We start from the raw sequence: 60,948 nt of genomic DNA on the forward strand, positions 1-60,948 counted from the left end.
ACCAACAAATCGTTTACTAATGTCAGAATAAATCCTACAACGAAAATGTATATGTGAGGAATGTTTATTTTAACGATTGAAAACAGATAACGCTACATCATAGACCACTGTAGCAGCTGAAGAAGTTCAACCTGCCAAAGACAATGATGGTGCACTTCTACTCAGCCATCATTGAGTCCATCCTCACCTCCTCCATCACCGTCTGGTACGCTGCTGCCACTGCCAAGGACAAGAGCAGACTGCAGCGTATCATCCGTACTGCTGAGAAGGTGATTGGCTGCAATCTGCCTACCCTCGAGGACCTGCACACCTCGAGGACCCTGAGGCGAGCGAGGAAGATTGTGGCCGACTCCTCCCACCCTGGACACTCCCTGTTTCAGTCACTCCCCTCCGGCAGAAGGCTGCGGTCTATCAGGACCAATACCTCACGCCACAAAAACAGTTTCTTCCCTTCCGCTGTTGGCCTCTTCAACAAGGCCAAGGGACCACACTGACTCAAATGACTTATTGCTTAAAACACACTGCTTTTGCACTGCACCACAACATGGTATCTTGTACATTTGTATTTTTTGTAATATTTGTATTTTTGTATTTTTATATTGTAATTTACGGCAACTTATATTTATCCCACTTAGTACTGCTAGTTTATGTACCCTTAGTATAGTTAGTCCACATATTTAAATTTTAGGTATATGTTTATTGTATGCACCTTCCTGCCAAAGCAAATTCCTTGTCTGTGCAAACTTTCATGGCGAATAAATCCCTTTCTGATTCTGATTCTGATTCTAGTATGTGTTGCCCGGGCAACACAGGCTAATGTCATGATGCTAATACTTCAGTGAAATAGTAGACTACTGTTTCCGAAAGTAGATGTACTTCCTTAATAATATCAGCTTATACTGTACATTACACATCACAATTGTGTGTCATATCACAAAGTAAAATGAGTAAATAGTTATCGCCCTGGCCTCTTTGCTTGTGGCGTTTCTGCAGCTGCCTTGCAGTAATGCTATAGTTAGCCTAGCTATCCCCCAAGTTAACAGATGCGAAACGAATGTTCTGCCAAAGGTAGTCACGCGTGTTTTCGTGACGTTAGTGACGCAGTGACGTTAGTAACGTCAGTGACTGTGGCTAGCAAATTAGCCACCGTTAGCTTCACTTTTCGCCACAAAAACTTAACTCAAGCCCAAACCATGCAACGGAACGTAAATTCCAATAGAAGCAACTCAATCGCTACCAAGACGAAACTTTTGACACCTACGTTGTCTATGTAGGCCAAATATTGACTGAGTTTTAGGGGGCAAAAAGAATAAAAATTATAATAATAATAATATATATGTGAGAGAACAAAGGTTGTGCCCTTGCCGAAGGCAAAGCACACCCAATAATATATATGTGAGAGAACAAAGGTTGGGCCCTTGCCGAAGGCAAAGCACACCCAATTAAACAACATGAACCGCTATAAGTGCAAGTGTACCTGTGGAAAAAACAAAACAAGCAACAATAATAAAAACAATATATCACAGCGAGTACAAACATTTTAAATCAGTTACCACTAACCACAAGAGCAACAAGTCTCTAAGCAAGAGTCATTGTGATCCTTGAGGAAACTAACATCGGGTCAAGCGAACCATTCCTAAGTACCGTTGTACTCCCGGAACAAGTGCGTCTTGAGCCTTTTCTTGAAGGTGGAGAGACAGTCAGTAATATGGCTATCCCTGTAATCTCGACCAATGTCAGCAGTCAACTAAGCATGGTTAGTGTCTGTATTAAATTGATGAATTACTGTGCAGGAAAAACAGCACCCTGAAGCTACAGATGTAGAGCAGGTTGGTGATGAATCAGCATCAGGGGTTCAGGTGAGAAGTTGTCCATTTTGGTAAAGATTGCATTAAATTGCTGTTTTTAAGGGACATTTAGACAATGTTACCCATGAATGTTATAATTCACACTTATACTTGTAGGTATTAAAAATGTGCTATAAATTGGGATGCCCAAATGTATGCATCATATAATTCATTAACACATTATTTCATTGCTCAGAAGTCCAGTACAGATTATGTAGGCCTAGTACAGCTCCATAAACCTGAACCAATTACCTACATATAAAAAAGTAATTTCTGAACAAACAAATGTATTGCATGTACTTCTCATTAGGTCATTTTGTTAATTAAGGCATTATTTTAAAATGCATTCAGGAAACTCAGAAATCCAGTGCAGATATAGTGCAGGCTGAGGAAGCAGCAGCTGGACCATCAGGGCTTCAGGTGAGGTCTTACTCATGGCATTTCGTTAAGAATTTCCATGCATTAGCAATGAAATTGAAGGACGTTGGGGGAATCTGACCTTATGTCAGCACTTTTTGATTGTGAATTATGTGATGTTGAATAAAAAAACAAGGCTGTTCCATAAAACTGGGCAGGGTGCCGGGCAGTGTCTCTACCAAAGCTGACACCAAACGTACGCCCTTGCTTGAGTGCCCAGGATGCAATAAATGACAGTGTGCCCTCTGTAAATGTAAAAACAATGTCTTAATGAGTTCCTATGTAGTAGAGAAAATGTGATGCAGTACCCTATAAGGTGCCCTTACAATGGTCTAAATTTGACTGTTCCCGTGCCCATACTTTCAATGGAAAAGGGTGCTGTTATGAAGTGTTTATGCTGCCCCTACATGACAGTGTCCCAAATGGTGCCCTTTCCAAAGGAGAAAATTAGATGCTGTGCCCAAAAGTCTCCCCTACAATGTTCCCACTAGGGCATGCTTTCCCAAAGTGAGGCTGTGACGACACTTGGGCTGTTGTCCCATTCCCATTGTTACATTGGCGAGAGCCCATGTCGTGCAGTAGCAGCCCTTTACATTTTTCCGCCCCTGCCCTTCAAACAGCCACAGTCTGACACTGTTCAAGCCCCCTCTGGATCTGTGGAGGCAGATGGAAATCTGGATATATGGGGCAGCTGTCCATACACTGTCAGCCAGAATAGTAATAATTGGATTTGGATTAAATATGCACGCATAATATAATAATTATATATTCTTAGTCATGCTGAGCAATTTTAAATGTTCTGCCAAGCAAAGTGTGCTACAGTTTGTGTCACCTTCTGATCTGAAAGTTTGTGCTGGATCTGTGCATTAATACTTATTTCAGTGAATCCCCATTTTAGTCATGGTTATATTTCCCTTTTATCTTAAAGCTCAGCATTTAGCCTGTCAGTTAATAAATGTGTGTGGCAAAGTTATTTTGAAGTAATTAATTTTGTTCAAGATGTGAAGACAAAAACATTATTAGCCCACATCAAGTGCAATTAACCATGGCCTTCTTCAGTGTTTTGAATTTTATCGTACAATTTTCAATTGCAGCCACGTTCTTTTTTGGGCTATTATTAAATTATTCTCAATCTCCTATTGAGAATATTGGCCATAGGCTACTGTCAGAACGGTTTCAGACAGCTCATCAAGTTACGCTAATTATCAGTAGGTTAGGCCTAAATGCATATAGTTATGTTAAGTAGATTTGATAGGTCTACAATTTACGCATTACGGTTGTAATGGTTTGACAAATTGTCTCCCTTGCCGTGTTAATTGCGGCAACATTGCCCTTTTTGGGGATAACTTAAAAAAAAACAGAAAAAAACTATTTACGCTTCTGAAAATAACACCACTGCTGGTTTACGCTTTGCTTTTTGCGACATAACTCCTCTTTTCGACGATCGCCTGATCTGGGCTGCACAGTCTAAGGTTATTGAGGTCTAGCTTGAATAAGCGTTGCCTGTTGGTGGAACGGAACGTTAGTGGAACGGCTTGAGGTTTAAGTTGACTTTTACCCAAGTGAGACTTATTCGTGTAAGCGTGACTTGCGTTAGCTACGTTGATGGAACACCCTCCTGGTCCCCACTCACTAATTCTCTCTCTCTGTCCCTCTTTTTTACTGTGTGTCTCTCTCCACCAAATCATTGAGGCCCTCAGGCTCAACCAGTCTCTCCTCTCAGCTAGTCATGTTCCAGCTACAGAATATGTGCACACTTCCCTAAATGTCATTTCTGACAATTATTGTTGGATAGTACTGTGGATATGAAAAACAAATATGTACCAATATGTAAAAAAGTAAACACTGTCTTTCTGTCATGACATAACTGTTTTTATAATTTGTTAAATAATCATTTAAGTCAAATCCGTTGGACCTGTTATTTCACAGTTTACACAGCCAAGAGAGGAAATGCTAAAACACAGCACAATGTAATCATAGGAGATCTTTATTGCCAATAATGTTGAACACCTCATTCTCATTACACGTTTAAATAAACGAGGAGCACAACAGCAGCTGTGTTGTCATTCCAGTGTGGACAGGACCAGGTCTGGGCAGAGCCCGGCTGGGAAGGAGCCCTCTTTACAAAAGGCCTCTCGGTGGGTGTACGACCGTTACTTGTTATATGCTATATTCATTTTACAAAAACACATCGTCGACACTTTCAATATTGTGACATGACTGAAGTGGAGTTGGATACAAATATTTGCTTGACTGCATGAAAAAATCAAAAGTATCAATGGATCTCCTTATCCAATTTGATGTCACACAGCTAAATATTTTCTAAAGTAAAAAACAAATATATATAATTTACAAATACACCTTTAATTTAGTGATCTAAAGTAACTGTATGGAACATAAAACTACCATTATTTCATAGTCAATAAAGATTCCTAAAATAGAATATGGAACAATAAATGCTCTTAGTAGAATTGCAAAAATATACAAACCAAGATGAAATTCCCTTTTGATGACCCATATACAGTATAAATATTCAACTATTTATGATTTCCAGCTACTGTAGCACTATTCAACATAAATGGAAGTATTTGAATAAAATGAAAAACAAAATAACCGAATACACACTTTTATGCAAATTATAGTAAGGTATCATACTGTGTGTCCCCTTTACGAGTGGTCCCGGTGGAAAAAACAGACATTGGCCTTGTTTTTCAACACATACAAGAAACAATCCACATTCAAAATAGCTAGGCTCTGATTGGCTGAACTTTGTTTACTATGTACGTATCATGGTATTAATGTAATTTGGCTATTCCCTCTTTTAGTCACAGCGCTGGTTAAAAAAAGATTTGGTCAGATCTGATCAAATTACACGCAATCAAAGCATAATCAGAATTAAATTCATTACACTAGAAGGAAAGAAGGAAGAACGTTTTTGGCACTAGTATGTTTTTTCTTACAAGAATTTGGACAAGCCGTCTTGCCCCGATAGCATGGTTACAGGAGACGTACACGCTTAATAGAGTAAAACATGGTAATAACTGTTTCTACCACTGTGTACCTTTATACTGCTCTGTGTGGTGAGGGGTACTGTATGTGTGTGTGAAACTGTTCATGTGTGTGTGTGCGTCAGAGGGGTTAGTCCAGTGACCATTCAGAAAGGATGTGTGCTTGCAGGCCGCCGCTGCTTTTATAAGGCCTCAAATTCGTCAATCCTCTGCTTGGTGTTGCCTTGTCGGATCTGACGCAGCGTCTTGTACTTGTCCCGGCCAGCGCGCACGTTCTCCGAGTGCAGCAGGTCGTTCTGGGTCTTCTTGGTGTCATCGCGTGCCTGGGCCAGCTCAGAGCTCAGTGCCTGGAGGAGGATGGGAGAACAGACAGTGAGAATAGAGAACCTGTTTAAACAGCCACCTTATGATGTGTTTTGGTGAGACATGGAGAGCGCAAACATGGACTCCCCCATCCTTCCGTCCCTCACCATCAACTGCTTCTGCACTCGCTCGTTCTTCTCCGCTTCGGTGATGCGCTCCTCCTCATTGCGGTGGTCGTTGATGCCCTCGGTGGCCAGGTCGGCGCTGTGTGTGCTGGCGTTCTCCTCGCTGTCGCTGTTGTCGTCCAGCAGCGGCTCGTACATGGGGGGAGGGGGGGGCGGTGGGGGGGCCGTCATCACCATGTGGAGCTCCTCCTTGGTCTTCAGCAGGTCATCCTGGGCTTCTCTGGCCTATAGGGGGAGGGGGCACGCACCAAGAGCTCAGTGCATTAAACATGTATGTGTTGTGTGCAAGATTCATACGTGTTGTCTATATATATGTATATTTACATTTAGTCATTTAGCAGACGCTCTTATCCAGAGCGACTTACAGTAAGTACAGGGACATTTCCCCGAGGCAAGTAGGGTGAAGTGCCTTGCCCAAGGACACAACGTCAGTTTGCATGACCGGGAATCGAACTGGCAACCTTCGGATTCCCTCACCGCTCAGCCACCTGACTCCCTATATATATGTGTATATATATGTATATATGTATGTTTATGTGTGTATATATGTATACATGCATACGTAATGTGTTTGTGAGAGTGTGTGTCTTATATACATGAATACTGTTTGTCCTGTACAGAGATGCGTGTGTGTGCGTGCATAAATGAGTGTGTGTGAGTGTGTTAGAGTGTGTGTGTGTTAGAAGGTGTGTGTTTACTCACCCTGTGCTGCCACGTATCTGCCTCCTCCTCCTTGCGTCTCCTGGCCTCCTCCAGCAGGGCGATCTTAGCTGTGTGTTCAGCTAGTTCTGCAGCCTGACACACAAATGCACACACACACACACAAACACACACACAACGGTTAGGATTCAGTAAGAGAGGAGGACAGAGCCAGAAGCTTCTAGAAGAACCTCCTCATCCTGTAGGCTCCAAGGAGATGAGCTGTGTCCAACGGCGACAATGTCAACAATTCATCCGTTCTAGAGCAGACCATCCAGAAGTGCCCAGAATGAACTCCAGTCTGCTTTTGTTGTTCACAGCACGTGTGCACTGTCTGAACTGTCATGGAGTTTCGTGAGTACCTTCTCTTGTTCCCTCTTCTCTCCGGAAGACTTGTTTGTGGGCCTTGACCCCGTTTGTGTAATACTGATGTGATCGAGTTAGCTTAGCGTAAGCTAGCCGCAACTTCTATTGTTTATACCTAGTTGTGTGCCTCTATGCCAAAAGGGGATACTTCTTTTGGATTATACTTTTTCTCCTGGATTACCTTCTGTTGGACTAACCACTCTACCGTGGAATGTACCTTTGTTAATTGGAATAAACTCTTTTGTTGCATCTGACCTGCCAACTGTGTGTGTGCCTGAAAACCCCGGCCTGATACCACAAGGTTAGTAAATGAAGAAAAACTTGACCTTGTGCGGGACCTTTTCTTCAGCCCTGCAACTTCAAGTGCTATTTCTAGCACTAGTACTATTTCTAGGTTTAGCGTTAGAATTAGAATTACATTAAGGGATAAGGTTAGAGTTAAGGGGTTAGGGATGGAGAGTCAGGTGGCTGAGCGGTGAGGGAATCGGGCTAGTAATCCGAAGGTTGCCAGTTCGATTCCCGGTCATGCCAACTGACGTTGTGTCCTTGGGCAAGGCACTTCACCCTACTTGCCTCAGGGGAATGTCCCTGTACGTACTGTAAGTCGCTCTGGATAAGAGCGTCTGCTAAATGACAACATGTAAATGTAGGGATAACATTACTTTTAATGGGAGTGAATTGTCGGTCCTCCCTAAGATAGTAAAACCAACCTGTGTGTGTGTGTGTGAGTGAGTGTGAGTGTGAGAGAGGCTGTTCTGACCAGCTGCTCCTGGCTCTTCATCTGGTCCTCGGCCTGGCGTGCCAGCTCCTCCTTGGCCAGCAGGGCTAACTGGCGCTCTGCCTCCAGACGTGCTGCCTCGTCCTCAGCCCTCCTCCTTTCCTGCTCCAGCTGCATGGCCCTCTGCATCTGCTCCTGCAGCTCTGGGGCATTGACAACACACACACACATGCTTGGTCTAGCTGTGCTAAAGAATCCAAAAGCGCAAAGAACTGAGACTGTGAAGGAAGGAGAGAGAGAAAGAAAGGGAGGGAAGATAAGCAAAGGAAAAGAGAATCTTCCAAAAACATTCAGACTGCTGCATTTCCAGAAAAAAACAACTAAATTCACATGGAGCACACTGACAGTTCCGTAATATTACATTACCTCAAAGTAGGGCTGGGCGATATGGGAAAAAAATGATCGATATAGATATTTATATTTCCATTCGATAACGATAATTAAGACAATAGAACACAGATCCGTAGTAGTAGCAAAATAAGTCTCTTCCTCAACTTTTTCCCTACACTCTGCATAAAGTTAAAGGAGACATTACATGCTGTTTTTGGATGCTTTTATATAGGCCTTAGTGGTCCCCTAATACTGTATCAGAAGTCTCTTTCCCGAAATTCAGCCTTGGTGCAGAATTACAGCCACTACTAGCAGTCCCACAAGGAGCTTTCCTCAGAACGCGCTGTTTTGGTGTCTGTAGCTTTAAATGCTAATGAGGAGCGGAGGGGCGGCACCATGCGCTAATGTTTACAATGGATGTATCGCAATGGCTGTAGCCCCGTTGCTGTAAGATGCCTCAAATTTGCCCATTCTCATCTGATAACCCTGGTTTGCAGAAGTACACAGTCAGTCATTTCAATGAGGGGAAAGGCGGATATCGCGTGCGCCATAACACCAACAGCAGAACGGTTATCCAAATAACAAAGAAGTGTACAACACTCACGTTACAGCATGTGTATTCACACACATACTTGGTGCTATCTACCTTTCCATTAGCGACAGTAACTCAGCTGTTAGCTGCAGAGCTAATGTTACAGCCACATTCTAAGGGTAGCAAGCTAGGTAACCATATACAGTAAAGCTACAAAATGATATAGCGTTAGTTAACTTACTTGTCCGAGGTTAGTAGCTGGACGAAGGAGAGTTAGTACTGATCCAGTATTTAATTTCAGCAAGGCCAGTTTTGTATTAGCTCAAGTTGAGGAAACAGTCGTGGCTGAAGTGTTTGGCGCAGGCATACAAAACAAATGCGCCTACAACAGAAGTTGGGTAGGCGCATTTCCAGAGAAAATAAAATTAAGATACTGGGTCTTCAGAGGCTCGGATGAAGGAACTGTAAAAAGATTTTTGTTTTCCTTTGTACATCCAAACTGAGCAAATGTAATGCTTCGTTCGTTTGCAAGCCATGATGTCTCTCTAGGATAAAAACACTTGCACGGTCGTAGCTCAGTTTCTTATTGGCGGGCCAGATTCTCTGGGCGGGCAAAGCAGAGAGAGGGGAGGTAACCTTCCTCCTTGTGACGTAACAAAGAGGAGATTTTTAAACAGAGCAATTGAGCTTTCATTTTCTGAAAGGCGGAGAAGAACACCCAGGGCTTGGTTTACACCAATCGAAAATTCTAGCCACTGGGGGACCGAATTATAATGAAACTGAAAATATGTCAGCTCTTGTCACAGTTATAGCACATATTAGACTGAACTGTTACAGTTTTTCTCAATTGTTTACACACAAATACTGGTGCTTGAGACACAATGACCACAACATGTAACTCATGCACCAACCCCATGAACCAATTCTGCTAAACTACAAGCACAATTCCTGCTTTACACTCAAATTGCAGTTCTAACACACTTTTTTCAAAACACTACACACAATTCTCTGCATTTGGCACAATTTTCATGAAGAAAATCTTTTGTTTTCACAAGGAACACACTGCCATTCAAATACGCACACTGACTCATCGCATGGACAAACACCTGTCACACAGTTTTACAATTAGCAATCAGAGCTTTAGCATAAAAGGGCAACAGGTGACCTCTTCTGTTTTTGAGCAATGGATGCCAACATTGGAAACAGGCAGAGAGTAAGAGGACGGGGAGGACGAGGATGAGGAAGGCCAAGGACCATAATCTCTGATGAGATCCGAGCCGCTTTGGTTGACCATGTAGCCAACCATGGGCTAACAATGAGGGAGGCTGGGCAAAGAGTCCAGCCAAATTTGAGCAGGTACACTGCAGCATCCATCATCCGGACTTTCCGAAATGAGAATAGGTAAGAAATCTACTCTCACTACAAAATTGCAGTGGGCCTACTGCATATCAATACAGTACTCAATGAGTACAGTAGTACAGTATTGCCTGTGGACTGTTCTGTAGGACTGTAAAAATAAAGTATGTTTCAAGTATTTGGAAAATGTATTCCTACTTTGTATTCCTACACAGTATTTACAGTATTTTACTTTTTATTTTTGCAGAACTGAAAGATTACCAACACAAGGTGGTCGGGAACGTCTTCTGTCTCCTGAACAGGAAACTGAAATCATGAACATGGTCCTAGAAAATAACGCCATCACATTACGGCAAATACAAAGAAAAAAATTATAATGTAACTGTATACACTATACAGTAAATTATTCTGTTGTTTTGTATGTAGACCACTGTATGTGCAATTTTGTGTTGGTTGGGATGTACACTGTAAAAAAAAAATCTGGGAAAAATACGTAAAATATATTTGTTACCGTGTATTTCTGTGTTCTGAGTATAATAACACACTTATGTATGTACTGTCTGTAGTAAATGTAACACTGAACAAAAAAAGGCCTAACTCACTATGATGAATGAAGAAGTGTTTTCCATTCATCATAGTGTTTTCCATTGAGCACATTAGTGTTCAAATGGTTCTTATAAATGTCTATTCATATGATGGTTTGTGTTTGTCATTTGAAAACAAAATACAATTTTGAGATTAAATAACATTTTGCAGGAGAAGTGAGGGGTTTTGCCCATTGTGTGTGTGTTTTTTTGATTTGTGTGTAGAGTTCTGAGAGTATGAGGTATGCATTCAGAAAATTTGTGTAACCAATCGAGAAAAACTGTAAGTAATCTGTGCTTGGAAACACACAGGTATACACACACACAAAGGTAGGTGTGGAAGCCTGAAAGTCAGTAAATGTCGCATCAGCCTGATAGATCTGATCTGATCAGATGCATAGAGAGCACCGCCAGACCAAGGTCTACCTAGTCATAAACACACCTTGTCACACATCCACCACACCCACTACCAGTGTGCATGTAGTCAAAGCAGACATGTCGTTAATATGCTTCTAGAACCGCATCCAAATCTACTTGAAACATAGTATTTTCATGTGAAAAACTGAAAAATTCGAAAAACAGTAATGAAAACTGCTGGCTCAACATGAACACTCTTTCACACACATCACTCGTCTATTTATAGAGCACCTTTAAAAACAGCACGTCTTTCACACTGCACACATGCACTCTCTCTCTGACATAGTATACACACATGCACTCGCACACACATGCATTCTATCTCTCTGTCTCTTACACACACGCAGGTGTAGTTGATAACGGGCCTACCTTTTTCTGCCTTCTTGGTCTTCTCCTCAAACTGGTAGAGCCTCATCATCAGCTCCTGCTTCTCTCTCTCCATCTGCTCCTTCTCTCTCTCCATGGCCTCTCTTTTCTTCTTCTCGTTCTCCAGCTGGGCCCTGCAGATAACACAGACACTCAGGGTCGGACACAAAGAGAGGGATGACGAGTGCTGGCTATTGAACCAACACACACACACACTATCACAGTGGGAAGCAAACACGTATGCATGCAAGTGGGCAAATATGCACACACACATTTTTACATATGAAGCATTCTTATGTGCATGCATGCGCACAAACACACTCAACCACACACACACAAACACTTGTGCACAGTTTTACACGTTTGAAACAATTATGTATTCTGACATACATGCACAAACACATATGCAACACTTCTACATAACATTTGTATCACCTTTGAATTGGTAAACTGGCTGTAAATACATAAAGTACTAAAAGTAGAATTAATAAGACAGTTTCCCCCAGGTATGATACGTCTACGTGGGTGGAGATTGAAAACCCAGGCAGCCCCTGATAGGGTAGCTATTTATTTTACAATACGTCACGTCTCTATTTCTGTTTACACCATCCTGGCTGGATAACTAAGTCAGCAGACAGAGCTATCTCCTGCGCTAAATAGCGACCTACAGTGGTGGTTATCACACACATCTCACTGGATACCCACGTTCGCTGGAAAACATGGGAAAGTCCAACAGGTTTGAGTGTGTTTGGTTACAGTTGTGTGTGTGTGTGTGCCATTACATCATCCTATTTGGACAGCTGTGTAGAACATATACATGTCCAAATAACAGCAGCCTTGACCAGCAAAGGAGAGCAAGACAGCTTCCCTCATCATCCAACCACTAATGCCAGGAAGCGCCTTTGTTTCTGTTCAACTTTATTGAACATGCCACGTGTACTGCTGACAGACATGGGGAACAATAAACACACATACACATACATTTGACGACACACAAACACACGTGTACACGTACACGTGTAAACACACACACCTCTCCATCTGTTTGTGGTGCTTCTCCTCGCGGGCCTGGGCCTTCATCTGCTGCACCTCGATGGTGTCGGGCTTGCGTCTGCGCATGTACAGCTCGTGGTTGCCCATGCACAGCTGCAGGATGCGCTTGTTGATGCGCAGGCGAGGGGCGTAGAACACAAAGTCCTGGCGGAAGGGGAGGGAGGGATAAAAAAGGGACTTTTTTATGGCTTGTCTTTTGTGTTTGGTTTATTTCAATGACAAAGAGCCCACTAACAATGAGCAGGTGCACAGAGAGAGAACAAGAGAGGGGGAGAAAAGGAGAGGGAAAAATAGGGAGGGAGGGAGATAGGGAAAGAGAGAGAGACTGTAGGTAGAGTGTAGGGAGAGAGAGAGGAGAGACAGGGAGAGAGAACCCGACTGTACATAATACCTTTGGTTACAGGTATTCTGATTACTGTCAGTAATGTAGAGCACTCTGACAATCTTTGTTTAAGACTTATCCAGCAAGGACCAACACGCACACACACAGCACTCCTGGCTTTGGCACAGATGATAGATTTACATTCTTACATTTAGTCATTAGCAGACGCTCTTATCCAGAGCGACTTACAGTAAATACAGGGACATTCTCCCCGAGGCAAGTAGGGTGAAGTGCCTTGCCCAAGGACACAATGTAATTTGGCACAGCCGGGAATCGAATCTTCTTATTAATAGCCCGACTCCCTAACCGCTCAACCATCTGACCCCCTAGATGACTTGTTAAGCACAGATGCTGGAGAAAACGGAGCGAGAGAGATTGTGTGCGTGTTTCTCCCTATGAGTAAGGGCCATGTTCTGGTCTGGAGACAGGGTTTTGTTATCAGGTACACCAGGATAGGCCTAAGGGTTTTATGGAGACAAGACAACAGAGAGCTCTGGATAATATGGAAGAGGAGGAGAGGGCTGTGTGTATGTGCATGTGTGCGTGCATGTGTGTTTGTACAACAGCAAGCTATGGTACTTTCATTGTGCTTTCATTGTATGTCTCTGGTGAGTTAGATGTCATTAGACCACAGCATGTTGCTGCAGAGCAGTAGGTAACACATCAGATGTACATTACATGAAAGGGTTCCCGCGGGGTCTTAAAAAGTCTAAAATTCTGAACTTTAAATTTAAGGCCTTAAAACGTCTTAAAAACGGCCAGATTTTCATCCAAGGTCTTAAATTTCATTTATTCAGGTAGAGTCAGGTGGCTGAGCGGTGAGGGAGTCGGACTAGTAATCCGAAGGTTGCCAGTTCGATTCCCGGTCATGCCAACTGACGTTGTGTCCTTGGGCAAGGCACTTCACCCTACTTGCCTCGGGGGAATGTCCCTGTACTTACTGTAAGTCGCTCTGGATAAGAGCGTCTGCTAAATGACTAAATGTAAATGTAAAAAAGGTTTTACCCTTTATCATTTCCAAACTGCTGGCCGCAGAAAGTTATGACAAAGTAGCAAAAAAGTATTGAGTCGCAGCCTACAAAGCTCTACAAACGAAACCAGCAGAACGCTGCCCTCAGAACGTTGGTTTGGTGTGTTGTAGTTCTTTCTGGGGGATATTGGTGTTGGTATGTACACGGTGATAAAACTACAAATCCTGTTATAAATGCAATACCTGCCCGCGAAATACGTCTGCGCTTCCTCGGAGTTTGTTAAAGTTCGGCTACGTGTGGAAAATGGGAAAGTGTACTTTCAACGAGACATGGCTAGATCACAACGATTTCTGCAGTTGGTTACAAGCGGTACCCAGCTCCAAGTACAAGGCTCGCTGCAAACTTTGCCCCAAAAATATTCAAAAATTACTAATGTGATTGTTTTATCTGTTAATTAAATGTATGCTTTTTCAATGACTGAATTCATTGAAATAAAATGTTTTTTTCAGAATTTCTTTGATTTGAATATTTTTTGGGGTAATGCGTCGTGTAGGTCTTAAATTTCAATCTTTATGGTCTTAAAATGTCTTAAAAAGGTCTTCAATTTGACTTACTGAAACCTGCAAGAACTCTGCATGAACTACCATGTAACTATTTTGCAGCACCTAGTGTATAGTCACATCAATGTAAGTACAAAATAGCTGCTGTGTGATTACATTAAGTTAAGGGTTAACGGTTATGGTTATTACAAAAGTGTAAGAAGGCACAATATGGGGAAACGGTGTTAAGGGGTAGGTGGATGTTGTAGAAGGGCAGTTGAAGGTTATGTTACCCAACCTCCCCCGAACCAAGTTTCACTTGTTTAATATCTTGTTCTGCTTCAGTGTAATAAAGCATAACAACTAGACACTAGGCTGGTAAAAAGGTCAGCAAGTTGGCAATCTTCATATCGTGCTAGGACACAAAAGTTTTTTGCGCTTTCCTTTTTTCATATTACAAAAGAAAGGTGGGGTTGGTGAGGAAGGTGGATGGTGATGTTGGTAGGGAGGTGAAAGATGTGGGGAGGGTGGGTGATGGGGAGGGTGAGGAGAGTGACTAGTGGGTTGGTGGAGAGGGCTTACATACCGGGGCCTTCTTGTCGATGGGTTTGATGATGAACTTCTTGTCGTTGAAGGAGATGTTCCTGATCTCGCTCCAGGGGAAGCCAATCTTTGGGGTCAGTCTGGTGGAGCGAGTGGCAAGATGAGGTCAACATGAACACACCAACATGTAACCAGTGGCAAAAAAAGTATAACATATTGTTTATTGGAGATATTATCAGTGGGCAGCAGTAGCGGCCGGGACTTTGCAGAGGCCTCCCCGCAAGTCGGAGCTCGAGGCCCCTCCCCTAAATCCACTCAAAATGCATCTCCATCTATTATCTTATACCACTGCCAATAGACTGATTGCTGTCTACCTTTAACTATAGCATATATTCAGCAATGTGAAAGAGAAATTAAAAAGTTAAAAAATAACAAAAGCACAATTGCGTCAGCACAACAGCAGCCTATTTGTCATTGTTCAAAACCAAAGACAGCGCTATAGCCTTCTGATAGTTCAGCACCGCCACTGAAATAACACACACTCAATGGAGGGAAAGGAAAACATGTATTCTTGACAATAAGTGAGCAAGTATATTGGTTGCTGGTGAAGACAGCTGCTGCGGTAGTGTTTTGTCTGTGGAGATGCTGATGATAGCTTCCTCTCTGGCTGGTCTAAATAAGTGTGTAATCTTTGGGTGTTTTGCTCGAGCTTATTCAGACAACAGTTTATTGCTGCGCCTTTGAGCACCGCTTGCATATTTTCTTTTACTTATGTCTCTACCGTCTAGTGATGGGTCGTTTGCGAATCTTGTTGGTGAACGTTTGGAGCTGGCTCGCATATCTGAAGAGCCGACTCTATTTTTTATAGATTAATATAGCCTATAAAAATTTTATGATTATGAAATAATGAATTTTAATTGTATTTAAAATAATTGACTAATTCAAAGAACAACAAAAAAATACCTGTACTTGCACACGATCATCCTCACATTCTGTTCCTGTCAATCATACACGCAGTGTCAACCAATTATACTGCATGAGGGAGGGCTGAGCCAACTCACACAAACTCAGTTAGACGAGTAGTCGAAACTCGGAGAAAAGCCATAACAAATCAATGCATTTTTAAAGACATTGTGGTCAAGGTCGAGTATGATTTCCTATAATAATTTAATTGGTGGCCAAGCCGCGAAGCGGCGAAGCCACCTTAAGGGTTTCTACCTTTTCTTATAATTAGGATTCCTCCGTAAGGAGGAAACCTATTGTTATTGTTAGTTTTATTATTATTATTATAGTACCATGGGAGTCAATGGCAGCCCCTAGAACCCTTGGATAACTTTTTGTGAAATTTGGCACACACATTAAGGATAGTTCCTTCTATACCTACACCAAGTTTCATGTATCCCATTAGACCACTCTAGCGCCACCAATGGGTCAAAGTTGGACTTGTGTTTACACACGCAACTTTTGAACCGTGTGACTGATTTTCAAAAATGAGGTACCATAGGATTCCCTGGATCAAGACGAGTTCAACGCACCCTATGACGTCAATTTCCGGTTATATAGATTTTCCGCTATTTCCGGTTGTATCAAAAACCTTTGAAAGCCTACTCCTCCTACAATTTTTGTCATATCTTCTTCAAAATGACCAGAGATGATCTTCAGACCAAGCCTCACAGAAGTTATCCCATGGCGTTTTGATTTTCTAAACCGTTTGTCCGGCACAGCCAATCAAAATCAGCAAAAAAGCAACCAAACAGGAAGTTGGATCAAATCTCAGCAAATCTTTGAAATATCAACACCAAACTTGGTGTGTCACGTGAAAGACACTACATCATGTTCCCATGTGAGAAGGCAAATTAATATCTTAAAAAATGATTGAAATAAAGGAAATCTATTTTATTTCTAACGCTAAAATAATGCTTTACACATCCGCCAGTCAAAAACTGATACTCTGATTCAATCACAAGTTCATGAAGACTCTTGAGAATGTTTAGTACACAAATCTCAGAAAAAGTTGACTGTAAAATGAAAAGTTGATTTTTGGTGAATATTTAAAAAATGCATGCTTGGCTAATTGTTAAGGAAATTTCCAATGAAATGTCTCCCCTGCTCCTCAGTGCGCGCGCTCCACATTCTCACACACTCAGCCTTTCTCTTGACACACGCGCAAGCTTGGCGAGACGCATACACAACATTTCAGGCAATTGTGGGCTGACCAAGCCCCCACTCATTTCTTGGCTTGAAGTGAAGGCCCCTGTGGATCTTGATGGTATTGCATTTCCGATTTTGTGTGCAATGGTCAAAAGTTCTCAAAATCCTGAAACATTGATAGTATACCCCAAGAGTAACTACCACACCACAAATGGCCCAATATCACCCATAGGTGACGCTACAGGCCACGCCCTGATACACAAAGATACAAGGATTTCTGGAATGGGTAGGCTCACCAAGCCCCCTCCTTTCATTCCTTGGCTTGAGATAAAAGCCCTTGTGGATCTTGATGGTATTGCATTTCAGATTTGGTATCCCATTGGTAAGTCTACAGCATGGATTTTTATATACAGTGACAATTTGTGAAGAATATACATTTTTCAATGGTTCGCAATGTTAGGAGGAATCCGCCATTGCTGCTTGCAGCTATATTTAGGGGCCAAGCAGCGAAGCTGCGAGGCACCTATTGTTATTGTTAGTATTATTGGGTGTGCTCAAGCCTTCGGCGAGAGCACAACCTTTGTTCTCTCACATATATATTATTATTATTATTATTTTTATTTCTTTTTGCCCCCCTAAAACTCAGTAAATACTTGGCCTACATAGACAACGTAGGTGTCAAAAGTTTCGTCTTGGTAGCGATTGAGTTGCTTCTATTGGAATTTACGTTCCGTTGCATGGTTTAAGCGTAAGTTAAGTTTTTGTGGCGAAAAGTGAAGCTAACGGTGGCTAATTTGCTAGCCACAGTCACTGACGTTACTAACGTCACTGCGTCACTAACGTCACGAAAACACGCGTGACTACCTTTGCCAGAACATTCGTTTCACATCTGTTAACTTGGGGGATAGCTAGGCTAACTATAGCTTTACTGCAAGGCAGCTGCAGAAACGCCACAAGAAAAGAGGCCAGGGTGATAACTATTTACTCATTTTACTTTGTGATATGACACACAATTGTGATGTGTAATGTACAATATAAGCTGATATTATTAAGGAAGTACATCTACTTTCGGAAACAGTAGTCTACTATTTCACTGAAGTATTAGCATCATGACATTAGCCTGTGTTTCCCGGGCAACACATACTACAGTGGTCTATGATGTAGCGTTATCTGTTTTAATAAATCGTTAAAATAAACATTCCTCACATATACATTTTCGTTGTAGGATTTATTCTGACATTAGAAAACGATTTGTTGGTGAAATTACCATTACCTGTGGTTTCAAACCAGTGTAGCTCACTGCAACGCTGTAGCTTACGCGAGACACACTACAAAAACATCTAGCTACAGTACACAGCTGTTTAGGAAGTCAAACGGCGACAGAAAATGTTCGGCACTCCCCTTACTTAAATCAAAAGTCTATCTAACTACTAACCTGAACTTCATTGCCACAGCCTAAACGTTGTCAATCTGTTCATGACAATAATTAATTTCAGCCTAAACCGTACAACGGAACGTTAAATCCAATTCAACCAACGCAATCGCTACCAAGACGAACACAGCAGTAGTCTAGTACTGTAGACTCACGGTGTTCCGTACACAACTTTTACTCACGGTGTTCCGTACACGTCACATAAAACACGCCAGCCAATAAAAAATACTTTCTGGCAAAATGTGTAATCGATACTGTTACAAAGTTAATTTTCTCCCGCTTCCAGCCAAATCAAATTGACATCAGTTGGACTTCTGCTGTCAACAAGAGCACAGTAAGTAGCGAAGCTCCCCCTACCGTTGAATCATGGGCTTTAAAAATGGTGCCGGGAGAGGAATTTGCATAGCAGCTAGCTAGGCGGAGCCATATCTCCGTAAGGGAAACTGCTCTCTAAGCCTTGTTTTATCAACTTACAAATGTCTAAATTAAACAAAAACATCTTAAAGTATGTTTTGACGTATCATTTCATACAATTTGTAGTTTTAAAATGAATTGTTACAGTCTTGATTACGCGATGGTTTAATGCTAGAATCACCGCAGGAAAATTGACTGTCATGACGCGTCTTTTTGAGTGAAACCAATATAAATGTATTATTATGTATTGAATTACGTCAAACTGATCTTATTTTATTTAATGCCAATGTATTCCTTTACAATCATTATCAAAACTACCCAATAAGACCATTTTTTTTTTATTATTACCTCAGGAAACCTTAACTGTCATGTTGCGTCTTGTGCAGCCGCAACCTAAAATCATTAGACTGAACACTACTGTTAGGACGTGATATTTCTCTTACTTAAAATACAATTACTGAACAGTTATTACTGATGCTGTAGTCAACCTTATTTAATATATTATGAAATAGAAAACAGGTACAGTAGGGTCTAATACTGTGTGGCGCTCCTTTTGACTCCAGTGGTGGCACTCCTGCTTTGTCAGGACGGGGTTCAAATCCCTGTGGTGTCTTTTGCCTTTATTAGTAGACTTAGCATGATCAATATATATGATCATCAATATACTGTATTGTAGCCTAACTGTGGCGCACCAGCAAAAACAATATCTAGAAGAACTCGAGCTTCATCTATTATGCCACAAACGATAACGCTTAGTTATCATTCTCAGATTGCTCTCCTGTCTGTGTCCCTTGTCAGGACATGTGAAGCACTAGGTCTGGTCCCCTGGTGTTCTCCACCACCATCCACACGTGTGTTCACAATGTGTTATAGGCCTGAATAAAGGATTGTCGTTTTCTTTGTCTATTTCTACAGCTATGACATCAAAAGAGTCCAAGAGGAGGAGGACCTACACCCCTCAGGAGATGGAGGTAAGGGTGGCAGAGGTGAGGGGGGGGAGGAGTGTGAGGGAAGTGGCCAAGGAAAGTGGCATGCCTGCCACAACCCTCCAGGATTGGGTGACTGGTAAGTACACCCATGGGCCCCACACCAACCTGGCCATCACTCCGGATGAGGAAGAGGAGCTCATCAGATACTCCCTGTGGATGGCAGACCATGGGTGGCCATTGAGCCGGGCCACCATAAAGGTGTATGCGCTGGAGATGGTGAAAGCCTCAGGGAGGGCATCTCTGGTCAATCTGGAGCGGGGCCTGAGTGACAACTGGTGGTCACGGTTCCGGGCTCGCCACCCGGAGCTGTCTACCAGGATCCCCAGCCACATCGACAGGGCCAGGGTATTTGCGGCCACGGAAGAAGCCATCGATGGCTTTTTTGATATCTACGAGCCAATCTTCCACCAACACGGCTTCCATATGAAACCGCACTTGGTTTTTAATGCCGATGAGACGGGGTTTGGGGACAAACCCAAGTCCAGGGAGCGGGTGCTGGCGCCTAAGGGCAAGAGGCACATTTACCGGCAGCAGGTGACCACCCGGGAGCACATCACTGTGCACAGCTGCATCAGTGCTGCAGGGGCAGACATCCCCCCCTTCGTCATCTTCACTGGCTGCCTCCCGAGTGCTCCATATGCCCTGGAAGGCCCCCCTGGTGCCATCTATGGCAGGTTTGGGGATTGTAAGTGTGCCAGCAGGGGACTGGTACTGCCCCAAGTGCTTCCTCAGTGAGATCTAGCACTTTGTATATATGTTTGCTATCTTTGGCTATTTTACCCAGTTCTGTTTAATGTTTTTGTTAAATATGTTCTGCATTTCAACAGTTTAATCTTTAATCAGTTTAATCTTTGAAAATCAACTTTAATGTTAATAGTTTTTTTGGGGGGCATATGGATCAGCGTTCTCGTCGCGCCTCCTGTCAGTACCTGTTCTTATGCAGGGAAGCTAATGATCCTAATATATTTCTAAACACAACATCTCACAGTTCTCTGTTGAAGGCAGGGCTCCAATTGATTTACAATTCTATATGTATGTGTAGAATATGTAGTTATGCTAGTTTGAGACCACAATAGCTATGGAAATAAAGAGTGAATGCAATTATGGATTGAAGTTGGCTTTGTCCATATACAATTTGTCCATTTCACAACACCCTGTATTTCTAACGCTGAGAAGTAGCCTAGCCTAAGGAATAACCTGTCCCTGTGAGAACCCTGTGACGGACGCCAACTTTCCACCAGCTTTCATTTTGACACGCATATTCAAGGTAAGGGGTAACCTCTAGAATCACAGGAGCTTCCACTGTGTTCCCATAAAGTATCCCTGAAACCCTGTGTGCTAGCGAATAACTGCCTACAACCACACAAATACAAGCTCCTATTCCAACTTTCTTGCGATGAAAGAAAGTGTAATGTGTTGCCTTTCACAAGCAAAAGCAAATATAAGTGACTTATTTGGTTATTAAAATAATGGGCAATTAGAATAGTCCGTAATATACATACTTAGGGTAATTTATATGGATAGTATATACTAATAATGTATATTAGGTTATTATACATATTATTATCATCCATATAATAGTATCCATATTATACATGTGCATATTATGTATATTATATTATGAGTATAAACACTTTTTAGTTTCTTATATGTGTCTAACAAGTGTCTTTAAATGTTTTATCGTTGTGGTTGTCAGTTAAACATGTTTCCATCTGTTGGACCCCTGGTGGAAAGAAGCAAACATTACACCATGAGTTAAATAATATCGGAAAACGGAACACCGTGAGCTACTCATGATGTTCCGAACAACGCCGGATGTCGCAGTTTTTTTATATTTTAACGTGTATTATTGGTTCAACATCATGTCAATCATAGCTCAGAAAGTTGCCAAGCGTTTTCCGGCAACTACGATGCTATCAGATTAGCTGTAGCCTTATTTTTGACCGTTGCAGCCTCATTTGAAGTCGCTATACGTCCGAGTTTGTACGGAACACCGTGAGTCTACAGTACTGTACCGTGGTAGTACAATTTACCGGGGCAGCTTCTCAACACAGGGCTATATCGCATTTTGCGTTGTTACTGACAATGATCGCTACCAGTGAGCTTTTTATGAATGAGCAATTTTCCACTAAATAAATGTCAAGCTTATTTACGTTTTGGGGGGCATATTTTCAGTTAGCAGATGGTACCGTTTGAATTGCGATTCCATCTACTACTGCCGGGTAACGTCGTAGAATAATCTTCAAAGGGGTTGTTTATTCATGAATGAATGCAATATGAGTAGGCTAAATGCCTGAAAATATCATGAGAAGAGAAAAACTTAAAATGACGTTTAAATCATAGAGATTAGGTCAATTTTTACACCGGTCTGCAATAATGTCACGAAAACACGCGTGACTACCTTTGGCAGAACATTCGTTTCACATCTGTTAACTTGGGGGATAGCTAGGCTAACTATAGCTTTACTGCAAGGCAGCTGCAGAAACGCCACAAACAAAGAGGCCAGGGTGATAAATATTTACTCATTTTACTTTGTGATATGACACACAATTGTGATGTGTAATGTACAATATAAGCTGATATTATTAAGGAAGTACATCTACTTTCGGAAACAGTAGTCTACTATTTCACTGACATATTAGCATCATGACATTAGCCTGTGTTGCCCGGGCAACACATACTACAGTGGTCTATGATGTATCTGTTTTCAATCGTTAAAATAAACATTCCTCACATATACATTTTCGTTGTAGGATTTATTCTGACATTAGTAAACGATTTGTTGGTGAAATTACCATTACCTGTGGTTTCAAACCAGTGTAGCTCACTGCAACGCTGTAGCCTACTGTACCCGAGACACTAGTGTGAGTAGCTAACAACAACTCCTCAGCTGTTTAAGTCAAACGGCAACAGAACATGTTCGGCACTCCCCTTACTCAAAAGTCTTTCCGTAGGGAAACTATCTGACTACTAACCTGAACTTCATTGCCACAGCCTAAACTTTGTCAATCTGTTCATGAAAATAATTAATTTCAGCCTAAACCGTACAACGGAACGTTTAATCGAATTCAACCAACGCAATCGCTATCAAGACGAACACAGCAGTAGTCTAGTACTGTACTGTAGTAGTAGAATTTACCGGGGCAGCTTCTCCACACAGGGCTATATCGCATTTTGAGTTGTTACTGACAATGATCGCTACCAGTGAGCTTTTTATGAATGAGCTATTTTCCACTAAATAAATGTCAAGCTTATTTACGTTTTTGGGGGCATATTTTCAGTTAGCAGATGGTACTGTTTGAATCGCGATTCTATCTTCTGCCGGTAAAGTCGTAGAATAATCTTCAAAGGGGGTTCTTTATTAATGAATGAATGCAATATGAGTAGGCTAAATGCCTGAAAATATCACGAGAAGGGACAACTTAAAAGGACGTTTAAGTCATAGAGATTAGGTCCATTTGTACACCGGTCTGCCAAATGTATTCGTTTTGATTCAGCCTGTCAGCTGCCTCTTGCAGGGGAAATGAGAAGACATCATATTTCATTCTACACTTCACTCGTATTTTGAGTTGTAAATGAGCAGCAAAAAAAAGATGCTTTTAAATCTATGTAATCTTTATAAATAATAAGTAGGCCCGATGCATTTTTATATAAAATATACAGACCCCTGTGCAACCGACGCAAGCAAGCACACCCTACAATTTCCCCAGAAATTGTATCCTCTCTAGTTAGGATTCCTCCGTAAGGAGGAAACCTATTGTTATTGTTAGTTTTATTATTATTAGGATTCCTCCGTAAGGAGGAAACCTATTGTTATTGTTAGTTTTATTATTATTATTATTAGGATTCCTCCGTAAGGAGGAAACCTATTGTTATTGTTAGTTTTATTATTATTATTATTATTATTCTAGTTCCATGGGAGTCAATGGCAGCCCCTAGAACCCTTGGATAACTTTTTGTTAAATTTGGCACACTCATTAAGGACAGTTCCTTCTATACCTACACCAAGTTTCATGTATCCCATCAGACCACTCTAGCGCCACCAATGGGTCAAAGTTGGACTTGTGTTTACACACGCAACTTTTGAACCGTATGACTGATTTACAAAAATGAGGTACCATTGGATTCCCTGGATGAAGACGAGTTCAACGCACCCTATGACGTCAATTTCCGGTTGTATAGATTTTCCGCTATTTCCGGTTGTATCAAAAACCTTTGAAAGCCTACTCCTCCTACAATTATTGTCATATCTTCTTCAAAATGACCATAGATGATCTTCAGACCAAGCCTCACAAAAGTTATCCCATGGCGTTTTGATTTTCTAAACCGTTTGTCCGGCACAACCAATCAAAATCAGCAAAAAAGTAACCAAACAGGAACTTGGGTCAAATCTCAGCAAATCTTTGAGATATCAACACTAAACTTGGTATATCGGTGGACGACACTACAACATGTTACCATGTGCAAAGGCAACTTCATATCTCAAAAGATGATTGATATAAAGCAAATCGAATTTATCGCTAACGCTAAAATAATGCTTTACACATCCGCCGGTCAAAAACTGATACTTTGATTCAATCACAAGTTCATATGAAGACTCTTGAGAATGTTTAGTACACAAATCTGAGGAAAAGTTGACTGTAACATGAAAAGTCGATTTTATGTGAATATTTGAAACATGCATGCTTGGCTAATTGCTAACGAAATTTTCAATGAAATGTCTCCCCTGCTCTTCAGCGCGCGCGTGCTCCACATTCTCACACACTCAGCCTTTCCCTTGACACACGCGCGGGCTTGGCGAGACGCATACACAACATTTCAGGCAATTGTGGGCTGACCAAGCCCCCACTCATTCCTTGGCTTGAAGTGAAGGCCCTTGTGGATCTTGATGGTAATGCATTTTAGAAAAAGTTCTCAAAATCCTGAAACATTGATAGTATAGGCCAGGAGTAACTACCACACCACAAATGACGCACCATTATCCATAGGTGGCGCTACGGCCAAGCCCCAATTTTCCATTTACAAAGTGATGCCATTCGCATCCCATTTGTCCCAAAATTCTGAAATTCATTAGATATGCCTTATTTCTCATGAGGAACAAAAAAGCCTCAATAACCTATAACGGCCGCCATATTGGATGTTTTTGTACAATAAAGATTTAGGAAACACGTTTTTTTGCTACTTCTCCTACAATTCTTGTCCAATCTTCCCCAGAATTGGCAGGTATCATCGTCAGAGCAACCCTCACTGAATTCTTTAACAGATTTTTGAATTTCAAAACCGTTTGTCCGGTACAGCCAATCAAAATCGTCAACAAAGCAACCAAACAGGAAGTTGGATCAAATCTCAGCAAATCTTTGAAATATCAACACCAAACTTGGTGTGTCACGTGAAAGACACTACGTCATGTTCCCATGTAGGAAGGCAAATTAATATCTTCAAAAATGATTGAAATGAAGGAAATCAAATTTATTTCTAACGCTAAAATAATGCTTTACACATCCGCCAGTCAAAAAACTCTGATTCAATCACAAGTTCATGAAGACTTTTGAGAATGTTTAGTACACAAATCTCAGAAAAAGTTGACTGTAAGATGAAAAGTTGAATTTAGGTGAATATTTGAAAAATGCATGCTTGGCTAATTGTTAAGGAAATTTCCAATGAAATGTCTCCCCTGCTCCTCAGCACGCGCGCTCCACATTCTCACACACTCAGCCTTTCCCTTGACACACGCACAAGCTTGGCGAGACGCATACACAACATTTCAGGCAATTGTGGGCTGACCAAGCCCCACTCATTGCTTGGTCTTTAGCAAAGGACCATGTGGATCTTGATGGTATTGCATTTCCGATTTTGTATGCAATGGTAAAAAGTTCTCAAAATCCTGAAACATTGATAGTATAGGCCAAGAGTAACTACCACACCACAAATGGCCCAATATCACCCATAAGTGACGCTACAGGCCACGCCCTGGTACACAAAGATACAAGGCTTTCTGGAATGGGTAGGCTCACCAAGCCCCCTCCCTTCACTCCTTGGCTTGAAATAAAAGCCCTTGTGGATCTTGATGGTATTGCATTTCAGATTTGGTATCCCATTGGTAAGTCTGCAGCATGGATTTTTACAGTGACAATTTGTGAAGAATATAAATTTTTCAGTGGTTTGCAATGTTTGGAGGAATCCGCCATTGCTGCTTGCAGTTATATTTAGGATTCCTCCGTAAGGAGGAAACCTATTGTTATTGTTAGTTTTATTATTATTATTATTATTATTCTAGTTCCATGGGAGTCAATGGCAGCCCCTAGAACCCTTGGATAACTTTTTGTTAAATTTGGCACACTCATTAAGGACAGTTCCTTCTATACCTACACCAAGTTTCATGTATCCCATCAGACCACTCTAGCGCCACCAATGGGTCAAAGTTGGACTTGTGTTTACACACGCAACTTTTGAACCGTATGACTGATTTACAAAAATGAGGTACCATTGGATTCCCTGGATGAAGACGAGTTCAACGCACCCTATGACGTCAATTTCCGGTTGTATAGATTTTCCGCTATTTCCGGTTGTATCAAAAACCTTTGAAAGCCTACTCCTCCTACAATTATTGTCATATCTTCTTCAAAATGACCATAGATGATCTTCAGACCAAGCCTCACAAAAGTTATCCCATGGCGTTTTGATTTTCTAAACCGTTTGTCCGGCACAACCAATCAAAATCAGCAAAAAAGTAACCAAACAGGAACTTGGGTCAAATCTCAGCAAATCTTTGAGATATCAACACTAAACTTGGTATATCGGTGGACGACACTACAACATGTTACCATGTGCAAAGGCAACTTCATATCTCAAAAGATGATTGATATAAAGCAAATCGAATTTATCGCTAACGCTAAAATAATGCTTTACACATCCGCCGGTCAAAAACTGATACTTTGATTCAATCACAAGTTCATATGAAGACTCTTGAGAATGTTTAGTACACAAATCTGAGGAAAAGTTGACTGTAACATGAAAAGTCGATTTTATGTGAATATTTGAAACATGCATGCTTGGCTAATTGCTAACGAAATTTTCAATGAAATGTCTCCCCTGCTCTTCAGCGCGCGCGTGCTCCACATTCTCACACACTCAGCCTTTCCCTTGACACACGCGCGGGCTTGGCGAGACGCATACACAACATTTCAGGCAATTGTGGGCTGACCAAGCCCCCACTCATTCCTTGGCTTGAAGTGAAGGCCCTTGTGGATCTTGATGGTAATGCATTTTAGAAAAAGTTCTCAAAATCCTGAAACATTGATAGTATAGGCCAGGAGTAACTACCACACCACAAATGACGCACCATTATCCATAGGTGGCGCTACGGCCAAGCCCCAATTTTCCATTTACAAAGTGATGCCATTCGCATCCCATTTGTCCCAAAATTCTGAAATTCATTAGATATGCCTTATTTCTCATGAGGAACAAAAAAGCCTCAATAACCTATAACGGCCGCCATATTGGATGTTTTTGTACAATAAAGATTTAGGAAACACGTTTTTTTGCTACTTCTCCTACAATTCTTGTCCAATCTTCCCCAGAATTGGCAGGTATCATCGTCAGAGCAACCCTCACTGAATTCTTTAACAGATTTTTGAATTTCAAAACCGTTTGTCCGGTACAGCCAATCAAAATCGTCAACAAAGCAACCAAACAGGAAGTTGGATCAAATCTCAGCAAATCTTTGAAATATCAACACCAAACTTGGTAAGATGACTCGGAACCGTCTTCTGAGGATGTCCAATCAATTTGGTGTCATGTGATCGTGTCATGTGATCGGCGTGGCCGCAGGAACCAAAAATGTTTTTTGGCCAATAACTGTTGATTTGTTTGCCTTTAGTTCATGAAAACTCTTGAGAATGTTTAGTACACAAATCTCAGAAAAAGTTGACTGTAAGATGAAAAGTTGAATTTTGGTGAATATTTGAAAAATGCATGCTTGGCTAATTGTTAAGGAAATTTCCAATGAAACGTCTCCCTCTGCTCCTCAGCGCGCGCGCTACACATTCTCACACACTCAGCCTTTCCCTTGACACACGCGCAAGCTTGACGAGACGCATACACAACATTTCAGGCAATTGTGGGCTGACCAAGCCCCCACTCATTGCTTGGTCTTTAGCAAAGGCCCATGTGGATCTTGATGGTATTGCATTTCCGATTTTGTATGCAATGGTAAAAGTTCTCAAAATCCTGAAACATTTATAGTATAGGCCAAGAGTAACTACCACACCACAAATGGCCCAATATCACCCATAAGTGACGCTACAGGCCACGCCCTGATACACAAAGATACAAGGCTTTCTGGAATGGGTAGGCTCAACCAAGCCCCCTCCCTTCACTCCTTGGCTTTAAATAAAAGCCCTTGTGGATCTTGATGGTATTGCATTTCATATTTGGTATCCCATTGGTAAGTCTGCGGCATGGAATTTTACAGTGACTATTTGTAAAGAATATACATTTTTCAGTGGTTTGCAATGTTTGGAGGAATCCGCCATTGCTGCTTGCAGTTATATTTATTATTATTATTATACTTCTTAAGACTGGGTGTCTATGGCAGGCCCTAGAAGCGCTTGGTCGAAAGTTGTGAAATTTGGCACACTCATTGGGGACAGTCCCTTGGTCCAATTCACAAAGTTTCATGTCCCATACTTTGGCACTCTAGCGCCACCAATGGGTCAAATTTGGAGTTGTGTTTACACACGCAACTTTTGAACCGTATGACCCATTTTCAAAAATGAGGTACCATTGGATTCCCTGGATCAAGCCGAATTCAATGCACACCATGGCGTCAATTTCCGGTTTATAGATTTTCCGCTATTTACGGTTGTATCAAAAACCTTTGAAAGCCTACTCCTCCTACAATTATTGTCATATCTTCTTCAAAATGACCATAGATGATCTTCAGACCAAGCCTCACAAAAGTTATCCCATGGCGTTTTGATTTTCTAAACCGTTTGTCCGGCACAACCAATCAAAATCAGCAAAAAAGTAACCAAACAGGAACTTGGGTCAAATCTCAGCAAATCTTTGAGATATCAACACTAAACTTGGTATATCGGTGGACGACACTACAACATGTTACCATGTGCAAAGGCAACTTCATATCTCAAAAGATGATTGATATAAAGCAAATCGAATTTATCGCTAACGCTAAAATAATGCTTTACACATCCGCCGGTCAAAAACTGATACTTTGATTCAATCACAAGTTCATATGAAGACTCTTGAGAATGTTTAGTACACAAATCTGAGGAAAAGTTGACTGTAACATGAAAAGTCGATTTTATGTGAATATTTGAAACATGCATGCTTGGCTAATTGCTAACGAAATTTTCAATGAAATGTCTCCCCTGCTCTTCAGCGCGCGCGTGCTCCACATTCTCACACACTCAGCCTTTCCCTTGACACACGCGCGGGCTTGGCGAGATGCATACACAACATTTCAGGCAATTGTGGGCTGACCAAGCCCCCACTCATTCCTTGGCTTGAAGTGAAGGCCCTTGTGGATCTTGATGGTAATGCATTTTAGAAAAAGTTCTCAAAATCCTGAAACATTGATAGTATAGGCCAGGAGTAACTACCACACCACAAATGACGCACCATTATCCATAGGTGGCGCTACGGCCAAGCCCCAATTTTCCATTTACAAAGTGATGCCATTCGCATCCCATTTGTCCCAAAATTCTGAAATTCATTAGATATGCCTTATTTCTCATGAGGAACAAAAAAGCCTCAATAACCTATAACGGCCGCCATATTGGATGTTTTTGTACAATAAAGATTTAGGAAACACGTTTTTTTGCTACTTCTCCTACAATTCTTGTCCAATCTTCCCCAGAATTGGCAGGTATCATCGTCAGAGCAACCCTCACTGAATTCTTTAACAGATTTTTGAATTTCAAAACCGTTTGTCCGGTACAGCCAATCAAAATCGTCAACAAAGCAACCAAACAGGAAGTTGGATCAAATCTCAGCAAATCTTTGAAATATCAACACCAAACTTGGTGTGTCACGTGAAAGACACTACGTCATGTTCCCATGTAGGAAGGCAAATTAATATCTTCAAAAATGATTGAAATGAAGGAAATCAAATTTATTTCTAACGCTAAAATAATGCTTTACACATCCGCCAGTCAAAAAACTCTGATTCAATCACAAGTTCATGAAGACTTTTGAGAATGTTTAGTACACAAATCTCAGAAAAAGTTGACTGTAAGATGAAAAGTTGAATTTAGGTGAATATTTGAAAAATGCATGCTTGGCTAATTGTTAAGGAAATTTCCAATGAAATGTCTCCCCTGCTCCTCAGCACGCGCGCTCCACATTCTCACACACTCAGCCTTTCCCTTGACACACGCACAAGCTTGGCGAGACGCATACACAACATTTCAGGCAATTGTGGGCTGACCAAGCCCCACTCATTGCTTGGTCTTTAGCAAAGGACCATGTGGATCTTGATGGTATTGCATTTCCGATTTTGTATGCAATGGTAAAAAGTTCTCAAAATCCTGAAACATTGATAGTATAGGCCAAGAGTAACTACCACACCACAAATGGCCCAATATCACCCATAAGTGACGCTACAGGCCACGCCCTGGTACACAAAGATACAAGGCTTTCTGGAATGGGTAGGCTCACCAAGCCCCCTCCCTTCACTCCTTGGCTTGAAATAAAAGCCCTTGTGGATCTTGATGGTATTGCATTTCAGATTTGGTATCCCATTGGTAAGTCTGCAGCATGGATTTTTACAGTGACAATTTGTGAAGAATATAAATTTTTCAGTGGTTTGCAATGTTTGGAGGAATCCGCCATTGCTGCTTGCAGTTATATTTATTATTATTATTATACTTCTTAAGACTGGGTGTCTATGGCAGGCCCTAGAAGCGCTTGGTCGAAAGTTGTGAAATTTGGCACTCATTGGGGACAGTCCCTTGGTCCAATTCACAAAGTTTCATGTCCCATACTTTGGCACTCTAGCGCTACCAATCGGTCAAATTTGGAGTTGTGTTTACACACGCAACTTTTGAACCGTATGACCCATTTTCAAAAATGAGGTACCATTGGATTCCCTGGATCAAGCCGAATTCAATGCACACCATGGCGTCAATTTCCGGTTTATAGATTTTCCGCTATTTCCGGTTTTATCAAAAACCTTTAAAAGCCTACTCCTCCTAGAAATTTTGTCAAATCTTCTTCAAAATTACCAGATATGATCTTCAGACCAAGCCTCACAAAGGTTATTGAAAATAATTTTTATCCTCACAACCGTTTTTCCGGTACAGCCAATCAAATTCTGCAGAAAAGCCGCCAAACAGGAAGTGAAACCATATCTCAGCAGTTCTTTGAGGCAGTGACACCAAAGTTGGTACGCCTACTCGGAACTTTATTCTAAGGATGTCCTCCAAGAATTGTGTCATGTGACTAAAAGGGGGCGTGGCCGGAAGCATAAACGTGTTTTGGCTAATAACTGTTGAAGTTTTTACCTTAATAAAGTAATTTCTTTGTCTCTTGATGTCTTGTGAGATATCAAGCCTGACTATTGATAACTTTTCATAAACTTCGAATAGACGTGGCCGCCATTTTGGATTTTATGGAAAAGTGTAAAAACCTTTTGCACGCCACAATTTTTGTCCAATGTTTACCAAATTTGGTAAAGATGATCTTTAGACCTAGTTTCACAAAAGGAATCAGATGAATTTTCAATTTTCAAAAACGTTTGTTCGGTAGAGACGATCAAAAGCGATGGCAAAGCCGCCAAACGAGGCGCAAGAGCATATCTCAGCAACCATTTGCGCGATTGTCACCAGACTTGGGTTCCATCGTTCCCATGAGGAGCAGAGGAGGCCTGCAGTGTTATACCAGAAAAATAACTTTGAACTCTCAGTACTCTTGAACGCAAACATATATTTCAACCAAACTTGGTGTGTTGCATGAGTGCAACAGGTTGTTGTGACTTAATTGTTGCACAAGTGCTATGGAGGCCATGTCCTGCTCTGGACTGCTTGGCCCCTCCATTGCTGCTTGCAGCTATATTTATTATTATTATTATTATTATTGTACATCTGCAATGGGAGTCTATGGCAGTCCCTAGAACCACATGGTCAGAAGTTGTGAAATTTGGCACACTCTTTGGGACCTGTCCCCTCATCACTTTCACCAAGTTTCATGTCTCCCATTTCAACCCTCTAGCGCCACCAATGGGTCAAAGTTGAAGGTGTGTTTACACACGTTACCTTTGAACCATATGCCGCATTTTCCAAAATGAGGTATCATTGGATTCCCTGGATCAAGACAAGTTCAACGCACACTATGACGTCATAGGCAGTCATATAGATTCTCCGCCATTTTGAATGTTAAGGAGAAACGTTTTTTCGCTACTCCTCCTACAATTCTTGTCGAATCTTCTTCAAAATTGCCACAGATGATCTTCAGACCAAGCCTCACAAAAGGTTGAGCTTTGATTTTCGCAACCGTTTGTTAGTTACAGCCAATCAAATTCAGCAACTGATCCGGAAAAAGGGAAGTGAGGTCATATCTTAGTGAATCTTTGATGCATTGACTCCAAACTTGGTGTATGGATTCATGACCCTGTTATTAAGAGGTCCAAAAAAGGTAGGGTCATTTGAGCTCTAGGGGGCGCTACAATAGGCAAAATTGTGTTTTGACCAATAACTGTTGATTTGTTTGTTGTATTTCAGTGATTCCTATGTCTCGTGATATCTTTGGAGATCCCATGTCTGACGCATGTTAATGCCTCATACCAGACGAATTGATGAGGCCGCCATTTTGAATGAATGAATAAAAGTTTTTTCCCTACTCCTACACAATGTATCCAATATTCACGAGATTTGGCACAGATTATCTTCAGACCACAATCACCTTGACATGTCAAAATAGGACTGAATTACAGCTGTTGGGGCAACAATTTGGGCCAAATCTGACCACGCGTGCCACAGGAGAAATGGCTTACTTTTTGTATACAGTAACTGTACACAGCAATTCCCAGCGCTGAAAATGGCTCACTGGGATAAGACGGGCTCCTTTGAAGTGCAAGGTCGTAGGTTCGATTCCAGCCAAAGTCTCAAGCATGTCATGATACTGGTTTATCTGTTTAGTGATGCCAGGTATGCGACAGTAGCTGTCGAGCAGTATAATCATAATGGTCACGATAATGTTTCATTCTCAGGGGATTTATACTCAGAGTCAGATTTATTGTGCTTTGTCGATATATAGTGATGCTACATCTAGCCAGTGCATCGGATTTCTTGCATCATAACTTCTGAACAGATTTGTCATAAATCACAAGATTGGTCTCTTCTGATTCTAAGTGGCATACTAACTCGAAATATATCACACTGTCCCGTGTCTGCCATTTTGGGCGTCGGCCATTTGGAATTTTCATTAAAACAAACTCCTCGTTCGCCGTTGCTCCTATTTTCATGGACATGTAATCAAATCATTTTCAGACCACAATCACCTTGACATGTCAAAATAGGACTGAATTACAGCTTTTTATACTTGGGTCAAATCTGACAACACTTCCCACAGGAGAAACTGCTTACTTTTTTTATACAATAACTGAACACAGCATTTCCCTGCAGTGAGAATATCTCACTGGGATAAGACGGGTTCCTCTCAAGTGCAAGGTCATAGGTTCAAACCCAGCCACAGTCATCAAGCATGTCATGATACTGGTTTATCTGTTTAGTGAAGCCAGGTATGCCACAGTAGCTGTCTAACAGTATAATGGTAATAATTATCATTCTCAGGGGATCTATACTCAAGAAGAGTCAGATTTATTGTGCTTTGTAGATATGTGTCCTCTAACCTCTAGGGGGGCGATCCCATGTCTGACACATGTTAACTTGTGATACCAGCCAAATTGATGCCGCCATTTTGAATGAATTAATAAAACGTTTTTGTCCTACTCCTCCTACAAAATATATCAAATATTCACCAAATTTGGGACAGATTATCTTCAGACCACAATCACCTTGACATGTCAAAATAGGACTTGGGCCAACTCGGACAACCGCTTGCCACAGGAAAAACTGCTTATATTTTTACCCAGTAACTGAACTGTGATTTGCAGCACTCACTAGCATAAGTTGTGTCCTGGCAACGGCAATGTCAGAAGTTTGAATCCAGCCAAAGCCGACGAGCTTGTCATGTCTCTGATTCTCTGTTTAGCGAGACTGTAAGCCACTGCAAAGGAAGCCAGGTACACCGCAGTCGCTAGCTACCTGTAGTCCAGCTACAAGCTATAGTATATGTAATCCTCACACAAACTATCAAAATGGATTTTAGATTTTCGAAACCGTTTGTCCGGTACAGCCAATCGAAATCGGCAGCAGAGCCGCCAAACAGAAAGTTGTGTCGTATCTCAGCAAATCTTTGATGGATTCACGCCAAACTTGCTGCGTGTACTCGGAACACTCTTCTGAGGACGTCGAAAGTTTCTTCTGGGTCATCTGACCTGCTTGGCCACCCCATTGCTGCTTGCAGCTATATTTCAAATTGTTTTCACACCTATCATAGTCAAATTCATAGTTAAAACATTTATTTTTTAAAGAGCCGTTCGGGAGCCAAAAGAGACGGCTCTTTTCAATGAGCTGAGCCAAACGAGCCGGCTCACGAAAAAGAGCCGGAATGCCCTTCACTTCTACCGTCATCTAACAAAACGTAATGATTATCATTTTTTAAATGTGCGCGTTCAAGAGGCGTAATGACGTAGTAGTGCACATAAGAAACGCAAAAGCCATAGTTGCCAGATTTAGGGATTTTGAGAATATTTAGCCCATGGAAGTGGATGAAGATCTGTTACGTTTCCTACATTACGGAATTCCTTTACCCGGTAGTTGAAACTTTGGGCTCTCAATGAGTGCCCTCAACGTTTTTTTTACTTTTTTTAATATATATTTTTAATAAAGGCCTAGTAGCCATCCTCCAGGATGATCGTTTGAGACAGGACAGTATGCTGTTCCACAGTGTTAAATGTCTCAGCACTACGTGACAACAGGGCCTATGTGTCTCCACAGTGACGGCTGTCAGGAGTCTGGGGAGTGCCATTGGCAGCCGTGACACACCGCCTGAACTGGAATTTCAATTACACTCCTTGGCATCTACGCAAAGGAATTGTGTTTGGAATGTGGACCCATTTTAGCAATTTGCTGTTTAGTTTCAAACGCACACTAATGGATTTTTTAAGGGAATGACGTGTTTGGGTTAGCACGCCTGTTTTGGGGAGTGTTTTGTCGTCTTTTGTCCGATAAAGAGAAGATAGAAGATTTTGGTTGGAACAGGGTTAAGTCAGACAACAGTCCACTTGACTGCGTGTCTTGTGTGAGGGCGTTGACCACTCAGTTAGGGCTGACTTGGCTGCTCTCAGAAGCCAGGGTGGCATGTTTGTACAGGGGCAGACGAAGGACACATTTAGAGGTAGATTAAGATTAGGCTTCACACAGTCTTACAATGTTCCAACGGAGGGTTGTTCAGGTTGTTGTCTTTAACCCAGCTTCAGAAAGTTCTAGTTTATCTAATACACACTGTGAACCTGTTATGTAAGTTAACTATAGCATACTACAGGAGCTTTTATTTACTAAGTTAGTAAGCACTAAGGTTTACATCTAAGATGAATCTCTTAAAAGGCCTTTGAGCCAATGAGTGTGTATGTTACACACGTCTACGTAAAAAGCAGCGTCGCTATCTCTAGAATCTAGAGTGTGTGTGTGGCTTCAGAGGAGTTTGGAGGCTGTCCTGGGCTGTCTCTGGGAGGGCCAGGCTGCAGGTGTATTGTCTGGCGGCTCTAAAGCCGATTCGCGAGGCCTGTGTTCTAGTATAGCATTCTTAAGTGCAGCACAGCTTGAAAAACCAGTTGGTGTCACCATGGTTACGGAAGAGGGCACTGTGGGAGAGAGGCATTTCTTAAACCAAACCCAAACGATTACCACAGAAACACGTAGCGTGAACACACACATACACACGCAAACAAGCATAGACACACAAATATATTATCTGGCCCTCTCACCTCATTTCTTTCTTTCAATAATAGCAGGCTGAGAGAACAAGTATCAAATTACACCACAGTCCAAATAAATACTTTATTATTAACTGTAGCAGAGTAAACAAAAGAAGCATTGATTAAACACTGGATTTAATAATACACCACTCAGCTGGTGCTTGGTGGGAACTGAGAAAGAATTTTAAAAATCTTTCTACACTTTGGCATCAGCTTATAAAAGAGAGTAAGGAACAGAGCCAGGGTCCAAAAAGAGGCCGACTCAGATTCCAGCCTGACCGCCTGTGGCCTCAGTCCTAAGGGGGCTGAGCTCATCTGCTTTCTCATTAACCCTGACATGGATCTGGGATCCGGCCTCTGCTCGGCCTGCCACCAAGCTTGGCTTCGAGAGATCAAACAGGGAGCTGAGAGTGTGTGGGAGAGCGACGGCCATCATCAACAACACAGGCAGCTCTGTGTGTGAAGGCTGCTGTCCCATCCGGAGAGAGACAGTAAGTGACTGGGTGGTAGTTCGACCAGCGGAGTGTCTCTTCACATACTCTCCTTAAACCCAGTAAACCCAGAGATCTAAATCTCGCTACGTCTGTTTTGCACGCTGCACGGTTGCCGCTAGTGATGGTCTCGTAAGACATCTTTAGAACTGTCTCTTGGGAGTGTAGCCAGGGTGAATTGGTAAACTCACTCCTCCGCACTAGAAATTTTGTTTGTTCGGTGGTGTAGCTGGTTAGTTATCACGCTCGTGGGTCAGAGGGCCTGATTTCGAAGATTGGTGTGGGTACAGATTGGCAGGAAGACTACAGCTGTTACAGGAGCATTTATCTAAGTGTCAGTTGGCAGAGCAGCCTTGGCTGAATTGAAGCTAGGTGGACAGGGGATCTGCAGACATTAGTCATTGTGGGGATGACCTCAGCAGGGTAGTGATTAACCTGGGACCTGTCCTGCTCCAGCTCTCTCTGTCTCTGCCTTACTGTGACACACCTGTCAAATCAGTCAGACAAGAGCCAAACAGGACAGCAGCACATGCCTCAACCTTCAACAAGATCTGAGTTCTGGAAGGCTGCCAGTCTGGACACAGTTAGGGTTACCCAGTTCTATACAGGAGTTGGATTGAACCTAATATAGCCCACTTCAGTGAGGGTGAGGGACTGGTCCAGTTCTGTGAGAGTGTATGTAACATGATTAATAATGCTTCCACTTGACATTGTACCAGAAGTGTATGGGCCCTATTTTAACGATCTGAAACGCAAGTATCAAAACGCAAAGCGCAAGTAACTTTGTGGGCGGGACTCTACTTTGTGGGCGGTTGCTATTTTGCCGGCGGGATAAATGACTTTGCGACTGGCGCAAATCTAAAATGGGTTGGTCCGAAGTGACTACATTACTAATGAGTGTGATTTGGGCGTAACGTGCAATAAACAAATCAGAGCGTCCTCTCACATTCCCTTTAAGAGCAGCGCTTGTTCCATGGCGGATTGCTATTATAACGGCGGATTTGCCAGGCGCACGCCAGGAGCGGTTCACAGCCGAGGAGACCGACATTCTAGTCAGGGCCGTAACAGATAGAGAAGTGACATTGTATGGGAAAGGCAGAGCAGTTTTCTCATTGCACTAAATTGCCCGCTCATGCTGCTCATTCAAATTGTTATTCTTATATATATTTAATTTTTTAAATTGTTATATTTTTAAATTGTTTAGTTCTTAGAATTAGTTTAACTATTGTACTTTTGTACTTAATTTAAGACCCGTATATGTTTATTATTTGCACCTTCCTGCCACAGTAAATTCCGTGTTTGTGTAACATAGGCTACATGGCGAATAAACCGAATTCTGATTCTGATGGAGATGGGAGAAGAAACCCACCCAAATTAGCTTCGGTTAAACAGGTGTGGGAGGAAATTGCTATAATTGTTACAAATCAAGTTCACATACATAGAGATTTCTCTTGAAAATCTTTTTATAATCATTGAAGAAATGGAACACGCCATAAATCAAAACAATGTAACGTAGCTTCGCAGAAAGAAGACCCTGGCCTCGCCAGCAGTGCGCACGGACAAAGCTTGCGCCCTTAAAATAGCATCTGAATAACGCGCCATTGACTTTAGACTACGTTTTTCCTGGTCAGTGGCAGAATAGTTTTTCTGAAACTGCAAAATAGCACCAGGGAACGTTTGCGCCGGAACACGCCTTATTTTTGTTGCTGAACCGCTCCCGGGAGCGCAAAGTCATTCCCTAATTTACCGACGTGCGTCTGTGGAGGGAAAAGTCCGCTTTTCGTCGAGTGCAAACTAGGAATGATACTTGCGTCGTTGACAAAGTCAATTGCGCTGGGTTCAAGATAGGGCCCTAAATACGTTTATTTTGGCTTAGTGCTCTGTCACTTTAAAACTAGGGCTGTGAAATTATAAAACATTTTAATCAATTTAATCATGATTAATCACATATTACCGATTTTCTGAATTTTTGTCATTAGTGTGCGTTTTTGACTTTGCGGTGCTTTGATGCTTGAGTCCCCCGTTGCCACTCGCAAAACTTCGGTGAACCCCTCGTCCTCAACAATATTAATCGGTCTACAGCTTTTTGCAATCCATTTGGCAACTGTGCTAGTCAACTTGTCACATGCAGTCTTAGTGAGGGCCCTACGCTGTTCAGTGAGGGTGGCGCATTCTACTTGAACTCCCCTCGCCGACCAACGCATGCTTCGCATTGAGGTGGTAGCTACTTTAGGCTGGTATTGCTTCGGTGAAACGATAACGTCTTCCCGTAGAGTGTGCATATCACTTTAGTTTTACTGAATGTTACATCTTTGTTTTTTGTAACACGAACTTCCCATATGGTCCTCAGGTTCATCAGAATTATCCATGTTGTTTGTTTGTTTGGATAGCAGCTGCCGTCTGACTGTATTAGAGCGGCGACAAGTGCAGATTGGGTGGAATTGTGGGTATATTACGTTAAATGCGTTAAGCAAAAATAACGAATTAATCCTGTAATTTAATTATAACGTGTTAACGCGTTATTTTTCACAGCTCTATTTAAAACTTTTCAGTGGTTGCCTTTAAGGGAATGACACACTTTATGTCCTCCCCAGTTTAACTTGCTCGAGCAAGCGTTGATGTAGTTTCTGGAGCAGATGGGTGACTGTGTTGTTTGTCCATTTTCAGGAAAACTACAATAAATGAACTCTGGGAATCCTGAGCTGTGATTTATTTAAAACATAACGCAGGATCCTGTCAGTTCCCTGTGCATGAGCAGCAGCGCTTACTTGTCATCCTTCTCATAGATGTTGAGCCCCAGGGCGTCCACACCCAGCCACAACTCGGTCCCCTTCTTGTTCTTGATGTCAAAGTAGTTGACCCCATACATCTCCAGGTCCTGGGCAATCTTCAGGTACTCCAGCATAGCGTCTTCCCTATAGGAACCGATAGAAGGAGAAAGAGAGCGAGAGAGAGGGGTGGAAAGAATGATAATAAACAATAATAATGTATTTGCGTTTATCAAAAGAGAAGTGGTGGGAGAGAGAAAAAGAGAAAGATAGAGCGAGAGAGAAAGAAAGAACAAAAAGAGAGAGATAGAGAACTATTGATTTACTGCCACATTCAACAAAATGGAAATAAGAGAGACAAAGACAAACAGATGGACAGGCTGACAATTACACCCACACACACAAGAACACAAACACACGAACACACACACATGAACACACGCACACACACAAACACACATATATACATAAACATACACATACGCACGCAGACAGACATGCACGCACATGCGCACACACAGACATGCACTCACTTGAGCATGCCGCGGTGCTCCTCATGCCACACCTGGATCCTCTCCTCCCACTGCTCTCTGGAGAGCTTGTGTTGCTCCAGAACCCTGAGTAGGAGATAGAGACCAGGTCGTCATGGCACACTCTCTACTACCAGGTTAGGCTTTGTGTAGCATTAGGTCATGTCATCTTTTTTGATGTTGTTGATGATGGTGTATTTTTGTTCTGTTTTTATTAGCAAGGATACTTACAAACATACATACTACACAAAAATTAACTAATATTTACCTTTAGACACGTGAGTTCTAAATATTTCTGACGGTCCCCAAAGCGTAAGTTATTTTTCCGCAACGGGCTAAGTTAGCTAGCATAATAGCTAGCGAAAAAAGTGTTTCGACTGATCTTTTGTTATAAAAACATTATATAAGCTGCATTGAAATATAAGCCTCACAAACACAAGAAAAATGTAAAATCGGCTTTATTTCCGGTACTGGCTTTAATACGGTACTGGCAAGTTTTTATTCCAAACTGCATGTTCATCTTGTATCTGGCCTGGTATTGGTTGAGGTTCCTGGCTCCTTACCTCTGGGGCAGCAGGCGGTCAGATGTGAGGTAGCCAGGCCGGTGGACGTCCTTGGAGAAGTCTCCAAACTTGGCCTGGACGGAGTAGGAGGCCAGCAACACTGCGGTCTCTGGGGGGCAGTACACCTCGTCACTCAGGATGCCGTCCTTCACCTGCAGGAAAAACATCTTCTGGGTGATCTCTTGGATCAGCTCCTCGGATACATCCTCGGGGAAGAACTTGGCCCGGAACTTGAACTGGAGTGGGTTCTCCTTCTTCACGTCCTGGGACGACACCTGGGTGGGAGGGAGGTAGTGATGTGTCGTTCGTGAACGATTCATTCATTTTGAGCAAATCATTTGTATGACTCGGGAGTAACGAGTAGTCTCAGAGAGTGATTTGTTAATTTTCTCATGGCCGAGATAAAAAGTATAATAATTTAATAATATAATAATTTAAAAAGTTAAAATAACAAACCTGTAATTATCACTTGTGAACAAATCTCATTCACGTCTTACTATACTAAACCTAGCAGTCAGGTGAAAGTGAAAGACGTAAACAAATCCTTTCTGTTTCCTCTTCTGAGCCTATGCAGATCACGTGAAAAATGATCCAAAGACTCGTACCCGAACACACGTTCGGCAGATGAACGAATCATTGATCCAAAGACTCGGTTGGCAGAAGAACGAAACATTGATCCGAAGACACGGTCGGAAGGTGAACGATTTGTCCCTTCTTTCGGGTACCGGTCTTTGGATCATTTTTCACGTAACCTGCATAGGCTCAGTACTGGTAGCTAGAGGAAACAGAAATTATTCGTTCATTTCCCCGACTGGGTTTTCGGGTACGAGTCTTTGGATAATTTTTCACGTGACCTGCATAGGCTCAGAAGAGGAAACAGAAAGGACTTGTTTACCTCATTCACTTTTGCGTGACTAGGTTTAGTAAGACGTGAATGATATGCATTCACAAGTAATAATTACAGGTTTTGTTACAGTTCAGTGCAGTGTAATTGTTTGCCGTGATAATTAAATGCTAGTGTGATAATAAATGACCATTTCAAATCATACAAACTGTCATGATGCAGGAATTGTTATTTAAAAATATTATCTGCTGGTTTACATGCACTAACATATACATGAGAATATGATAAATGTTTGCAGTGGACGTATTTAGGCAAAGGAATTGGCTTTAAAATGTTGAGCAACTCCCCCCCCCCCCCCCCTCCTCAAATGGCATATGGTGACAACACCTGGTGACATCACAGGGTAAAACCTTTTTTTCATCCTGAGCAACAACAGACAGTTTGGCCTCAATTAGCTTGGAAGACTGGGTTGTTTGCGCTCCACTCAATGCTGTATGCCGCACCTCCCTACATAAAGCGCATCGGCTTGTGGAATGGAGATCATGCTTCAGATGGTTTTCTGTCTTAGGAATGTCATTTGAGAGTCATTTAAACCTCTTCCAACCCTAACCTCACAGATTTAAAAAAGGGATCTAAAAATTGCTGTGATTGAAATCCAGAAGGGAAATGCCCTCAGCAATGTTTTGACTCAACGCACCTCTCCCCCCAGTGCTCAAAACCAGCGGGTCTTGGTGAAGTGAATGGAGTATTCCTACTGGACAGAGGCATTGTGCTGACCAGCATCAAGCTGTGATACAGCGCAGAGTCAGCACACGGCTTACTGGAACAGGAATAAAGGGAAACAAGACTGCTACCATGTGCTAATGTTGCAACCTGTTTGCAAACTTTGATCAGCCATGATCAAAGTTTTAACAAGCTAGTGTGTCTGTTAAGCTAATGTGAAACGTCACAGAGAAAATGGCCAATGATAAAACAGCCAATTTTGCAATTAAAAGGATACATTTTTCAAAAGAAAAGCGACTACTCCCAAATGTAAAAGTATTTCAAAGTAATCCTCAATATTTTTCAAAAGTATCTGTAGTCCGGTAAAAAAGAATTGCCAGTAAAGTAACGGATTACAGGTACAATTATTTTGTAATCAGATGACAGTAATCCGATTACTTGTAATCCGTTACTCCCTGTAGGAGCCTAAATGTGGTTTATTTAAGTGAAAATGTTTTTACTTTAAAAAAGGTATAAGTCCATTATTAAGATAAATATGATTTATAATTTCATGATTAAAAAATGTTAAAATGCGTTGATTTGCGCTGTAAAGTTAAGACAGGAGTTTTAATGTGATCTTGATGCTTACTGTGGAGGAATTTTATTTTGATATGTGGGGAGTGGGAAAAGAAGGGCATAACTGAAACAACTGAAGGAAGATTGGAGCGAAATAGTTTTTTGACCTCTCACTCGTACTTGCACTCGCACTCGCGTACTCGCTCTTAGATATACTTGGATATTTTATGTACTTTATGGATAATTTTGTTTGTTTGTAATGTTGCTTCAATAGTGTCAAGTAAACATTTAAATACAAGTGGACTCGTGGAATCTTTTCAAGTGACATGTGGTATGAGAGACAAAGTCGAGCGTCAAGCTAAAGCTACAAATTGGAACCTAGGAAACTACATTTAGTCAAAAAACTCGCTATTCACGGATTATTGGATTCCGAATTGGACTGGCTAGATAAAGAGGAGAAGCTCGGTCATCCGGGAGGGGCTCAGAGTAGAACCGCTGCTCTTCCGCGTCGAGAGGGGCCAGTTGAGGTGTTTTGGGCACGTCCCACTGCGAAGAGGCCCCGGGGAAGACCCAGGACACGCTGGAGGGACTATGTCTCTCGGCTGGCCTGGGAACGCCTCGGGGTCCCCCAGGAAGAGCTGGTGGAAGTGGCCGGGGAGAGGGAAGTCTGGGCCTCCCTGCTTAGGTTGCTGCCCCCGCGACCCGACCCCCGGAAAAGCGGAAGATGATGGATGGATGGATAAAGAGGATACAATTTCATGGACTTCGTGGCCTTTCATGGACTATTGTGCGAAAGAAAAAAGACAACAGTAAATTGAATATTGGTAAGGATTGGTCTGCTACTGATAGCTAAAAGGACGTCTTTCTGTCGACTGGCGACGTGGGACGAGTGGAAAGCTAAACGCTAACAGTTTCAGCTAACTAACGTGGACGTGAAGGACTTTAACATGGATTCGCAGGAAGAAAAACCAACTGTGAAATTGACTGAAAAAGGTATGGAAGAACAAAAGTCTAGACAAATGCAAGTACGCAAGAACAAGCTAGGCCAGCTAACTAGCATGATTAGACAAATTTAAGAATTAATGGCGGATGATGCGAATGTTGGGACATTGTTAAGAATAAGCTGCGTGTTGACTTCAGTAATTTGCAGCAAGAATTCCAAGATTTAAACCAGAATTTGCAGCGATTTATGAACGAGGTAGAGTTTTCAGAAAATCAAAAGAATTGGTTTGAGCCTAGGCAAGCATCAACTATTGATTTCTTTTGGAAATGCAAAAAATGGATGAAAGATGTTATGGCGTGTACTGAGCAGTCAGAGGAACGTGCAAGAGTGCAACGTGATGAGTCTGTGTACTCAAAGGCCTCAAGTAAATGTTCTAAAAGGTCGAGTTCACATAGATCAAGTATTATTTCGGCATCCTCAATGAAAATGAAAGCAGAAATTGCGCGTGCATCACTAAAGGCTAAAGCAGCAGCTTTAAAGGAGAAACTGGCAATAGAAGAGGAGGAAGCGGAGTTTGAGGCAGAGCAAAAGAGAAAAGAAGCTGCAATAAGGGCTAAAAAGGAATGGACATGTAATTCAAACAGCAATAGCGGAGTCAGATGCAAAGTTGGAAGTTTTGCAAAAATATGAGGATGCACATGATGAGAGCATTTGTGAATCTGATATTTCAGAAGATAAAGGACTAGCAAAAAGAACTTTTTTTGAGGCCACCACAGCATGCCACGCCTGCACAGAATTATTCCCAATTTATTTCATTTAATCACAACTTGTCAGCAGGAACAAAAAGAGTGTCAACGAATGCAAATAGGGATGACAATGATGGAAAAGTGCTTGAAAGTTTGTGCACGGCCATATCGCAACAAGCCAATGTGACAGAGTATCTAGTGAGGAATCACAAGGCATCTTTACTTCCTGATCTCACTATTAAAACATTCAAGGGTGAACCACCGGAATATAAATCCTTCATCAGATCCATTGAACATGGAATAGAAAGTCGCACTGAGGATGACCGTGATCATTTACAGTTTTTGTTGCAGTACACAAGTGGACAGCCACATGAGCTGGTAAAGAGTTGCATTCATATGCCACCTTCGACAGGCTATGCCAAAACAAAGCAAATGTTAAAACAATATTTTGGTGATGAATACAAGATAGCAGAGGCATACATAAAGGAAGTCATGGACTGGGAGACAATCAAGCCAGAACACGGTACTGCACTACAGTCCTTCTCATTGTTTCTAACGGGTTGCTCCAACACAATGCTAGATATTACCTACATGGAAGATTTAGACAATGCAGCTAGCATAAGGGCATTAGCTAATAAGCTCCCATACAAACTAAGAGAATCCTGGAGAAAGTTCGCCTGCGACCTGCAAGAAAAGACGAAGAAAAGAGTAGTGTTTAAGGACTTTGTTGAATTTGTTAACAAGCAAGTCAAGTACGTATTGCACCCTCTGTACGGAAACATAAAATAAAACGTCTCTAACACAAAGGATTCAGTCTGACAGAGGGCAAAGGGACAACATACGGAAAGGCCTACAGCCAAAAGGGTTTTCACAACATCCATTGCCTCATCAGCGGAAAATAAAGATAAGAAGAAAAATTAGAACTTAACATCAGACAAAACAAAGCCTGTCTCAGTGGATGTCAATAGCAAGCCATGTCTTAACTGCAATGGAGAACATCATAGCCTCATAGCCTGTAGAGGATTCAAGAGCAAGCCACATAAGGACAGAATTTAGTTTTTGAGAAGAAAAGGACTGTGCTTTACATGCTTGAAACATGGCCATATGAGTATCAGCTGTCAAGAGAAAGCTCAGTGTCAAGAAGGTTCTCGTTCGCATCCCACCTTGTTGCACATTGCATTCAAAGACTCAAAGGGAGAAGCAGCGAAGGAAATGAATGATCAACAAGCCGTAAATAACACTCAAGCTCGGAAGTAAGAAACATGTGTCAATCATGCCAGTACAGGTCAAGGCACAAAAAGGGACCAAGATAGTGACAACATATGCGTTTTTGGATTCAGGAAACTCTGCTACCTTTGCTACAGAGTCACTAATAAATCAGTTGAACATGAATGGACGCCACCCAAGCATCTCATTGCGAACCATGGGAAATGAGTCGGTGGTGAACACACCCATTGTGACAGGACTTGAAATCAGTAGCCTGGACGGTGACCAGTTTATTGAGCTTTCAGAAGTGTTCACTCAGAAGGCCATTCCTGTGACTAAGGATAATATCCCATGCCAAGAAGATGTCATCAGTTAGCCTCGGCTGAAGAATGTGAAACTTCCCGCCGTTGAAGCAGAAGTTGGACTATTGATAGGAGCTAATGTTCCCAAAGCAATAGAGCCACTTCAAGTGGTGAGTAGTGTGGATGATGGACCGTATGCCATAAGGACAGCATTAGGCTGGACAGTTAATGGACCTCTTAAAGGAGGAAATGATGGACTGAGGTCTGATAGACCGGCAGCAGTTACAGCAAACAGAATCTCAGTAACTAGGCTAGAAGAGCTTTGGCATCAACAATTTAAGATGATGACATTGAAATTTCCAAGGAAGACCATCAGTTCATTGACATGGTGTCTCAGTCATCACAATTGAAAGATGGTCATTACAGTATTTGCCTTCCACTAAGAAACAAATCTCTGTGCATGCCAAACAACAGATCAGCGGCAGAGCAACGTGCACTGAACTTAAAGAAGAGATTATCTAAGGATGCAGATTATTGTGCAGAGTATGTTGCATTCATGGAAGATGTTGTCAAGAAAGGCTTTGCAGTGAAAAATGTGAACCAGCTGAAGGAAGAACATGGTATCTGCCTCACCACGGAGTCAGACATCCAGTCAAGCAAAAGTTGCGCGTTGTCTTTGATTGTGCAGCAAGCTTTGGAGGAAAAGGATTATCACTAAATCAGCAGCTTCTACAAGGGCCAGATCTGACAAGTTCGCTAGTCGGGCTCCTCACAAGGTTCAGAAAAAAAACCATTGCAATTATGGCTGACGTGGAAGCCATGTTTTATCAAGTTGGAGTCAAAGACGAAGACACAGATCTACTCAGATTTCTCTGGTGGCCGGAAGGGAACTACGAGAAAGAGCTTGCCGAATTCAAGATGCTGGTGCACATCTTTGGTGCAACATCTTCACCAAGTGTGGCAACCTATGCTCTGCAGAAATGTGCAATTGATTTTGAAGATTAATTTGGGCAAGAAGCCGCTACAACGGTAAGGAAGAATTGCTATGTGGATGACTGCCTTAAGTCAACAGCTGCCGTCAGCTTATGCATCAACTTAAGAAGCATGTTGGCAAAAGGTGGGTTTCGACTAACCAAATGGTCAAGTAATAGCAGGAAGGTGCTCAACTCAATTCCTGAAAAAGAGAGAGCACAAGGATTCCAGGACCTTGATTTGAATATGGACAGTTTACCAATGGAGCGAGCATTGGGAATCCAGTGGTGTGCTGAGACGGATCAGTTTAAGTTCAAGATCAATCTCAAAGATCGCCCACACACCAGGAGAGGCCTGCTTTCGTTTGTCTGCTCCATCTTTGACCCTCTGGGCTTTATAGCTCCAGTGGTCCTACCCGGCAAAATAATTCTGCAAGATTTATGCCGGCAGAAATACAGCTGGGATGAAAGCTTACCAGAAGAAAATGGACAAAGTGGACTTCAGACTTGCAACAGTTAAAGGAGTTTGGCGTTGACAGATGCATCAAGACAGAGGAGTTTGGTGCACCAGCCTTCGCTCAGCTACACCATTTTGCTGATGCGAGTGAAGACGCCTATGGAACAACAAGCTACCTTGTGCTACGCTCTTCAGCTGGAGAAACTCAATCCACTCTCAATCCAACGATAGCAAAGGCACGGGTGGCACCCTTGAAATCTCCAACCATACCTAGAATGGAGTTAACTGCAGCCTCAGTTGCAGTCAAAATGGACAAGCTGTTGAAGAAGGAGCTTGAATTGGAACTTCACGAGTCAATATGTTGGACAGATAGCACAGTTGTGCTGAAATACTTGAATAGTGAAAGTACCAGATTCAAGACTTTCGTTGCTAATAGAGTGACAGCCATTCTGGAGCACTCTGAAGCTTCACAATGGAGGTATGTCAATACCAGCCTGAATCCAGCGGATCAAGTCTCTCGAGGTCAGTCTGTAGAAGCATTCTTGAAACTGGCTTTCAGGACCGAGTTTCTTGCTCTGCGGTGAAGACCAGTGGCCGAAGAATCCAGATGCGGAAATGATAAAGGTGGATGATCCAGAGGTCAAAAGAGATCACATGCCATTCAGATGCAAGAGCACCAATATCCTTTGGGCCATCTGATGATGTATTACTCATCCTGGACAAAACTAAAACGTGCAGTAGCTTGGTTTTTGAAATTGAAAAATCTGCTGAAAGAATTGAAAGCAAAGAAAAAGACAGAACCAAGTTCATCTAGCAGTGAAAGAAGGAATCAGTTCAAGAAAAAATATAAAGAAACACGACTTATCTGTGAGGATTTGAACAAGGCAGAGACAGAAATTGTGAAATACGCTCAAAAGCAAGGATTCCAAGAAAATCTGAAAAAGCTACAACAGCAAAAGGTAAAGAAAAGTAGTTCGCTTCATAAACTGAATCCAGTACTACAAAATGGGATTGTGAGAGTGGACGGCAGATTGAGCCGAGCGGCAATGCCAGATGACTCAAAGCAGCAATCAATCCTGCCCAAGAACTCGCACATTACAGAGCTTGTTCTTAGACACACTCATGATGTTACAGCACATGCAGGAAGAAATCATATGCTGGCTCAATTGCGGCAGAAATTCTGGATCCCAGGAGCAAATGGAGCCATTAGGAGAATCTTGTCTAAGTGCATCACCTGTAAGAAGCTTCACGGCATAGCTGGCAAGCAACTCATGGCAGATCTACCAAAATGCAGAGTTCTGCCTGACGATCCTCCATTTACGAGAGTTGGCATCGACTACTTCGGCCCATTTCTGGTAAAAAGGGGAAGAGGACACGTAAAAAGGTACGGTGTAATCTTTACCTGTCTTGCCATTCGAGTGGTGCATTTGGAAGTAGCGTCTTCTCTTGACACTGATGCATGCCTGAATGCAATTAGAAGATTCTTAGCCAGAAGAGGACAGGTCAGAGAGATGTATTCAGATAATGGGACAAATTTCAGAGCAGCTGACAAGTTAGTGGAACACCAGTAGTATTGAAAAACACTTGCAACAGAGGGGTATACAGCGGCACTTCAACCCTCCAACAGGTTCTCACCACGGAGGAACCTGGGAGCGGCTTATCCGCTCTGTAAGAAAAACCCTGAATGTCACAGTAAAGGAACAGCTTATGGATGAAGACTTCACACCCTTTTGTGTGAGGCTGAGGCCATCATAAACAGTAGGCCCATAACTATTAAAATGCATTGATTTGCGCTGTAAAGTTAAGACAGGAGTTTTAATGTGATCTTGATGCTTACTGTGGAGGACTTTTATTTTGATATATGGGGAGTGGGAAAAGAAGAGCATAACTGAAACATAACTGAAGGAAGATTGGAGCGAAATAGTTTTTTGACCTCTCACTCGTACTCGTACTCGCACTCGCGTACTCGCTCTTAGATATACTTGGATATTTTATGTACTTTATGGATAATTTTGTTTGTTTGTAATGTTGCTTCAATAGTTTCAAGTAAACATTTAAATACAAGTGGACTCGTGGAATCTTTTTAAGTGACATGTGGTATGAGAGACAAAGTCGAGCGTCAAGCTAAAGCTACAAATTGGAACCTAGGAAACTACACTCCTCATGGATGGACTGTGCAGGAGAGCACATTAACAGGTTTCGAAAAAATCCACTTGATGATGCTCAAACTGACTGTACCGATACCTCCTGTTTTTTGACTTGTACACAAAAGACAAAAACGTTTTGGGTAACTTGATCAGAGAATGTTGCAGTTACATTTGGGTTTCAATAGCAGTGTGTGAAAGTCAAGTTCCAATCTGTCGTTTCTGAACTTTCATTGGCAGCCTCATTGACTTGTTCCCATACGTAATGTAGCCTCCACTCACAAAACATCTGTCATGCATGTTTCATGCCACAAGGACCTGTCCATGACAAGAACTATGCTTGGTGGTTGCGGAGGGTGGGGGGTTTGGGGGAGTTGGGGGTTGGGATATAATGTATGACATCACTGAAGCAGAAAACCAACTGAAGCATTCCGAATGATTTCCATCAACAGCACAGGCCAAACTCCATTCCACAAGCTGATATTCTGTACCATAGGGAGGTACAGTATACAGTTTAGGTTGAATGCAAACAACGCAGGCCTCCAAGCTAATGAAGGCTGAACCATCTCTATTTCCACAGGAAGAAAAAAAAAGCCATATACTTCCCAAGATGATACTGACAAAGCCTGGCGGAATGGTGGAACGGACCTGAAAAAAGAAGCTTAACAATTAGCTACCGTGGAGCCAGCTTAATTTGGAACACATTACCTCCTGGCTACTGACTGACTAAGTGGAGGGCAAATACTGTTTTAAAAAGGAAAATGTACCATCCATTCACAAGAATGTTCTGTTTTCTCTGTGGTTGAAGAGGTACCGTATTGCAGAAATGAGGGTGGGGGTGTGAGAGTACTTTACAAAATCAGACAGGGCAACATACAACTTCCTGTCCACCATACAAGGCAACATGATGATGAAACTAGCATCAGTGACCACTATATATTTTTTTTACCCCCTTAGCTTACCTTTTTATCAAGTTTCAGCCAAGTGTGATATCCTTTGCCGTCCAAATACTGGAGCCCAAAGTACCAGACTTCTCGTAAGCCAATGGTCTTCACTACCTGTGGGGAGAAAGTGACTATTGAAGTTGGTGTAGAGCAGTCATATGCCTTGTGTGCTGAAATCACCAAGATGTGTGCGATCTACTGGACAACTAAATAGCCATTCCTCTTTCAGTCTTAAACGTATACACACATGCATCACAAATAACCATTTTAAACACAATCCAGCATTAAACACAAATCTGGCTCATTCAGGAAATACAAATCATTTTTATTCTTAAATGGGTGACATCACAATTATCAACACATTAGGTAATTGAAACCGTCAGGCACATCGTTTCACACAGTAAACAAACTGTTAAGTAATTTAGTATCACTATAAACTGGCCATGTTGTACAGCCTAAGGAACAGAATGGGCTTGCAGAAATAGGGCTCTGAGGTTGGCTGGCTCAGCCGTCAGTGCCTGTCCTTAAGATGACATACTCAGGTGCCGGTCTAATCTGGGAGACCCTCATAGCGTTACAGTTTCCCAGGCCTGGACACAGGGCTGGCACCGTCTCCACATCCCATCAGAACTCACTAGAACTGACTAAGACGGAGCACCTGGAGCAGTAAACAGTGACCTCCAGTAAAGCTCAGATAAACTGTCTTTAGAATCAAGTCAAAAGGTTAGTTGAACGTTTTGTCCAATGAGAGAGAGAGAGAGAGAGAGAGAGAGAGAGAGAGAGAGAGAGAGAGAGAGAGAGTAAGTGATCTCTTCTTCCTATTCTGGAAGTCTCTTTCTTTCTGTATGTGTTTGCTATTGTTCTCACTCTCACTGTGTGCCAAAGTTTGCCATAGTACACAGGGGAACAATTAGAAGGGTTTGCATGTTGAATTACTTCTTGTTTGAAGTTTGAGGCCTAGTGACATACTGCGTAACTAATGTGTGCCTGTAGCATCGACCCGAAACAGAGGCTGGAGTCGGAGCAGGCCACAATTTTGTATCTGGGAAAGCGCTTGTGTGTTAAGGTAAGGGTAGCTGCAATTTTCCACTCCTTCACTAAACTCCTCATCAAAGCCTCAAAAGACTTAATGTGTAATGGTTTTCCAATATGACGGAACACACAATTAGAACTTGATCTTTTAGGAGGAGATACTCTCCGGCAAGACTCTTTCTGGTGAGCCTCAGCCAAACTCCCCACCCAGTGACCTTGGGGTGCCAAGTTGTTTCGGTGAAGTCTGAGTCAACACACAGGAACTCCGGGCCAAGCCCATTCCTATCCGATAAGCAGTGGCCAAGGTTAAAATGAAATCACCCCTCCACCACCACCTTTAGCTCCAGCTATCCTGTGCAGTACAGGCTAAAGAGAGGTTGAGGGGGGATGAATGACTTTGATTCAGAGAACTCTTCAGATGGGATTTTACTTTGCCCAACAACAAACACTGGCCAAGGGCTGTAACAAGAGAGCTGAAATGGAACTCCTAAGGCTTTCAGTGTACAATCAGCTCCTTTCATGATGCCTTTGCACTCTGGTATTCATAGAATGGGAGGGCGGGAGAGAGAAATAGAGGGAGGAAGAGAAGCGAAGAAGAAGGGGTAGAGAGACTGATGAGGCATTTTAATTTGGGATTGGTTTTTGTTCAGCGCATCAGCTACAGGGGTTAGTAAAGGTCTATTTGCTAAAGTGATAATTTCCCTCTAGAAATAGGTCAAACTGATTGTGACTCCTATTCACTGTTGAATGAGGATGTAAAGGAAAAATATATGTACTCTCCCTACAAATACATTACAAATACTACCTACAAATACATGACAGATCAACCTGCCAATCAAACTTGGAAGTCTTGTATATATTACAGTAATATAATATTTAACTCACAATACATTTCAGGCTGCTGCAGAATGCATCTAATCAATAGCACTTGGACCAAAGAGTCAAAGAGCTGGGTGTGCCAGTGCACTTCACTACCACTAATCATTAAACAATTTGGGCAAAGTCAAACATTTGCGACTATTGATGTAGTTGATGTTGAGGCTGTTGCTGACCTGTTGTTACAGGTTAGGGTCTAGTGCTCCAGGTTAGGGTCTAACCCTCCAGGGTAGGGTCTAACCCTCCAGGGTAGGGTCTAACTGCAAGGTAGGGTCTCCCCCTTGTACCGCTATACAGTACTGTACCCTGCATCTCACTACTCACACCTCACTCTTGTTCTTTGTTGATATGAACCTGCAACCAGTCAAAATCTATTGAGCAGTCAGTACTGTTACTGTACTACAGTATACAATACTGAAAGGGACAAAAATCAAAGGAGTAAACACGTGATCAATGTGCTTCTTCTTGTCTTTGGGCTGGGTTAGGCCAGAGCACTTTGTCGACATCACAAGCAATATTTTCCCACCTTCAACAACCTGTTTGCTCTCTGAACTGGCTTATATTGGTTGTGTCACATCATTTGAAACAAGTGAAATCAATTTTGAGTGGTTGTGCTTAGTCAATTACATGTTTTCTCTATTTGTATTTGATTGTTGCCATTTGTGTTTACCAGTATGGATGACATGTGCATTAGAGTGCAGAATGTGTTTTAAAAATGAGAATGTGTTTAGAGTTTTGCTGAACAGTCTAAGTGAGATCTGCAAATTGGGTTTTACCATGTGAAATGGTTTAAGGTATTGACAACAGACAGGCACAATTAGCTACATGAGTTCAGGCAACTGAGAACTTTGTTCAGCCAATGGGTTTTAGTGTTTTAGCAATTGAGAAAAACTGAATAGTCAAATATATATTTGATTTCTTCTTGCGTCTCTGGGAGTGAAGTCATGTAGCCTATGCAACAATTAAGTCACGTTTTCAGCATGAGGGTCACGTGTATATACATAGACCTACCACTCCCTCCCAGTGACTCTGAGTCGCCACTTTCCTCAAGCCCTTTTGCTCCGGTGCCGTCTCTATTTGATTATATGTGACAAATAAGAAAGACAAATAAGATTAATAAACTATTACATGAACAAATGCAACGAACCGCAACTAAATCCATGTTTTTTCTAAAAGTAATGGTTCGCAAATGATCTCAGATTTACTATACTCAGTATTTTGAGTATTTGTCAGCTAAAGATGGAAATATCAAGGTTCGTACACATTCATTGTTGTTGTGTACCTTACTGTTAAAAATGCACTGCTAATAAAGTGAGTGTTGGCAAAACTGGTTGTCATTTTTATGTTGAGGTGGCGGGGGTGTTGTCAGCAGCTGCTGAATGTAACTAATAAAGTAACTTAATCTAACGTAGTTACTTTTAAAATCAAGTGATCTGTAAAGTAACTAAGTTACTTTTTAAAGGAGTAATCAGTAATCCGATTACTTTTTCAAAGTAACTGTGGCAACACTGCATGTACTGCAAGACACATTTGTTTACGTATACACAGTAAATACATTTAGCAATAAAGAAAATGGATTTTGGATTTTGAAACACTGGATTTGGGTGTTTCAACACCCATCGACACTTTCATGATGTGTATGACTGTTTAGCCTGTGTTCTGTTCTGTTCTATTGGCGTATGTGAAGCCCTCTGTGACATTGCTTGTAAAGGGCTATACAGATACTGTAAATTAGATTTTATTTTGAAAATATTACAGTAACCATCACAACTTAGTACTGTCAACAAAGAACAAAGAAAACGGGGTAAAAACCCTCTGGGCCACTGAACATTTGATTCAGAGAATGGGGTTTATTGTTTTAGGAATTGTGAAAAACAAATGCTTATTTAGCAGATCTAATCACTGAGTCCCAGCCTTACACTGCCCAGTCCAGTCTAGCCTGGCCAAGCCTAGCGTAACTTACCCCCAGCCCAGCCTCCAGCCTAGTCCAGCTCTCCCACCCACTCACCCTACCAGGAACACCCTCAGGATGAGCTGACCACGGTTCCTCAGCATTTCCCCAGAAGCGGACTGTGTGTGTGTGTGTGTGTGTGTGTGAGTGTGTGAGTGTCCCTGCTTTCACAGATGGGGGGATATCTGTCTCAGGCCAAGCTAAAACTAAATCAAGCCATAGACCTCTGAGACTGTGGTAGCAGTAGCTGGTGGTCATGATATGACATCAGAGTTACCATCTGAAAACCTCTACTAGACATCAAACAGGAGCTGAATAGTGTCTGAACGGTGTCTGTTACTGAGAATAACAAAGCATCTACACTGATATGAGCTGACTGTTTATTGCATTGAACAGCAGTATGTGACACACCCCACAGTGAGGTATTTTAGCATGTAGGTGGAGGAATTTGAGTGGAAGTTAACTGACATACAATGCTGCCATCCTTTAGTTTTGGTTTCCTTGAGAGGTCAGGCAGACTGAAGGTGAAACATCATTCACATACACATACAAGCACACACACACACACACACACACACACACACAGACAAACTAGTTATTCAGGAAGCGATTACACCTCTCTCTGTGATGGAATCGAGGTAAATTTCCCTTGGTGTCTTTTAAAACAAGTATGTGTATAATTATATCCATTCTATGCTTTTCTAAGCTGTTTACTGTTGATTCTAATTTCAGAAACACAGAACTTTATGGTTAGCTAAAACTCTTCAATATCCACATTGTTCTTATCCAAATCAAACAGGCAAAAACAGTCATGTAATGAATCTTTCCGTAGAATAGCTCAAACACAGGAAGTGGGAGTTAGTTGATGAACAGACAGCTTTCATAAGTCCTAAACAGATCTGACTGTTGTCAGTAACTATGACCTGGAGGAAGTCGACTGTGCAACATAATTCACAATGGCCTCTGGGTGGAGTTCAACAAGCTGGTTGCCTGTGTGAGTGTGTGAGTAAAGGCCCTTGCACACTGAGTGCGAAATTTTCATATGCGTTTTTTCGCAATCGTCAGCCTCAACATTCGGTGGCTCTGAATTGCCAAAAAAACTATCAAAATGCTGGCTATGGATGCGAATACGCAGAAAATCGAACCCGATCTGAACTTTTTTTTGACGGACGAACGTTTCGGAGGCAGTGTGTAAGCGCGATTGACATATCGTGAGGTCGTATTTATTTTTTAATATGCGAACATTTCGGATACGAATTTCGGACTCAGTGTGCAATGGCCTTATGTCTGTGTGTATGTGTGTGTACAGTATACAGACCTGGTCAAACAGCTGTTTGCCGGTGGTGCTGGGCTGGACGGCAAACTCCAGCTCAGCGTCCATGGTAGTGACGCGTACATTGACCTGCAGAGGACACACAACAGAGAAAAACTAGATTTTTCACAATACACGATGGGAGCAACAGAGAGGGGTCGAAGAAATAGAGAAAGGTTGAAAACTATAATCATGAACAGAGAATTATGTGTGTCAAACTGCCAAACTTTAAAGGAGAAGGGGGTGTTTGCAGAGTAAACATGAGGAACTGTGTGTTTATATGGAGCTCTCTCTCTTCTGAGAAGAAGCTCTGATTGAAATAACCCTGACAGGCAACATCTTGAGGGAGTTTCTAACTGAAACATTTGACTCCACTGGCTCCTTGTTACCGTGTTTTTCTGTGAAGAGCCATTCTTTTAAACAGATCCCCCAATACACAATTAGACCTCTGATTGATTGTCAGAGCCAAATGTGCCATGGCCAAGAAAGCAGCTGGGAAAAAAGCTTGTTAAGGTGTAAGATACAGGTACAAGCATACTGTAGGTGTACAGAACGAGGGAGGGAGGGAATGCTGAGTGTAAGCCCGGACACAGAACAGCCATTGAGGATGGAGGGGGTGGGGGAAAGGTATGCTAGGGCACAGACAATGTCCACTCATTCCCATTGACAGAAGACAGAGGAAAGGCATGCCTATCCATTCACTGGTTATTGATTGATATGACTGACATACTGTATGCGCACGAAAAAGGTAGTCCATCTCACTGGCCTGCTTGACGAGGTGAGTGTCCGCTCACAGAGGTCCGACACAGAAATTACCCGTCAAAACAACCGGCCTTAAAACAGGCATATTGTCCAAAGACAAATTATGTCAACCGCCATTCACAGTCAGACAGAATACAAGGGACTGTGGCCTAGTTACAGTATTGTCATAAGTAGTGAAGTTAGCGACAAGGCACAATTTTGTTTTTTATTTGGACTCCAGAGTTGTGAGCTACTTATGAGCCAAGGGAACCTGGAATTTGCAGAGGTGATAAAAGAGCCAGCCATATAAAAGGAGTGTAGAGGTCGTGAGAGAGAGGATAGAGAGGAGGATAGAGAGGAGGATAGAGAGGAGGATAGAGAGAGAGAGAAGTTTTAACAGAGGCTTTGGTGGGATCTTTCATCTCCTGACCATTGAGAATGACATTGAGGCTACAGTGAGCAAACTGAATGACACCCACTGGAGAGGCTCTGTCTCTGACTGGGCTTATGACTCACACAGCTCTCTGAACATACTCCTTCCACAAACAGATAGATCAGGATTATATTACAAACAGATGTTTTACATCCCCTTTACACCACAGAAATGATGATGGAAAGATAGAATTGATGAGAATTGCTTTTGCTGGTCTGGATAAAGCCCAAAGACATATTGATTAGTGCATTGTGCAGACACTGACAGGTTGAGTGTCTTACAACTGTGCCTGTCTGTTTTCTAATGGAGCCAGGGCTTACAAAACACACACACACTTAAATGACTTCAGACCTTCAGATGAGGGGCGCTACAATAGAACTGATTTCAAATCAGTTTAGTGAAAGTAGAAAACTATATTTTGTTTCTCAACCTTGCTGCGTGATTCTGGATGTTCCCACTAATGGCCAATGTGGGGCAGCTATGAGCCCCCAAGACCAGAGGAGACGAGGGGAAGAGAGCATGCACACAAACACCAGCGAGAGGGTGACTCATATAAATCGGTGTTAGTCTACAAATGTTAACTGCAAGCTGTTCAACAAATGAGAAAATATGACACAAAACAAAGAAATACCTTCAGGAAAGACCCACATTTCTACTGTGTGCAGCCCCAGCAAGAATCAGACTGGAAAGCCACAACCATGATCTCATGCCTCCAAAAACCTGACAACAGTTTTTGTACTACGCAATGAGGATGAACTGAAGTAACTATCTACAAAACTGAAGGAGACCCTGTGATGACCCCTGATCCAGACAGAAAGCCAAATATTTGTATTGCTTTAGAAATCTGGGGCCTAATGGCAGCAAATACTTACTACTATAGTTCAGGGAAGCTCTTTTCAGTAAAGAGACTTCCTGATTTCCCCCAGTGTCTTTGTACTGTGGCTATCCCATTGATGGGGTTAGAGTCTGGTCAGGCGTGCTTTAAGGTGTTGAGGTTTTCTTTCCTGGAGTAGTCTCACTAGGCTGTGCTGCATTCCACGGTATTGGTCTTTCAATAGTTAACCATGCGCATGCTTTGGGAGGCTTTACAAGTATTTGGCAATGTGTGTAGTCAGGGGAACAGGGTAGAAATGCTTACAGTGCAATATATCCATAAACCGCTGTGCTGCCTGGTGAGTGAACGCACTGTAGGTCTATGTCCTGTGGGGCAGGAACAAGTGCTAATCCCTGCTGTTCACCCTTTTTATTAAAGCTTTTAAAAGTGACACCTTTGATAAGTGGATTACTGAATGCAGCCTGTGGTTTAGGCTACCACCAATGCTTGGCCCGCTTGTTGACAAAACACTAATAGTAAGTTTTAAAGATTTAATTTTTTTATCACTTTTCAGAGTTTTTGTTTGGACTAACTTGACCCGATGGCGTTACAGGCATCATCTAGTTATCAATTATTTAGAGGAACAAATTATAACAATGGTTTGGGACATGAAGAGGAAACACCCATCCATGTTGGTCATGGAGGCCACGCCTTGTATGGTGTCTGTCACATGGATGTTGGAAGGACCACACGGAAACAGGATTCTGGGAGAGTCAAGGAACACCGTCATTCACTTAATGACAATGTGTCATACTGACAAGTGTAACATGAGCCAGGTTGAGACCTAACCAGAATAAAAATCTAGTCTGACTTTATCTCCTTGGATTCCTCTCTCCTTTCTCTCTCTCTCTCTCTCTCTCTCTCTTTCTCTCTCTCTCTTTCTCTCTCTCTCTCTCTCTCTCTCTCTCTTTCTTTACCTCATTCAGCCAAATTACTGACTGCTTAACGACAACAAATAATGCAGACCCAGACAGAAATTGCCACTGGCATGGGAGACAGAATATTATTACGGCATAATTACAGATACACTAAATTACAAAGTTCAATAAGCATCTGCTGTTTGTCACTGAAACTCAACCCCCTACTAACCTAATTTCACAGTGTTCTACAAAAGCCTTTCCACTGTCAGTGAAACATAAACCCTTACTTCCTAACCAAGACTTTAAAACAGAAGAGCTTTTTGGGGATTTTTTTGGAAAATAGATTACTCAAAGAAAGGAACAATTTCATTCAAGCTTACTAAAACAGACTACTGCAGTTCAAGTAATAATTCTTGCCTTGTGAATACACTGTTAGACTTGTAAAAGGTTTAAAAGAACAGGAACATTAAAAGGAACCCATTCTTCGATTGGGCAACGTCCTAATAAATAACATCAAATTTTCCATCATTTTCTATCATTTTCTATCATACAGCACCATGGAGATGATGCCACTTCCATAGTGACACATAACAAACAAGGGAACATTATGATAATGCCTTCATTGATAGAATAAAGTACTGAGCCCTGAAATTAGCCATACTTTAGTCGGAGCAATGGAAATCAATCCATTTTAACATTTGCTCCCATATTTGTGAAGCCCTGTGTTGTAATTGCCAAGCATGTCATTGTCCAGAAAACCCTGTCACGCCGATACAGTATTTGCGAAATAAAAAAAATTTAATTGAAAAATGTAAAAATTTAACAGCAGCCCAGATCTGAAGGAAACTCAAATAAAATAATGACAGAAAGAAGACGCTGAGTGGCCTGAAATAGAGATAGAGAGGGAGTATCAGGGGGAGATAGAGATCTCCCTGATACATTGGAAGAAGTCTTAAAATAATAAATCTGCTTGGATTGGTCCATAAAGGTATAGTTCAAATACATTTGAGTAAACCATTTCAGGGGTTTCTTTTAATTCACAAAAGAACAGTTTCTACACATGTTATAGAAGTACTGCCAGGGCTACTTCAGGCATCGTTATTCTCAAGACCCAGATGAATACCTTCTCTCATCAGACACCGTGGCAGTAGCCTTCATCTCTGGTTAGCCTACTCCCAAATTACAAATCCTTCACTACTCTACTACCAGCGGTTTCGCACTAGTTTACTTGATACAACAGTTTTCTATACACTTCAAATGTTTTAAACAATCAAATAAATACTTACTGCTTTTGGCATAGTTTGTCCTTTTCGTGGTTCGGGAAGCTATAAAAATGGTTCAGAAATACTTCGGATAGATGACGTTTCCACTCTGCCTTCCTGTTGAGTGAAAGAGGAGAAACGAGTTTCAGCCACCCCCGGTGATTTTGAGTCAGACGGGACAAGCCTTCCTTTAAACGCTCATCTGAAATAAGTTTGATTGGCGCAGTAGGCCTACACGTATATCCATATGAAAACCGATTAAATAAAAAACGTTGGATTAACCAAGCCTCACCCAAACGCCACGGGTATAGACTAATACAGTTACAGATCAGTCTCCACCCTTCTTGGTCAACACTAGTCGTTTGTGTGTAGACTGGAGGGATAGCCTTCTACCCGACAGAAACTGTAGTCTATTATTGTCAAAAGAACCAGAAGTCCTGCAAAGGCTACAACATAAAAGTCACAGACAGGAACATGGCGACCGTTGTTACGATATCAAAGTTGCTACGGTTGGAAATAAATGTAGACTACAAATTTATCAGCCATCACCCGCGTACTTGCCGTTTCAGAGTAGGCAAACAGTTTACCGACAGCAAATTAGGCCTAGGCTAAATGTAATTTAACAAGGCAAGTGTTTTGATTATTTTTTTGCAATTACACGGAAACCCAACAAATGACACTGCCGTTCGTAGGGTTCACATTGTTTGACTGTGTCAACTGTATCAACATACTGGATACAATAGAAAACATAAAATATATAAAACATATTTAACATTTCCCTGTCTTCAAGAAAATTGTTGGTTAGCTTACAGCTGCAACTGTACCTATAGTTTTTAAAATAATGTCGCAAGATGCATTCTAAGTGTAGCCTACAGTCTGAAACCAAGCCACATCCCACTACAATAATCCTAGAGACACCTGTTGTGAGATTCGCCTCCTTTGTGGGAATGAGGCGGCATAAGAGCACCAAGAAATGAAGAATAAAGTAGGCTAATGATCAACCCTTTGTATTATTCATGCTCTTTACACTTACTTTAATGTTTGATACCTTTTGTAGTGTTATTTGGTCAATCTTACCGGATCTGTTGTGATTAAAGATAAGACTGTAGGCTACTACCACAGGGCTGCAGCCGCGGATACTCCTCTCCGTCTGCTTACTTCGCAGCGCAGCAATATGGCTGATTCGTCGCTCACTTCATCGCACTATTCAACTCCTGCCGCTTGGTTTCACTAGAAGCTACTGTGGTTTCTGTTGATTCATAATGCTTTACAAAGGTACTGTCATTCCAGCTCCCACGGAATGACCTCTGTAACTGCATCAAACTGTGCATCTAAATGATGGGACCATTTCAATTACCCTATGCAGTTTTATAAACAGATTTAGTTAGCCTATAAAACATGTCCTTAATTATCAAGGGACGAGTGCCATCCCGTGTGTTCACTCATTTAGGCATTGACATTCTTAAACATGGAACATTTGTTGACAAAATGATTGTGCGAGTCATTTAAAAAGTAGGCCCCTAACATTGTTTTAAGTTTCAAGTTTGTGTTTATTGGCCATTTGCAAGTGCAGGTACATTGGAACTCTTGGGTCCTGCTCCTTAGCGTGCATGTAAACGTAGACTCCCGTCTGGCAACCCAATTGAGGCCATATGAATTAGTAACCTACCTTAATTAGTAGACTAATACACAGGCACCATA

General features: G+C 41.9%; 1 protein-coding gene across 4 annotated transcripts; it reads right to left on the reverse strand.

The window, feature by feature from the left end:
- Positions 1 to 4,219: 4,219 nt before the first annotated feature.
- Positions 4,220 to 60,460, reverse strand: ezrb (ezrin b). 4 transcript variants are annotated; one of them, XM_067241168.1, is made up of 14 exons: positions 60,325 to 60,460; positions 59,272 to 59,364; positions 55,084 to 55,167; positions 49,925 to 50,020; positions 40,072 to 40,346; positions 39,512 to 39,595; positions 38,979 to 39,125; positions 14,720 to 14,816; positions 12,222 to 12,385; positions 11,192 to 11,322; positions 7,586 to 7,746; positions 6,463 to 6,555; positions 5,743 to 5,985; positions 4,220 to 5,619 (listed from the first exon to the last, which is right to left on the reverse strand). In XM_067241168.1, exons 2-14 carry the CDS (start codon positions 59,281 to 59,283, stop codon positions 5,455 to 5,457), a joined length of 1,752 nt encoding a protein of 583 aa, XP_067097269.1. In that variant the 5' UTR covers positions 59,284 to 59,364; positions 60,325 to 60,460; the 3' UTR covers positions 4,220 to 5,454. The 4 variants fall into 4 exon arrangements, with proteins under 4 accessions (XP_067097269.1, XP_067097270.1, XP_067097268.1 ...); XM_067241169.1 differs by having other exon boundaries at positions 60,406 to 60,458; XM_067241167.1 differs by having other exon boundaries at positions 60,281 to 60,412.
- Positions 60,461 to 60,948: the final 488 nt, after the last annotated feature.

This window comes from Osmerus mordax, chromosome 8, assembly GCF_038355195.1.
Source record: "Osmerus mordax isolate fOsmMor3 chromosome 8, fOsmMor3.pri, whole genome shotgun sequence".
Lineage (NCBI taxonomy): Eukaryota > Metazoa > Chordata > Actinopteri > Osmeriformes > Osmeridae > Osmerus > Osmerus mordax.

Excerpts from the sequence above, each read along its gene's own strand:
- ezrb (XM_067241168.1), bottom strand. Across the intron at positions 39,596-40,071 it reads GACCGCCTGCTGCCCCAGAG|GGTTCTGGAGCAACACAAGC; the intron begins GTAAGGAGCCAG and ends TCTCCTACTCAG. Across the intron at positions 6,556-7,585 it reads TGAAGAGCCAGGAGCAGCTG|GCTGCAGAACTAGCTGAACA; the intron begins GTCAGAACAGCC and ends TTTGTGTGTCAG.